General features: G+C 42.9%; 4 protein-coding genes across 4 annotated transcripts in view; all 4 read right to left on the bottom strand.

The window, feature by feature from the left end:
* Positions 1–11,065, bottom strand: part of pde4d (phosphodiesterase 4D, cAMP-specific) — a 98,847-nt gene extending 87,782 nt beyond the window's left edge. Inside the window, exon 1 of the mRNA XM_060054644.1 lies at positions 10,259–11,065. Coding sequence (XP_059910627.1) covers positions 10,259–10,554 — 296 coding nt within the window. The 5' untranslated portion in view covers positions 10,555–11,065. The remainder of the gene's footprint in view (positions 1–10,258) is intronic.
* A 9,769-nt stretch (positions 11,066–20,834) lies between these two features.
* Positions 20,835–48,505, bottom strand: LOC132459111 (cAMP-specific 3',5'-cyclic phosphodiesterase 4D). The gene is made up of 3 exons (XM_060053488.1): positions 48,333–48,505; positions 33,672–33,774; positions 20,835–21,074 (listed from the first exon to the last, which is right to left on the bottom strand). The coding sequence occupies exons 2-3, from the start codon at positions 33,714–33,716 to the stop codon at positions 20,835–20,837; spliced, it is 285 nt and encodes a 94-aa protein (XP_059909471.1). The 5' UTR covers positions 33,717–33,774; positions 48,333–48,505.
* A 9,573-nt stretch (positions 48,506–58,078) lies between these two features.
* On the bottom strand, positions 58,079–63,048 carry elovl7a (ELOVL fatty acid elongase 7a). The gene is made up of 8 exons (XM_060054639.1): positions 62,905–63,048; positions 61,871–61,960; positions 61,358–61,548; positions 60,421–60,495; positions 59,827–59,883; positions 59,639–59,744; positions 59,400–59,536; positions 58,079–59,316 (listed from the first exon to the last, which is right to left on the bottom strand). Exons 2-8 carry the CDS (start codon positions 61,932–61,934, stop codon positions 59,065–59,067), a joined length of 882 nt encoding a protein of 293 aa, XP_059910622.1. The 5' UTR covers positions 61,935–61,960; positions 62,905–63,048; the 3' UTR covers positions 58,079–59,064.
* The window catches only part of ercc8 (excision repair cross-complementation group 8), a 13,737-nt gene continuing 4,548 nt past the window's right edge, over positions 62,901–72,089 (bottom strand). Inside the window, exons 6-12 of the mRNA XM_060054633.1 lie at positions 71,374–71,442; positions 70,044–70,110; positions 68,888–68,991; positions 67,813–67,937; positions 66,885–67,082; positions 64,962–65,045; positions 62,901–64,462 (exon numbers count right to left, since the gene is read on the bottom strand). Coding sequence (XP_059910616.1) covers positions 64,397–64,462; positions 64,962–65,045; positions 66,885–67,082; positions 67,813–67,937; positions 68,888–68,991; positions 70,044–70,110; positions 71,374–71,442 — 713 coding nt within the window. The 3' untranslated portion in view covers positions 62,901–64,396. The remainder of the gene's footprint in view (positions 64,463–64,961; positions 65,046–66,884; positions 67,083–67,812; positions 67,938–68,887; positions 68,992–70,043; positions 70,111–71,373; positions 71,443–72,089) is intronic.

The following is a 72,089-nucleotide window of genomic DNA, read 5'->3' as shown; positions in this document are numbered from 1 at the left end:
TATCGTATCATTGCTATCTGACAGTTTATTGCATTGACTAATCTGAAAGGTGAATGAAAAATACAGAAATCCCTTAATATTCAACAGTTCTGGAGTAAACATTTTTAACAAGCTACCTCCACGTTCCAACCATATGTGGCCTGTCATTCACAGACTTGCAACAACATCGCTGCCCTTTTATTTCAATGGAACATTTCAATCGATGTTTCTTTCACACAAAAAAAAACATTTTCTAAGATCTTGCCAGCTTGACAGGAGGTCGTCAGGTGTTTTTTTTTTAATGGCGGGTGTTACCCTTTTATTTCAGCTGGGTTTTGCTGTCATGCCAAGAGTCTCTAGCTGTTTCTGCTCACAACAGGGATCCAATCAGAATCAAGGTGGAGAATCTCTGTGGTAAACGGAAGCAGCAGAGAATGACAAGAGGTCTCACAGTGCTGTCAGTGAAAATCAGTGTATCACTCCTGAGACACACTGATCAATAAATGTTGTCCCATGGCGCTTATTTATTTTTCATACATCGCCATCTACTTAGCCGTCCAAATAAATGAGGAGACATCTGTCATTACATTTCGAGAATATTGACAAATGTCCATTGAGTTATGGCTTCAAAGCTTGAAGAGCCACTCAACCCAAAACCAAACATGGTTTTAAACATGGTAATTTGTCTTATATGACCGGAAACATTGTAATCTATACCTTTTTGGTTTGTGTGGATGGTGAATCTCTGTCTGAGCAGTGATTTACTTAATGTCCGCGTCCGAGTGAGAGTTTGGCTTCCTGAATATCTATAGTATAATTCTACTGTGTGTAGCAGATTTTAGATGCTGCATTGCTTATTTTAACACTCATAACAATTACACAACAACGGTACTAACCATGTCGTAACCATGGGTATAACACACCGCCCTCTTTTAACTCTCTGCCCAATATTTTTCTTTTTTAAATCCATTAGTGCTTAAATTCAATCGGAATCAGTGCATGGGCTCACTGGCTATTGAAATGCAGATTTCCTCACCAGTTTCCACTAGCCAGTGAGGTTATTTATTAGTCAGTAGGCCTATTAATACTTTAGCTTATCTTCTATCCAAACTGAGGAATAATGTAATATGTGCAATAGTATGGAAAGATATCAGATTTCATATAAACTCAATCACATACATCTTTTATTTACAATAAAATCACAAAAGCGAAGCCCAGCCCAGCTTCCTTTATTTGGTAGCTTTTTATATATCTGTGTTGGTGATGTGTGTGTTTTTGGGTGTGTGTGTGTTTCAGCTGTGCTCTGTAGAGCTTAGCGTGCCCACCAGAGAACTCACTCAATGCACCAGAGAGTGAGGAAACACACGGATACAGAATAAAAGGCAGCGAATGGGTAGAGAGAGGTAATCTAAAAGTAAAGCCATCATCAATATCTGTCAGGCAAGTGACTGAAAGTAGGCCAAGGGTGGGAACTCCAGCACCAAAAGAGAAATACAGAAGCAATTATGAGCAGCTCAAAGATAAGTTTGACCAATACCGTTAGCAGCTGTGACTTCCTGCTTCACAAAAGTCTCTTTTTATGGAATGCAAGTCTACCAAGAGACGGTCCAATCTAAAACTATTATGGAAGGAGTCACGCATGTGGAACCGAATGAACCAAATCAATGATGAATTGAAGCTCATTTATCAAACCAATTCTTCCTTCCTTCACTTTAAATAAACCGGACAACCATTATATATTTAGGGGAGAGCAGAGCCTTCACTGCTCAGATGTGAGTGGATTGACTTCAGAGCTGTTGCTGTACCTGGCATCAGACCAGAGATCAAACAATGATTCAATACGATGGACCGGACAACAAGTCTCATCGCATGCTGAATCAGCAGAAGTACTGCTGGGAATTATTATCGTTCACATCGTATGTACCGTCTCCTGTATTATACAGGGACATCACAAACCAAAAAACCTGTCTCTTCTAACCAATAGGGGGATTCTGATGCATTCTGGGAGGCCTGCAGGGAGAACGCAGACAGATGCATCGCAATGTCCTTGGGAGGGGGGGGGTTTTGGGGATGGCGTGGTTCCGTGACCAGCCTTAGAGGAAATCAGCATTCAGGGACGCAGGTGGTTATTTTGAAGACAAATTTCGAAGGACATTACATGTGTTGCCATTCCTCTTTTCCATTTGTTGGATGAGTTGGACATGGGAAATACCCAGGCTATTTTATTGGTTCTAAGCAACAGAAACACAGGAAAAACTCCTGGGAAAGTTTGCGCGCCTGGATAGGAAAGTTTTTGAGTGCCTAGGGAAGTGTATGGGTAGCTGTGACGCACACTGCTTGCTCTTCTAGATGGGATCGCTGTTAACAAGTTTGTTGACACCTCATGTGACAGCTTATTTTGACAGTTCTGCCAGGCAAGACATTTGAGAGAATACATTGCAGAATGAATAGGTGTTCTGATATTTATCAAATTATTATTTAGCTCTTGGTGCTCTGACAACTCATCTTTCGAATGGTTAAATCTGAATATTAATTGATTTCCACATGCAAAACAATTAAGAATTCATTATAAAAACCATTACCGGTATGTTTCCTATGCAATATCAGCGTTTAATAGTGCTGGTTTGTACGAGCAAAGCATGAAAAGAGGATGGCACAAACCAAAGAAAATGTGTGAACGCTCATTTATGCTGTACACTTGGCTTGTTAACTGTTGGTGGGTCTGCTTGCAGTATAGGCTTCCTTGCACCATCTGCAGAAATTATTTTATTAGTATCGACTCTGTTGTTTGTCTAAAACTCAACCAAATTACCGAAACCTAGCGACAGTAATTGTGCGTCGACGCCAAGGGTGGGGGGCACTCATGGACCATTTGTGCCTTCCAACACTTGTCACGTAGAAGTATCTGTTTTGCGTCACAGAAGATGCACTGGATAGTCCAGAGACACAGAGAATACTGTGCCTTACAGCCTATCCGGGGCTGCGAAACAACCTGCAACCCCTCATTCTGCCTCGCTCTGCAAATGTGTGCTGGATTAATTAAATAATGTTGGGAAGGGATGTCAGAATCGACAGACATTGCAATTTACCCCAGCCTTTGCCCTCCTCTCCCGCTCACAGCTTTCTCCCCCTCTTGCTTGACTCGTCTCGGTGTCCGTATGGCATCCTCATGAGATCATCATCACTAATGTAGACAGAGCGCCCGCTAACGAACGTAGCCATGGCGACTATTTCTTAAATGAGCAAGGTGACCTTCTGGCAATGCGTTTAGAAAATGAGTGCAAAACAATAATGTACCTCACTTAATAGCGATGCCAAAATGAACGCTGTACAACTGAAATGTGGATTTATTTTTTTCACGATATTGGTTAAAACTTAATCAGAAACAACTGGAAAAAGAATTGCCAGACATAACACGTCATTGAAGTATTTAGTATTGGCCACATTAGATGCACGGATAATCACCATGTCTCGTGATATAACCCCATTGGAAGTGCCTACATCTAGAGGGATCTACTAATGGCCCTGAAATAGGAGCCATTGGGCCACGGGTCTCTCCCTTCTGTCCCAAAGGCCTGCCGACCAAATCAATCTCTTTTTAATGAGAAAATGGCTGCAGGCATTTATTGGACAATTAGATTTGACATGAAATCAACTCATAATGTATTTTCTAAACAGTATCGGCTGATGGGGAAGAAATAGGACAATATTTCCCAATTATCATCAGCCCCTTCTGTGTAAACAACAGAGCTTATAAGAAAAGATCCCTCACATCCAAGGTCTCTAACAATGTCGTGTGCAAGTGATGCACACAACAAGTTCAGCAGGGACGCTTTGACCATTCAACACAATCCTAAACAGGAAGGAACAGAAGAAGCGGAAAAATAGAACCTTCATGATGATAGCCATAGCTTATTTCACCAAGCATATCACTGACAGCATCCAAATAGACCCTTTTTTCTTTTGTTTCCTACAATGGCATTCTGACTCATTGCATTTCCCCCAAGTGAAAGCAGCAAATCAGGCAGATATTTCAGATAGACGGTGGAATGCATCTTGATGCATCTCCTCCTCGCTATAATTTAAACTTGTTTCTTCATAGGTCTTGGAATGCAGTGCACAATGCTTAAAGCATGCATTGTCTATAGACATGACAGCGCCTATATGTCGAAGGGTAACATCCATATTAGTCATTTGCATCCAGCAACAATGGCTGAGTTTGTATAACTGCAGAAAGGAAAACCCAAGAAAAAAAGCGTCAGTCTTGTTTCTTCGCCAATTGCATCATGAGTTAGCCTGACATCGCCAGACCAATTTGCAAATGCATATTTGTCTGGAACCTCTCAGTTCATTTTCGAATTACAAGGAACGGTATACATGGGCACAGACCAAAATGCCCAGAACCAATCAGAGCAACCAATAACGTGTGGCACATTAGCAGAAACCGTTGTGGATGTTTATGGAAATGCCATAATGGCGCTTCTCTGTAGAGTCATCGTATTAAACCGGCCCAATATTAGATAAATGATGTGATTGGCCCAACACCGAACAGGGCTCCTGGATACCTGTCTGAACGGGAGCTGGGCCAGATGCATATGGCAGTATGCAGCAAATAAAATATGAGTTTGCAGATTCGCCTTGTTCCCAGCCTATCATTAGGTATATTATTACAAATCAAGATTGTCACAAAGGATTGTCAAGAGAGAGAAGACATGTATATCCGTTGGAGAGAGATGGATAGAGGTCAGAGATTAACTCCACACAAGACAGACAAAAGTCAGACAGAGCAACACATATTCCAAGATAACACAAGACAATGATTCGGCCCGCTGATCCATCTAGCCTATATTCACCAACAGACGGTAGGAGCAGGAGGTGGATAGGCATTAGTGTTTCGTGAGGAGGAGAAAGAGGGGGAGGAGGAGGAGGAGGAGGAGGAGGAGGAGGAGGAGGAGGAGGAAGGGAAGCAGTGCTGGAGATGTGTGGCAGGTCTGAAGATGAGGGCTGACAAAGGAGCCACCAGAGACAAGTGGGCTAAAGGGGCTCATCACTCAGGGCCGAGGTTCTACGGGGCTGGAGGATGGGGGAATCAATAGATATGGACGGATCACTTGTGCCTGTGCAATCTATATGTGTGCGGTATGTGAATTGCGTGCGTGCATCAGCGTGTGCGTGTGTGTGAAAGACAAAGAGAAAGTGCGAAGGTGATGGAAAGGGATAGCACATTCAGCATTACGGCCACATGCACATGTCACAGCCGTTCACATCGCTGTGTGAAAGTGGAAGTGATCAAGAGGAGCAGTGGCGAAGACTATCCAAGAACAATTAATAGTGTGGGACGTTGAAGAAAAACAAGGACAAACGTTGAAGGAAAGCAGCTCAAAATAACTTTCAACCCCACCCTAACATATGTATATATAAATATCTATACACGAATAAACACGAATATATATACAGTATATAGCGTGGAGTATATCTATATTATAGACACAGATTGAGAGGAACCATTAACCCTCACAGTATATACTCTGGGGGGTCTCTCCCTGCTGTCAGCAGCTTGAGCTGTGGCTCATTAGAAGCTTCTCTGCTGCATCCTATTACCTGTGTATCACACAAGATATAAACCCTTTTGGGGGGGGGGGGGGGTTAGAGGAGCCTTCATGAGGCCATTCACATAAAACTGTAACACTTTATGAGGGTGCATTTAGAAGCCAGAGCTACTCATTAATTCACTGGCTCTCGTAGTTATTCTACAACCCTCTGCATGCGGGCAGGCAAGAGGACTTGGCAGTCAGTCCGTCAAATATTGCCTGTTCTTTAGAAGATGTCCGTCAGCCAGAGCGTAGCGATAGGTACGGTGGATGAAGGTAAAAGCCAATGTTGGCTAAGCCGCACCTGATGAGAAGAGTGGAGAAGACAGACTGGCCTGAAAATATCCCTTATTCAACGCAGTGCTGAGCTGTGGGGGTGACCTAGTTTCTGACTTGGATATCACCACCTTTTTACATACAGACATATTTCCTTGGAGAAAATTGCCATGCAATTGCTTCCAATGCTTTTTCTCCAAGGTTTGTTCAGCTGTCATGCTGTGCAGTGTTGTTCATGTATAAAACATCTATATTATAAATTGTGTTTAGCATTTATATTTCAAACATTGTGTCTGGCTTTGTCAATACACTGTAATATCTATCTTATCTTACCAAAAGTGGATCATTGCTAAGTGGATTATTCTAAGTCAGGGGTGCCCAACCAGTCGATCGCGGTCTACCAGTAGACCGCCGACAGATCCCAAGTCGACTGCGAGGGGTGAAGAAAAAAAAAAAAATAATAATAATAATATTTTTTATTTTTTAAGAAAATAAAATTTGCGCGGGACATATACGCGCGGTAGCGCATGCGCTGTCAACAGCAGTTGAAAGCCGTCAACAGTAGTTACGCACTCCTAAACGTTGGCATGGCTGAGGGGAAACGAGCTAAGACCTACCATTTTCACCCTGAGTGGGAGGAAGATCATTGATTATCGTTGAGAAGGTGCCGTGCGCAGACGGAATGAAACCCCCACTGAAGTCCGTAGGTTCACGATACAACAAAATAGGAATGGAATACTCAATCTATAGCCTAGTGAAGACATGCCTATGCTCGTCCCTTCACCAATATATGCTATGTATTTAGAGGATTCAAGTATTTTGCAGTTTTACTTCTTAATCCAAGAGTTAAATAGTGCAGAGAATGGCTGTCCATGGATGAGGGGGATTATGATAAGTGGGTGTGCTTTGAAGACATTAGTTTCCCTGTTCTAATAATTGAAACCGGCTATCACCCTTTTCATAGAAAGTTATAGTATCCAAAACGAAATTGTTGTGATACAACTGCACACCTTCAGGTTTAAAAAGCAACCTATATTCACATACCGCATTGCAAGTAAACATTGGTATAGTGCAGACCTCCATCGAGATGAATAATTAATACATATAACAGATTCCGAAAATGATAGGTCTACAATGGTAGTTTACCACTGTGGATGCAGTAAGAACACTGTTAAAAAACATAAATAGGCTGTTGCCTCCGCCTTGTTCTCCGACTTGTACAGTGTCCATGTCGACTATGTTGAACATACCCGAATGTGATTGGTTAAACTGATTTATAAATGGCGAGCAGTACAAAAAGGCAACAACCTTGGTGCGAATAAAATTGATGCCGTCTTTTCGCAAAATTAAAATCACGTTGTATGTGTGCAGTCCCATTCAACAATGATTTGTTCGCAACCAACAATTGCGTTCAATGTAAAAGACCTTCCAACACGAGTCGTGAGTCAGTGCTCTATATTACACAACGCGGCTTATTAAACGCGGTCGATAGGCGGCGGTAATGTAATATCCTTGTGCCTAATATTTAATGGCAAGAGAGAAATGTATATTCGTAGAATGCCCTCTAGTGTGCAGGACATTTAATAGTGGTATTGGCCATGCATAAGCCTGTGTATACAGATTTTATGCCACCAGGTGTGAATCTGATTAGCCATGAAAAGCTGCTTGTAAATCAGCCTCTTCTCGTGTTTTAGTGACATCACAAGTGGAAGTGTCCACCTAGATAATAATGAGCAACATTTGCTACAGTCCATTCGGTAGACTGATCTATCCAGCATTCATCTAGGGGGACACTACCACAAATTTTTCTACGGCTTGTAATGACTAATCACAAACTCACACCTGGTGGCATAATATCACCCCTTTATTAATACGCACATTTTGAGCATTAACAATTGTATTATAATTTGAATATTAAAAATAATTAGGAATAATATTCGAATGATTATAGACTTAGAAATTCATATTTATTTTAATGCAATAAATGCACTTTATTTAAGTCATCTTCTGCTTGTACTGCCAGAGTCGCTTGTCATGCCGGTCCTGTTTGCAGGCTGTACGGCTGTGGTTATATATAGAAACATAACCAATAGCCATACCCCACTCACCATCACCCATCGAATATAATGACATAGCAGTGGGTTGCACTTCATGATGGCTGGAAAGCTTTCTATGGGCTTACCCTCGCCAGCCACAGTGAGTAAATCCGGAAGGCTGGGATAGGGAAAATCAAGGAAGGTCACCCTAAACCGCATAAGGCGAGAAGGGAGGAAAGGAAAGAAAGATGTATGGAATGGGGGAAAGGGCCGCATTTCCAATCAGAGACATTCCAGCCACGGAGAGAATCCAGACGGAGAGGGGGAGATATCCTAATACAACATCCCCTAAACAAACGCATTCCTGGTCGCATCCATACGACAGAGAGAAGCTTGCAGGAGGGGAGGAATGGGAGAAATGCCATCTCATCTTTGCTTAAGGCCTCCGATTCTTGCCGAGGTCTCCCAGGGACCCGCCGGCAGGAACGGGCTCCGTTCGGGCTATGACACATTGAGATGATGTGTTTTACCTTGGGGCTGTTGGGCTATGTTCCGCATTGTCTAACGAAGCCAACACACTCACAAAAGAAGCTCTCTGAGATGAAGAGCATAAAACCCAGAAAACAAAAGCAAAAAGGAATGGCGGCCCCCCGACATCATACACAAGAGACACGAGCTGTTGTGAATGTTATTATACATTTATTGCCTGCACAAAAAGTATATTGTCCCCCTTTTTGTTTAGTGTAACCTCTAGGCCTTTCATAGAAGAACATGTGTAATGGGCATATACCTAAAATGCTAATGAATACACTGCAGTGTCCAAAAAGTAGGGTAGTCTACTGTGGTATTGGCTTTTGTAATTAGCACCAGTATCAGGTGGAACGTGATCCTCTTGACATTCATGAATAAACTGCCTTAGTGGCTTTGATCATCAATTGGACAGGTGCCTTTTAACTAGCCTCTGGAGAAAAGGTTGAATGTATAAACGGCTGTGAGGTACCGAAGTCAGTTAAAATTCTTAAGTGCCCCAAAAATGTCCTTTCACTAAATGTGTGCATTGAGAAATGGCAAAACAAAATCCAATCGCCTCTGTAATATGCATCCCACATTTTCAGAGCAAGAGATAGGATATGAGTGGGGATTGTGGGTCTTACCACCTTGTCAACTCTGGTGAGTCTCAGCTGGTCATCCTACCACAGTCGACCCAAAGAGTATGACTACTACACTCACTGCTGCTGAGCCTCTTAAACAGTGTGGACGTCAGGCCAATACTATTATTACGACTATGATAATGATATTACGAGTATTCTGTGGCATAGACAGGATGGTTGTCAGTTATCGAAGGATAACTTGGATCCTGAGATTTAAGTGGGGAAGTAGGAGTCCCAAGGAAAGGGGAACGAGCTTTCCATTACGGGTGCAACGTCTGTTTAACAGAGAGATGGCGGTGACCTACTCAGATGTCGTTTTGTTTTGCCCAATAGCGGGAGGCTATCAACAATTCCCATGTGTATGGGCGGTGTTGGATGTCTAACTATGACTGATTTAGGGCGTATGCTATCCATATGCAAGAAGACGGTTTCAAATGAGTGGCTACAAACGCTAATATTTGTCATTTGTTTTTTGGATCACCTACAATAAACCCTCTTTGCAGACTTTATGAAAAGTAACGACTGTTTATTCCCTTTGGATGATCGAAGTGGTCGTCATTCACTCGCAGACGTGAGAGTAAACATAAGTATCGTCACCTCTCATTAACACACAGCGTTTTAAACTGGACGTTATTGATATTTGGTTATTATATTATTAGAACTGTTACAATTTGAGTACTAAGCGGATCTCATTTAGACCTTCTCCACACCCCGTGACAAAGACAATACATCGGTTTCACAGAGTTCACCTGCCTTGTCTAATAGCCTACTATTGGGAAATATTAGAAAGCTCTTGGTTTTCTCAACGCCTCCCTTCATGTCAGTTCCTCGCTGAAGGACGAGCAAACCACTGTAATGTAATTTTAGTCACTTTAAATAAACCGTGCGTTCAACGATGCACTAAAGACATCATAAAAAAAGCATATAATTGGCTTTAAAAAAAAAAACTCTTTACTCCCGACTTCATACTGTCGCTGAATCAAACAAAGCCCCCATGCTCCAGCGTGACTTCCGAACGAATACAAGTAAAGTGACGTACGCTGAAATGAATCCCATAACGCCATAACCAAATCCGTTACGCGCTCTACAAAGTTCAACACTCAGTCTTTACTTGCTTTACTTTAATCCTTTGGTTCCTGCTTTCTGTCTGTCTCCTCCAAACACGCCCATCTTTAACGAGGAGAGAGGGGAAGATGGATAAAGACAAAAAAAAACATCTCATTACCGTCGAAGACCTTGAAACGACGACGGCCACGACATGCGAGATTTCTTCAAGCCGGGCCGGTGGCCCGTGTCCACCGCGTAAGTCCGGTCCATGTTGACTGAGCTGAGGTATTTCTCCGTATCTGAGAAGCCCCTTTGTCTCACGCGGTGCTTCTTTCGCACTACGAGCGCGTGGTGGAGAGGAGAGAGCGTCCCCTGGTTTTGCTGCCGCCACAAATGTTTGGGTGCTTTGGCACTTCCACCGCCGGCTCCGCCGCTGAGAGATGCTGTCGCTACTTTCCCGCAGGTGGAATCCATCCCCGGGAGCGGGTTTGTTTATAAATAGGGGGTAAGGATAAAAAAAATGTAACGTCCACCCGTGTCTATGGAGAATAGTCACTCAGTGCACAAGACGACCAAGTTCACTATTAAAAGTAGCGGTGGGCAACTAACTTAAAAAGTTGGTCCCGGAGTGGTTCACGTTCCATTCGGTTTGGAAACAAATTACATTCCATTAACGCAGAAACAGAAAAAATAAGTCCACGCATACTTTTAACTGAACTGCAAAACGAGATTGCAGGAACATTAAGCACAGTATTGCGTCGAAAAGGACCTGACTACAGATGATTTCCATATGCCCCTTCTCTCCGATTTCACGCCCATTTCAACAAGGTAATGTGGGGTTGCCGCAGTTCCACAGATGCCAGTTTATTCATCCACGGGACAGACCACAGAACGAGCGTCATAAACAACAATGTAGCCTAAACTTCTAAAGAGCGTATACACTAGAATTATTCTGACGCACGCTATGCGTAAATATCCATGGGTTTAGGGAGAAAGAAATCAGTTAATCCCGTCCTCCCTGCTTTCCAGTACCTCTGCAGGAGCCAGCAGGCAAGGAATATGGCAAACAGGATAATCCATAAACATGAGGAACCTACCTAAGCACCTCCTCTGAATGCCCAATGTGTAAAAAGGAGGTGTGGACGGACGAGGGCCAGGTTGCATACGATGGGAAGCAGTACTGTCCATATTACAGTGCCATACTATTTACCACATAAAGAAACGAACACATTTCAGAGTTTGGCTTCAGAAGGTTTTTTATCTGCGCTTTATATTGTATGTAGCTATGATGATCAAAAGTCAGCAGCAAAATATTGTATTTTTTATTAAGAGTGCATCATATGTATATTTTGATGGGTTCTACGTTATATCCTTTCCGGGTGCATTGTGGAAGGATTGTGAAATGTGTGGTGTTGTATGGGTGGACCAAACCTTGTAGGATAGTTGAAATATCCTGCCATACCTTATAATCCCATCAGTAAATATTGTTTCTGCTTCACCATGGAAGGTGTGTGTGTGTGTGTGTGTGTGTGTGTGTGTGTGTGTGTGTGTGTGTGTGTGTGTGTGTGTGTGTGTGTGTGTGTGTGTGTGTGTGTGTGTGTGTGTGTGTGTGTGTGTCTCTCTTTTTCCTCCGCCTTCCCTCACTTTCCTTCTAGTTCAAGCCCATTACGCTGCAACCTAACTAGATGGGGAATCCAATTTCTCCGACTTCAACAACAGGAATGCAATCTTTCCCTGGGAGAGGTAGGCTGCCTTGAAACAGAGATGGCAGCTAAGAACAATGGGGAAGGGGGGGGCAGCACCACTGAGCGATGTGGAACTGAAGACACACGCACACACAAACACAGAGCAGCCCAACCCTCCCCCTACCAAAGTTGCCAGTTTTCCACTGTCCTATATGGACCGTCCTTCAATTTGCCAGCTTCCCGCAACAACAATAATGAAGAGCTCTGTGTTAGCACGTCTCGTGTATTAGCTCTCACCGTAGACATTAGAGGATTTATGTGTTCAATTTTATCCTCTTAATAAACTTGCTCATGATGGTGTGGCAAAATCTGTGGAAGAGAAAAATAATAATAATTCAGATTATCCTGTGGCCATTTCTAAAACCACTTGAGGTTCGCAGTGTTTGTATTTTATGACAAAAAGGTTGCAGCCACAATCTTAACACAAACCATTAAATAAATATTAACCCTATCAAAAAAAACACATCAAATACCATTCGGATTATAAAAAAGAAAAAAGAAAAACACTTCCAGTGGAAGGTGTCCTGGAAGTCCAAATGTCCCCCTCACTCTAGCTCTAAGACGCCTGTTTCTGGAAATCTATCAAGTGGATTGTAACCATCGTTTAGATAGTATGCAGCATAAAAGTGCCAGGTGGCTGAGTTAAGTGCTGTACAGTATCTACCATGTGGCCGATGTAGAACAGTACACTGTAAACTATGTCTGCAGTCCATCCTTCTGTTGCTCATGTAACCGTCTAACATACCATACATTTGGCCTGTTTCATATTTTACCCAGCTTTGCCAAATCATCTTACCATTCCGTCTAGCTTCTACCTTTGACTGGCTGTTTATTGAACAGTAAAAACAAAAAGCCATTATTATATTTTACCAAGTGCTAAAAGGTATTGTGAATCCCAATTCCCCCTATTGGTTTAGATATTTTTGGTTCCTGATGGAGTGAGTCATAGCGCATCTTTCATAAATTATACCATTGTAATGAGGACGTTTCTAAATGTTTAAGCTTTTTAATAGTAGGTCAAATGTGAAGATTCATGTGATATAACCTTTTCCACTTATGGTGTAATATTATATATCTAGATAGATTCATAGTCATGTCACATTTAGTTTTTGAGTTCATCGTCTGATGCAGATATAGTTTCTATCTAACGAATATTATCTTTTGAAAAACGCCAAAAGCAAGTTACTATGTGTGCTGGAAATATGCTGGGCGCTGACGACACTATACAATTTCATATACTGTAAAGGTCACATGAAGATGGTTCAGGTTTTCCCACTCTTATTGTTCCACAACACCAGATTCTATTAATTTTCTTTTGCCTTGAATTATAGATGAATGCTTGAAGCCGAGGGAAGATGAATGGCCATTGTTAGCGTAGCCCCCCAGCCCTCATTTTCTTTCGCTGATGTATATTTTGACTATGAAATTACACATTTTGTTGGCTCATATGAGATGTGCAAAAAATTTCTTTGTAATGGAACTGCTGAGGATCAAGCACACTCACACACAAAAACAACTAAACTACACACACACACAGGTCTCAACCAGGGGCGGACTGGGGGAAAAAAGTGGCCCGGGAGTTTCTGTCAGACCGGCCCACTCAATACACGGCGCGCGGCCCACTAAGTACACGCCGCGTTGCCCACTCAATGGATCGCGCGTATCGAACAGTCAGTGGCCTTCTGGGAAAAATACCCATACACTTAATATTATTTTGGATGATTACAAAGAAATTACATCATATATGTATGTTTGTTTTTTAATAACATTTGGATCCACCAATTTGCCTGGATGGACACATGGAATAAAATGATTATTGGCTATTGTAACACTCCAAGGTAGGTATAGTTTGCTAGATGAATATGCTTAACTCTTGGCTAGTATCAGATGGTTATACAAGTATAACTACAAAGCCTTAAGGAATGAATGTCAGCAGAGAAAGACCACACAATAAAGAAACTGGAATCAGAGGGTAGAATTAGCATGAACAATATATTAGAAATGAACAGAACAGAACATACGATGGGGTGTGAACATCAGTGGTATCAGTAGTGTTGCATGCTGGGTGTGTGATTGTTTGTGTGTGTAGGGGTGCTGAAGGTGCATAACAAAACAGTAAGTTACATAACGACGTTCCCGAAATTCAGCCGTGGTGCAGAGTTACAGCCACTCCGAGCCAGTCGCACATTGAGCTTCCCCCAAATGCGCTGTTTTGGTGTCTGTAGCTATAATGCAAATGAGGAGGAGCGAGGCGAGTCAAGGAGGAGGGTGGGGGTGTGGCCCTGAGCAGCTTGCAGCCACGGTACCATTCGCTCTGTTTACAGTGGATGTATCGCAATGGCGAGGCGCACACAGCCTTTAGCCGTGTTCTGTAAATATTCTAGAACACACGGGAGTCCTGGAGCTCTATATCAAAATATTATCATATAGCCTACATAGATATCTATATCATATAATATTATAACGGCCAAAAGATGTGTGAGCCGATATTATGAATCTCAAACGACCGCGTTGGGTTCTCCGACGTTCCTGGTTCTTCAACGTCCTCATCAATGTGAAGTAGACTGAACCACGACAAGGAGGAGAAAGGGATCGTTGCCGGGCAGCGCTTAGGCACCTCTGCCTCCGGCGGTGGTCCCTCAGCGGGTCTCAAACTGGAGACATTCGCCGCTAACAATCCCTTTCTCCTCATGGGTTGAGCGCATGCGTAGAACTGGGTGCCGCGTTGTGTGTATGTATGCAAATCCAAATTCTCTACCTCAATCCGCACAGCTGAGAACACTTCGGCTGTGTAAGAACCAATTTAGAGGTGTTTATTAATAAGGTGGAGATCTTTTCTTACTTTGGACTTCCGAAGTCTGTAAAACACATATTAGAAGACACTTAAAATTTTTTGGAAAAATAGTCACCATGAGTGTGAAGACCGATTGCGAGTAGCAGTATAAAAGTCAGTCAGTGCGATTATATAGGTATAGCTTTCTCTGAGAAAATTACGCTTGTGCCGCTGTGTTAACCATTGTAGGGCTGATGCGATGATGGGCGTGGGCCGGTACATAATAGTATCGGGGATGTCCCCGGTATTCCCGATGGCCAGTCCGCCCCTGGTCTCAACACACTATTTTATTTGACCTCCAGAATTCCTCTAATCCATACAAAAGCTTTTTTTTTCCCAAAAATGATATTTGGGCTGAATTATCAATCTAAAAAGGTATATTTTTGCATGTTGTTATATATCAAACAGAAATAAAACCAACGCAAAAACCCAATGAATCTGAATTTTATCTTGTATGCCGTAAATAATGGAGGCAAGCGACATAGATATGAGACACATCATGGATATTAGGCTTTTTCCTAAAACAGATTACATTTATAATAGCTTTATTCACATATTCAACAAAATGCTTTGCCCACAGCATTGTGCTGATATATCGAGGAGTTAAAAGTAAATAGTATTGTAATCAAGACACTTCGTACACACCAGCTTGTCCCACAGATTTTCCTGCACACAGTACGAATGACAGGATCCATATCATGATCATTATTAGATCGACAGTGAGTACCTGCATTGCAGCGTCAAGAACAAATCCAAAAATACACACAGATGTTCCCATGCTTGCACGATACACCTGTACTCAGAGCAGTGCCCAGTTTAAATTATAACACCTTTTGTTTCCAACATGCTGAAAGAAAGCTGCTCTGTGGAAAATCAGTATTAATAAATGCATGTGTGATGACGCCCCTTTGACTCAGATTCCCCGTTACTATCATCATCCTGGATGTAGGATGACATGATTCACTCACTTTATTTTTTCTAGTTTAGCTCCAATTGTAGCATGTTGCCAGATAGGAGCTGCTATGACGTTTGTATTAATGAGATGGGCATCTGTGTGCCCCGCTCTACATTGTTTATTCAGAGACTGAGACGCTGCGCGGGCCCTTGATGGCTGGCATGAAGCCGGATCTTAAAGAGTTTGGGATTGCACAGTGAAATGCGAGGCAAGGAGCAGCATGGTTTTGTGGTGGATGAGGACAGTTAAGTCCCACTCAAACAGGGTTGGAGCAAACAGAGAGACTTTCTGCCTTTTTATTAAACGTCTATAATCTACTGTAATCTAACCCCACCATGTTATGATCTAGGTGGGTCCCTCTTTCAGAAGCTTCCTTTCATTAAAACAGCTAGCAATTTCATATACAATACTTCTCCCTCATTTTTGTCTTCTTGGAATACTAGTTTTGGGATAATAGGACCATCGAGCCACATCTCTTTTGCACTGGGCTAACCCTACCGGTTAGGAAATGCATGGATCCTTTGTCTTGTGTAGTACAATTTTGTTATTTTGAGTTCTAAATATATAATTATCTGTAATTATTTTGCCACATGGTACAAATCAATGAGCCTGCCCTGTATATATTGTTTGGTTTGTCTTTTGCCAAACTGCTCAGTTTGAATTAAAGGTGTAGTGTGTAGAATTTGGCATCTACCAGAACTGGCTTGGCGGAAATTGCGTGTTTTAATAAGTGTATATTCCCATGAAAAAATAAACCACGTTTCTGTTACCTTAGAATGAGACCTTTACATCTACATTGGGAGCGGAGCGGGTCCTTTTCCATTGTGGCTGAAATGTTGCACCACCGGGTTTCTACAGTAGCACAGAACGGACAAAGCTCGAGAGAGAGAGAGAGAGAGAGAGAGAACCTGGTTTGATTTCAAATTTAAAAAGTTGCGTAAAGCACTATAATGAACAATGTTGTGTATGAAATGGGCCATACAATGGCGTTAAAATAAGTCTGTCTGAAGAAGCGTGATACCCTCTCTCTGACCCAGACATCAAAACAACCCACTGGCCAGATGGAGCTCCACACATGCCATTGCGTGTCCGAGAAGTTTAACCCTCGGAGTCTGAGACATAAATAAGACCGCTTGTCAGATGGAGCTCTACACTTCCTCACACAACATGACGTAATACTGTAAGGGTCAATGCCCCTTTTATAATAGTGCTGTACAACCCCAATTCCAATGAAGTTGGGACGTTGTGTAAAACGTAAATAAAAACAGAATACAATGATTTGGAAAATCCTTTTCAACCAATTGAATACACTAAAAAGACGATATTTAATGTTCAAAATTATTGACTTCATTGTTTTTTCTGCAAATATTCATTCAGTTGGAATTTGATGCCTGCAACACGTTCCAAAAAAGCTGGGACAGGGGCATGTTTACCACTGTGTTACATCACCTTTCCTTTTAACAACACTAAAGAGGCGTTTATGAAATCCCTAAATTCCTTACTATGCAGGTTGCGAAACGTTGTTCTTAAACTGTTGGGCTATTTGCTCACACAGTTGTTCACAATGTGGTGAACCTCGCCCCATCGTTGCTTGTGAATGACTGAGCCTTTCGGGGATGCTTCTTTAATACCCAATCATGACACTGTCCTGTTTCCAATTAACATGTTCACCTGTGGAATGTTCCAAACAGGTGTTTTTTGAGAGTTCCTCCACTTTCCCAGTCTTTTGTTGCCCCTGTCCCAGTTTTTTTGGAACACGGGCATCAATTAAAAATGAGTAAATATACAAAAAGTTTATCAGTTTGAAAATTAAATATCTTGCCTGTGACGTGTATTCAATTGAATATAGATTGAAAAAGATTAGCAAATCATTGTACTCTGTTTTTGTTTACGTTTTACAATACTTGCAAACTTCATTACAATTGGGGCTGTATTATTTGTTACGTGTGCTTGTGTTTAGCTATAGTGTTTCATCACAAAAAACATTAGAAGTAGCCTACCTGGTGCCGTACAAAAGAAAGTCCAGTACAGGCCACCGTAGTCATTGGAAAAGGAGGGGGGAGGGGAGGGGGATTCGGTTGATTGCAATCTGCAACCTCACGACTTTGTGCTACTCAAAATTACACATGGTTGCTTTAGGCAAAACTTGTATACTGGCATCGGCATTTCCATATCTCCAGTATAGAGCACTGAATCATGCATTTCTCAAATCCCCCTAGCAGTAAAATCTGAATAGCATAATAATTGCAGCCTCTTTTTTATTGTACATTTTTTGGTGTAAATCGCCGACCTATAGGCTACCTTATGAGTTAGTGACATGAAATAGAATAGAATCACTTATCTCTCCTGTGATGGGCCATCTGTAGCTGCCAGCAAGATGTGGAGCAGGCAAAGCCCACCAAATACCCAAGATAATATGTTCTAAACATGGGTCAGAATATTCGTTTTTCACAAGCCATAACTTTGTTTGCCTGGTAACGCCTGAGGGTTTGACTTATACCTGGAACAATAGAGTACTAAAGTGAAAATGTCACGTTTTCCTGGCAAACTGATTTTCAGTTCAAAACAACAAAACGAGAGATGGCGTTTTCCATTGCTGCCATGTGTTGTTTCTTTCAAAATTAAAATATAAGTATTAAAAGGAAATGTTCGACGACGTTACATTCGTTTTTTTTTTTAGATGAAGACAATCTATTCTCAATATTACTTACATCAATTGGTAAAGTAAACTCGCAAATCAATTTGCAAAAAGGATTTGCATAGGATTTCCCCTTGTTAATTTGGTAGAACTGAAAATCGGTTGCTATGGAAACGTGACGTCACACTTTAGTACTCATTATAGTATCATTACCTTCCCGTAACGTTCTTATGCAACGGAAACGTTGTTCACTCCTCCAGTAAATAGGACGGACCTTTGCGACTTGGCAATGGGAGGCATTCAGGTCCGCTCATCTATGAGCCAGAGAGCTAACGTTATGCATTGTACATATTTATAATTCGAAATTCGACCCAGCCTTTATACAACAGGTACTCTAGGGTCTATACAGCATAACTGCGTTGTCTGATTACAGTTTAATTAATTTTTCACAATTTACCAGCTCTTTTTTGAAGACCGAATCACATTCGTTTCAATGGGATTCGCGACGGTCTATACTTTCAACATAAAGTAAACATATTTATAATTTGACAGTTTAATGCTTTTTTCACAACAGCCAATTTGACTGGAAATACTTAGGTAATTGATCAATGGCTGCCTTTGTGAATGTCGGCACACATCGAATAATCGATTATTTGTTCATACTACCCACTGATTGTTCGACCATGAAAAATTTGAGTTATTCACATCCCTAAACATATCACATTTTGGTGTGCAGTCCAACACGTCAAATTGCAGCTCCAGGTACACTCCAGGTACTCCTGCTGGTTTCCCAGGATTTCAATCTCAGGCCTGATGGAAGCACTTTCTTTTCCTCATGCAGGTGTTCAAGGGATTGGCACTGCGGGGCACTGCGGTTGCAGTGCCCTGTGCTGTCCCACACTCTATTGTAGGGAGATATGTTCCTAGCAACATTCGTTGTTTGGGATCTCCCAACCCGTGACTTACGATCAGATAATCACTGTTTCTGTCTCCAGCTTAAGTTGCCTACATGTGCTGTACAGCTGAATGTCAGCAGATGCTCAATATAGCCAGGAATAAAACACTTGCACCCCCTGACTACTGAGAACTGGCCAGATAAACCCCGGCTCTCAGGCTTCTGGAAACACTGTTTCAGATGTTGACCAATGGGGATATTTAATCATTTGTTTAAGGTTTATGGTATGTGTAAAAAGGCATTGTTTTAATTTTTATTTTTATTTTAAGTGTCACATCTTGCCACGCTCCTGTATTTCTAGCCTGAGATGGTACCCTGTTGAGTTAATTGTTTTCACCTGTCCCTCATTACCTCTTTCCTCCTAGTGTATTAAGTCAGTTTGTTTCCCTTCTTCTATGTGCCAGTTCATCATTGATCCTCTGTGTCAAACGTTCCAGCATTCCTACAAGCTATATTTCCTTTTGCCTTCTCCCTGCTAGATTTGTTGTGCCCGATCATCGAAATGATAACCTGTGTACCAACCCTTGTTCTAACAGTAAGGACAACTATTGTTATCCAGACTCTTTGCTTCTGAATCTTGCTTTTGAGTCAGACACCTGGGTGCACCAGCATTATAGTTTGAGTTACAGATTAATATATGTCTTTGTGAATCATGCTCTTTTTTTGTATCCAATGACTCAGCGGTAACGTACCCTAAAGACTTTAACAACAATGGACCAAAATGACAAATGTACTGTATACAGAACACCATTTTAAATCTTTCAGATGGATTTATGGCCCATCATCTTCCAGTTCTAACCTATTCTTTTGACACTGTTTTACCCAGTACTCTGTCTGTGTCAACGACACCGAAAGGAAGGGGCAATCAAAAGGGAATAAAAGATACTGCACTTATCTCAACCCTCAAAACAGAGTCTGTGCCTTGACAGCTACAAGTAATTTGGCCTGTCACTGCAAATAGTGGCAGAACACAGCACTATTGATCAACCGGGCTACACTCTAGTCCATCAAGCCGGTTAAAACACACAGCTCCCCTCACACACACACACACACACTATGTGAGGTTGAGGATTTAAAGTATATTTCAATGGCACGATAGTTGCTGCATTTTAGTTTGACGGATTGTTTTTTACTAGCTTTGAGGTGTTGTTTATTTGTTACGTGCCTGATGCACAAGGAGCGTAAGAAGTCGCTCTGCGTCTGTCCTCTATGCTCTGTGTGTAAGAGGTGTGCTCAGGCAGCTCCTACACACACCAAAGATGAAGATAACCTGTGACTCAAGGCAAATAGGGTTTCAAATGTTTTTTTTTCCTGGCGACTGCATCCAGCCAAAACGTTTACAAATCTTATAGCTTTGATATCGGAAATTGGCTTTTCCAATTCCAATATCTGAATATTCTAAAAAACTAATATTGAAATGCTCTTTGAAAGGGATACCTGCAATATTATGCTATTCAATTATAAAAAATCCAGTGTCATAAAGTTGCCTTAAATGACAATAATGTTATTTATCCAGATTATCTCTGGGATAATATATCTTCTTACAAAAGTAACCATGACAGACCTAAGCACAGATGAATTACACACTCACACGCAAAGACACGCATCAGACACGCACAGATCCCTCCCTACCTTTCAGCGTCGGCAGCGGTGATGGCGATGAGTGGCGGGGTGCGTAGCGGCAGGGTGGTGGGCCGCGGGGGCTTGGGGAGGGCCGTGTCCGCCTCCGGCCTGTGGGCGTAGTAGTACTGCTCGGCCTGTCTGAAGGCCAGGGGGGGGAGCTGCAGGGTCCTGCAGGACAGCCTCCGCACCAGGAGGGGCTCCATGCACAGGAAGGGCTCCGGCTCGGGAGAATCTGGGGAGTCATCCTGGAGGAGGAGGGGGAGGGGGAGGAGGAGAGAGGAGAGGAGAGGGGAGAGGAGGGGAGAGGAGGGAAGAGAGGAGAGGAGGGAAGAAAGGAGTGTAGAGGAGGGAAGAAAGGGGAGAGGAGAGGAGGGAAGAGGAGAGGAGAGAAGAGGAGAGGAGGGAAGAGAGGAGAGGAGGGAAGAAAGGAGTGTAGAGGAGGGAAGAAAGGGGAGAGGAGAGGAGGGAAGAGGAGAGGAGAGAAGAGGAGAGGAGGGAAGAGAGGAGAGGAGGGGAGAAAGGAGTGTAGAGGAGGGAAGAAAGGGGAGAGGGGAGAGGAGAGGATGGAAGAGGAGAGGAGGGAAGAGAGGAGAGGAGGGAAGAAAGGAGAGAAGAGGAGAGGAGGGAAGAGAAGAGAGGAGGGGAGAGGAGAGGAGGGAAGAGAGGAGAGGAGGGGAGAGGAGGGAAGAAAGGAGAGGAGGGAAGAAAGGGGAGGAGAGGAGGGAAGAAAGGGGAGGAGAGGAGGGAAGAGGGGAGAGGAGGGAAGAGGAGAGGAGGGAAGAGAGGAGAGGAGGGAGGAAAGGAGAGGAGGGAGGAGGAGGTGGAGGAAGAGGATTGGAGGGGAGGGGGGGAGGAGAGAGAGGAGGAGTGGGTGAGTGGGGGCAAGAACAGGAGAGGAGAGAAGGGGGGAGTTGGATGGAGAAGAGGAGGAGGGAGGGAAGAGGAGAGGAGGGAGTAGAGGAGTCGAGGGGGGAGAGGAGTGGATGGACAGGGCAGGAGAGAGAGCGTAGAGGAGACAGATAGGAGAGGAAAGGGGAGGACAGGAGAGGATGGTTGGAGGAGGGTAGAGGAGGAAAGGAGTGGAGAGGACAGGGGAAGGAGAAGAGGGAGAGGAGGAAAAGAGAGAGGTCAGGGGAGGGAGAGGGAAGGAGAGGAGATTGGACAGGAGAAGGATGAGAAAGGAGAGGACAGAAGGAGACAAGATAAGAGAATAAGTATGAGAGTGAGAAGCGATTGGAAAGGGCAAGTTATCGCAACAAAGGAGTCAGGAGAGGAAGCCAGGCACATCAGAAAAGAGAGAAAGGGTAGCGCACCGACAAGTGTCAGAAAGCAAAGGTGAAAGTAAAAAAGTGAAGGATTTATGTTTGACAGGGCTTTACAATCTTATGAGGAAAATACAGTGTCTGTAGTATAGTAGAATTCAAACAGAATATTGAATATGAACAGGTCATTTTCAAGTATCCGTTACACCATTTTCCCTTAAATGGTGTACGCATGGTGAACAAGGCAGACAATAACATCTTTAAATAATAGGAGATACATTAAAGTAGACATCTTGGATATGAATGTAAAGCAAGGTGACGGTCATTGCCGGAAGGCTGGGTCCAGCAAGGTAAATGCTGTATTAAATCATTGTGATACAAGGAAACACTATTTACTAGAGGTATGAGTCAGACCGTAAAGGAGACCACCACATGTCAACACCGAACCTCTCGGCGACAAAAAAAAAAGAAAGAAAAGATAAGATGAATTTGTCCTCGGGACCGAGATGTCACGTGGGATAAAGGATGAACATCGTTCACTGTTGAGGATGATATCGGCTGAGGAATGGGGAAGATAAAAGACCCACGCATGCGGGTCGAAAAGGGAAAGAATTTTGGGGAGAGAGATAATAGTGGTGCCCAACCCCACTATGAAAGCAGAGGAAACGGCGCACCTTGGGTTAGAAAGTAATAATAAGAAAGGGAGAGGGGCGAATGGGGACCTCATTCCCCACAGCCATATGTTGCTCTGAAGGTGGACCGGCATTCCGCGAGACCAATGTTGGGCTATCAGTTATCCGCTTGGACGGCAGTGAAGAGGAAGCCTTTACATGATAAGACACCATACATCGGTTCACGCACCCAATTGCGTTCTAACGGCACACGGCGCATTGAGTGAGCGACTCCACTCACTAAACCTGCGTAATTTTCTTTTCAAATAACCCCAAATAATCTTGCAGCTCCCTCCTTTATCGAACACTTCTGGAAGTACCTTCGACCTGGGATACGGATGAATACACAAACATACTCCCAAAGTGGGGTGCTGAGAAAGCGTGATTAATGAAGGCTCATTATTAATCTTCTACCTTACCGTGAGGAGATTTCGCATTTGTTCCACATGGTTATTCCATTTCCCCCCTCATAAATAGGGATTAACCGTCAAAACCTGCACTGCATCATTTTAAAAGTTATAGGCCTGTATTATGGCACGTTAGGTTGGGTACAGCTTTACCCCCACCAACTCAACCTGTAGTGTGAGACATTCAATGGTGCAGATAGACTTGCATTAAACTCAACTGTGTACAACAGCAAGAGCTAAGGTTGATGCGCTAATCTACTTCCGAACAACGGAAGGCCAAGATTTTTTGTGTGGAGTTTTTATAATGTATGCGTCTCATCTGGCTAAAGTGTTCAGGCGAGGATTTGGGCCTGGGGCACTCTGGTGGTTAAAAATAACAAATTCCGCAACAGTCTAAAACACATGAATTAGGTCGGCAGCTAGTGCTAGTGCGCGGCTAGCAATGTCCACCGGCGTTCTGCTGCCAGAGGCTCGCCAAACTTTAATGCTGGGGGGGGGGGGGGGGGGGGTTTCTGAAGCGCGATATTTGATTGACAGCCCTCCTCACATTCCATTCTGAATTGTACAGTAAATGGCTGAAACGATAGTTACTTATTGTAACTCTAGATTCTATGAGTATAGGTGCAGCATTTTAAGGCTTGGGTTATCCCTAGGCGTGAGCCGTAGCACTGAAAGATTTGTAATCCCCGACACCAACAGCGTGGGCCTCAATTACGTCCGCGTGCGGCGTGCCTCAATGACGTCTGCATTTCGCAGATATAGTCGAGCGCCGGCGGACGTTCTGCTCCCAGTAAACAGCTTTTCTTCAGCTATTTAAAGGACAATGAGGCCGACACTTAAAAGGCTGCGCCTATACTCATAGAATCTGGAGTTACAATACGTAACTATCGTTTCAGCCATTTACAGTACAATTCAGAATTGAATGAGAGGAGGGCTAAGGAGGGCTGTCAATCAAATATCGCGCTTCAGAAACGGCCAATCATAGGAAAGCCCGCCCTGCCTTGGTATGAGAGTGGCGAAGTCACGCCCTTTCCGGTAGGGCTCATGGGACCTATGAGATCGAAAAATATGAATGGGTGTCAATGGAGAGAAAATAATTTATTCTGGTCCCGGTCTTTATATGCCCTGGATTACACATATGTTGTTTGTGGATTTAAAGGATAATTTTTCATGCAAAGAGTTCGACCGTTTATTGTGCAATTGTTCAGATAAAGGCTGTAGAGAAAACACAACGAGAAAGACTACACGGCTCGTATGTGACGTCACGCTCCCTGCGACTGGCGTGGAGAAGACCGACAATCTTCCCATCGGCATAACTGAAACTCTGCACGTGCCCCGACTTATAATGGTTTTCACCTCTTTCGATGCTTTTATCCTCCCCTTGGAAAAAGCGGTGAAGTGGGGCAGAGAGATCGCCATCTCTGTGCCGAGTTCCAAGGGCGGGTGTGGTGACGTATATCATATGCGTCTAGAGCAGCGAAGAGCTGTAGTTCACAAAGCGGCCTCACATAAAACCTAAAATTATCAAACTTCTTCACGAACTTCTTTAGTTTTCTTTGCATGAAAAATTATCATTTAAATCCACAAACAACATATGTGTAATCCAGGGCATATAAAGACTGGGACCAGAAAATAATTATTTTCTCTCCATTGACACCCATTCATATTTTTCGATCTCATAGGTCCCATGAGCCCTACCGGAAGGGGCGTGACTTCGCCACTCTATAGTGCCAAAACTAAATTCGCGCGCGACAGCAGAACATCATTCGCGAGAGGCTGTTACGCGCGAGAGGCTGTTTTGCACGCGCAGAGGTAATTTGCGCGCGCAAGAGGCTGTTTTGCGCTCGCAGTTATTATCTACGAGTGTGGAATAATATAATACGCCCGAATAAATCTTTTATCACATTAGTGAATTATGGCACTAATGTGTCGCCATAGGCAGAGGTTGTCCACTGGAGACGTGTCCGTTCCTCTGACCCGCCGCTGCCACCAACAGGGGGCAGTGTGGGCGGCAGTAGTTCCGGAGGTAGAGCGTGTTGGTTGGTAACCGCAAGTTTGCTAGTTCGATCCCAGGCTTCTCCTAACCGGGGAGTGTCGAGGTGTCCCTGGGCAAGGCACCTAGCCCTAACTGCTCCCGACGAGCTGGCTGTCGCCTTGCATGGTTGACTCCGCCGTCGGTGTGTGAATTTGTGCATGAATGGGTGAATGTCAGGCAATATTGTAAAGCGCTGTGGATAAAAACGCAATATGAATGCAATCCATTTGCCATTTACCAGTAGGAGCCGACCCAGTAATACCCAGAGCGCCCACAAATATATTCCCGCCGCGGATCTCGTCGGTACCGTTTTCCTTTTGGATGCCGTTTCTCGACCGCCCCGCTACACCTCTGCATATCAAAATGCCAATCATCAATCAACCAGTCACTCGCCAGTGATTCCTGCATAATTATGTATATTGTATATTGGATTGCATTGTTGTTAGCAATTGCCGTCCAAGGAACCGAAACAGAGGTAAACACTCACACACACACACACACACACACACACACACACACACACACACACACACACACACACACACACACACACACACACACACACACACACACACACACACACACACACACACACACACACACACACACACACACACACACAGGCCTATATTAGAATACCTCACAAAGTCTTATTTTCTCAGTCAATTGTTGCGGTTTACTTTCAAACAATTTTTTATTTTCATAAGGATGAAGTAGTTTCCTTAAATGTTAAAAAATATTAATTAATTAATGTAGCTTTCTTTTAATTTTTTACTTTTTGTTATTCTGAGTTATTGTATTTTTTAACCATCAAATATATGGTTCAGAGAAAGTCTTTGGGCAGATAAAAGTGAATTCAAGAAGTAAGATGATAGGCAGAGTGTAGAGATTTGACGGCGATCATTTGCATTTTATACATTGAAATCAATGTTATATGCAAAAAGTGCATTTGAGTGCAAACGCATAAGGATTAAGTTTCATCTACAGGCATGCTTTATTAATAAATGTTTATGGCATTGGGGTTGTTTTACTCCAGTTCTACTTCTAACCTTTAGATGTTGGCTCACTCAAATGAAAAAAGACTAGCTTATACGTAGCCTACCTTAATGGCTCTAGAATTTGGTGCCTTTGATAGTAACTAAGGACATACAGTATGCTGTGGCAGAAAGTAAATTGGATTGGAATGACTACAAACTACAAATAGGAAAGACATTTTAGTACTAAAGAAGAGGAAAACATTCACCATATGTTTTTTTTCCTTTTCAGAATTATTATCTGTTTGCACTGTGTATGTAATGTACAATTCTTCTTCCCAGAACGCTTTAATTACACATGTGACTAACTACAAATACGTATGCAATGCTTAAACTATGAGTATAATTAGAGGTTTCTTACACATGATGAATCTTACCCTGACAATCTCAACTGTGGCCCCTTAACCATGGCTTCTGGGAACTCGGCTCATCACTAGCGGTAGTGTTAGATAATCAAATTAGACGGTTGGAAACCAAAGTGGCCGCAGTCAGTGTGGTATCTGGTAGCCTACGTGACCAGCATCTAGACCTTCATAGTTTGAATTCCTGTTCAACGCCAAGGCTGTCTGTCGTATGTAGTGCTCTGTTGTTTAAGGATCCTTGCCCTTTGTTTAGTTTGTGGTCCCCCACATTGAACTCATCACTCAATTCTTGTGATGTATTGTGTACACATGGATGCAAGTATTGATTTTAGGTTTGATTTTTAATTTGTACCCAATGATTGCTTTAGACTTGTTACTTTACACGTATGACTTGCGAAAGAAAAAGGGCTTAAAATGCAATGTTTAAACCCACATATATATATTTGTTTTTTCATATTACTATGTCGCTTTTGTTTCAATCAGGAATCTGAAAGCCCCCATCTTGGAGCCGTGTGTGTGTCACATTTACTGCGTGAAATTACTGCGTGCACCACCACATGAGCTGTGCCAGGAAGGGAGAAATCCACCTGGAATCTGACTAGGGTTAGAGAGAGAGAGGGTATTTTCCAGTGCTGTTTGGATGAGTGAGCACACTAAATCTTATTCTATGATTTTGGGTTTGTTTTCTTAAAACATATGGTTGAGCGAGAACAATATACTACAATATTGTCTTTGTATTCATTCAAAAGTTGAATGATACTCTATAATACTTTAGAGCGCAATAAAATGGGACACATTATTTGTTATTACTTTATCCAGGAAACGATCAGCGGAAACGGGCTCTGGTGTCGGTGTGGAGGAGATAACTGTGGTTTACTAAGTGAGGGATTAGGAGAAGAACTAATGTACTTTGTGTATTTTAAGAGCCCCACAAACCACCATCCCACAACCGCCCATCCCTTCTTCGCCTCCTCCTTCCCTCCCATCCCTCCCCTCCTACCTAAGGGGTAGAAAGATGAAATCCAACAGGAAATAGACCTTGACATGTTTAGGCGCCTAAGGCCCGATAAAGTCCACAGTGCACCGATCCATGCATAATTGACCCAGAATATGATTGTAAGTCAATTAAAATATGCATGCTGCAGTCAATACTATGTGCATTCTATCTAGTTTACGCCACACACACACACAAGATACAACAGCGTAAACATCGATGTGAGGCTACAGACCAACAGGGCCAGTGCTTCTCTATAATTGTGAGGTGATAAAAGCACATCTTGGTATAATTGGACCAAATTAGAAGCCGCCGAGTCCATTTAATGTCAGGTTAAACAGTGGCACGGAGTCAGAGGCCTCTGTCTGAGTTAATGGCATTTTCAATAAGATATGACACAGAAATATCACACCGAGAATCCATGTGTGCCACGTAGCTGGAAGGATCTCACCCCCAGTGACATGCCATGCTCCTTATAATCATGGGCAGCTACAAACACCTGATGCAAGACTAATCACACCGCTTAATCACACTCACTAGGCGGTGAAATTGAATTGCTGAACAGGAGATAATGATTATTTACACTGGGTTTAGAAGAAGAAATATATATCCTGCCTCTCCCTCTGCACCTGGTGTGTGTGTGTGTGTGTGTGTGTGTGTGTGTGTGTGTGTGTGTGTGTGTGTGTGTGTGTGTGTGTGTGTGTGTGTGTGTGTGTGTGTAATACTGGGTTCTGAAATTAATGAGACAGACAGTTGTGATATTGCGAGCCTGAAAGGAATATAATTATTACTGATATAAGTTATAATATTGTTGCTGCAGTTAAACACCCCCATTTTGTTTCTTCCTCACATCCAATAATCAAAAGCACCCTTGCTAATCCAATAATATGCTACGCAAAGCAGTAGATTGCTGTCCTTTGATTACACATACTAAACAAATCGACAAACACAGACTCAAACCGTTGCATTTTGAATGTGAGCAGAGTAGAGTGCATACTTCAATGTGTATGCCATGTTTGCAGTTACCTCCACCAACAGGTTGGCAGATGAATTGGAAGGATGGGAGGAGATGTCAGTATAGTGGCGTAGATACCCAATGGGAATCAAACCCCCAACCCTGGCCATGTTAATGGCGCACTCTATCTGTCCTATCTCCATCCATCACTGGAAGTCACTTTGGATAAAAGCGTCTGCTATGACTGCATGAAGACCTCTGCCGTGATAGTAAATAATAAGCCAGATATAATACCTTTTATCAGATATAAAGGTAATGGTTAATATTGGTATTGCCCTGAACAGCGCATAATGAAGTAGTCTGTATAAATGGTTATTAGAGGCTGTGTGAGGGGTGATTGTCCCTCAATAAGTCAAGATATTGAAGTCCTCAAAAGAAAGACATCTGTAATGGAAGTGAGCCAAGGCACAGTATTCATTCTGCCATCTATCTATTGTGCCTTATCACTGCGACCCAGAATAATGTCTGTTCCGCTTATCTTCCAGCCCTCCCCTCCTATCCTCTCCTTCACACTTCATTAAGCTTTTACACACGCCATCCTTCTATCTGTATTTATTCCTACGTCTATTTAACCTCACACCTCCACCCCTTACTACTCTCTAATTATTCTGTCGCAGACTTTATCTTATTGGTTACCTACACAGAATGCAGCAAAGCAATTACTTAGAAACAGGGAGTTAAATTGCAGCACCTTACTGCCTTTAGGCGTCCTGTAACGAGATTTTTTTAAAGTTCAACAAACAAGTAAAACATCCCGATCACCAGGGGGAACCCCTTTTCCTGTTCTTTCTTAACAGAAAGACCTGTCTCTGGTTGTCCTCCTGCTCTTTCTCTCCTTCCTCCTTAGCACGACGCTGGTCTACCAGCCTGTTTGGCCGGTGGCGTCTCTCCGTAGGGGGTCCAAATTGCTGATCAAGATGTGTTCTCGGAAGGAGACGAGGCGGGCATCTAGCCATGCTTCAATCTCTCCCTCATCACATTTGCTTGGCCACAGTCACATCCGCGTCGCCATGGCGACGCTCATGGCGATGCTCATAAGGTGACTCATGACTATTCATCAGCGCTGCGGGCTGATTGGGCAAGCCTGCAAGGGCGGCACATTACATATTCATCAAGGTGACTTGCGTCCCCTCGCTCTACCTCTATAAGACCCCCTCAGGATAATTAAGGAGTTCTTCGGCTCCTGTATTCCCCCCCCCCCCCCCCCCCCCTCGCAGTTCACTTTGTTTTAACCTTGTCCCGTCTATTTCCCCCTCTTCTCTTCTCTCTAATTACTGGTGACCCTTGATACCTCACCTGCCCCCCTCATCATGGGCAACCTGCCCTTCATCGCCCCCTTCCTTCTATCCTCTGCTCACCCTCCCTTGAGGGTGGCTTTGCTCTCCAACTGTCGTATCCACTCAAGACCAGTGGCTGCATTTGATTATTTATAAATGTGGACATTCGAAGTGAGTACTCGCTTTCTTTCGTTCTGTCTCACATCTGTCCACGTGGCATCCTTCTGGAAAACCTATGAATAATATACAGAGGCCTTACATATAACAGCATACTATGAATCAGTTTGTAAACAAAAGACAGATGGATCTTTGAGGACACGGGTGAATTCTACAGAGGGATTACCTCTCTGTCCTTCATTTTGACAGATACACATACATTTGAATTGGGGTTCAAGGTCAGCAGTTACCATGGTAATCCATGACATCTATGCACAGGATGCCAACGGCTCTATGTGGCAGTATCTCTAATGTAATATCAGTGGTGCTATTATAGAAGTGACCTCTACACACGATTATACAATAGGAGAGACACACCATGCCCAGGATATGACAGGCTTATCCCCCACACCAGAGCCAGGGTGAACCCCCTCCCTTCAGCCCTATGGTGGCTCCAGTCCATGCCTGGGTCAAGCCTGTCATCAACATCATCATTCCTCTTCATCCCCTATGGGACATAAGGCTTCAATGAGCACTCTCCATTGCATTCGGTCCCCGGCTTTGGGTCAAGCCTGTGAGGACCCTTTACTCAAAGCATCAGAGAAGCTAGAGATATAAAATGAAATCATGTACTGTTGTTGTATGTACATATTTATTTGATCTTACATAACTGTCATTCAATTAGGATAAGGAACTGATGTCTGGGAAGGCGAAGTGTTGTTTACTGCTGGTAAGGTGTTTATTGCACTGACAGCAACAGCGAAGGAAGGTTGTGCGCCAGATCATTTTTTAACTAGTTTGCCGCCACAGCCACCCACACTAACTTCCGACGATACTAAACGTGTCGGAGCGCAGATAAGCCCGCCACACATAGGGTTTTTGTAAAATATTAACGCCCAAAAGAACCATCGTCCTTGTTATGCAAAGCTATTCAAGGTGATTGGTTTTAGTCCTTAGGGCGGGCAGATACAACTAATTCTAGCCCTGTATAAGATGCACAAAATAAAATGTATGAATAAGTCAACAGATTTTTTTTAATACTTTTTGCAAGCCCCAAAATCATCTTGGTACATAATTGTTATTTTTCATGAAAAAATATTTAGTACCGCCTTTCTTTGACGTAAATCAGCACCGTTATTTATATCCAAGTGACACATGCAATACATTTGACATGCAATCACACTGAGGCATTCAAATGAGGTTCACCATATGATTGGGCTGTGATTAACTAACCAGGTGGGCTGTGAGAAGATATAGCCTACATAATCACTGTGCTGAAGATTTGGGCAGTAATCAAAAGTATTACTTCTTTTTTTTCCTTCCCAACATTATTCATCAGGATAAGAAATCCAACACGGAATCAATAAGCAGGGTGAGATAATCAACCAATTAATTAAATAAAATTAATTGATTTATGGTTTAGATTGAGCATATAAATAAATTGATTCGCCGCATCTGTGTATTCTGTGCTTTACTTTGATGACTCACACACACAAACAAGACTAATTTGTTGCGTTCTTTTTTCCTCTTTATTCTCACAGCACCTGAGTGATGTGTGATTTGTGATGTGTGCGGTGTGACATCATCGATGCACTACCTCCCTTGGATTAAGGGTTTCTTTGGGGGTTTCTAGCCAATTAAATCTCTTGCTGCTTGGGTGTGTGTGTTCTGTTGGTTTGGTTCCAACAATCTTTTCTTCTTGCGAAAAATAATAGATGTCTGAGAACCATTCCCTATGATTGTAGACACTCTTACTACGTGTTACCTTACAACAGTGGAGGCTGGACATGGTACATGTATAGAATACACATTGGGGATTCTATACATGTATGACTTTAAGTGCTGCAAGTTTCCAAGTTTCATACTTCCACTGTATATGAATGCATTAAGGCCGTAGGAATTGAGTGGGTTCCATTTTGTTTTTGTTTATTTTTTGTTTCTAGCTTAAAGGGGTAGTTCGGAATTTTGGACATAGGGCCTGATTCTCAAGTGAGCATTGGTATTCTATATCACTGGAGACAGTTTTCAACACATTTCATTCAGTCCTTCTAGTTGCAGAGTTCGCTCGTGCTAGGCTAGCGCAAGTCAACGGGCAATGCTAGCCTGCTATTAAAAACAGTCTTACCCACTCCACAGTACACCCGAGGTAAATCAATTATAACAACAGACTATAAATCTAAATGTCTGTTTATAGAATAATGTTAGAAATAAAACCAACCTTGCATTGCATTGCATTTTGAGGGAATTGCGGGGTCTCAGCAGCAGTGTTTATATTCCTGTACGTAGGCTACGGCAGCGGCGGACTGATACCTATACCTGCCGCTGTCATTGCTACAAACGCAGAGTACAGTGAACGAAGGAATTCTATAAGCGTATTCAATTAACAAGATATGCCCACGTTTGGAGGAGTTAGCGATGCATCTGCTTTTGAAGACGATTATGAGGAATTTGTTGTATCCAACGAACCGTACATGTACGAGCCGGTGTTTTGATGTCCAAGCCAGCAGCAACAAGCCACAGTTGAGTCCTTTCTGGATCTCGCACTGGAAATTGGTGGAAACTTTGTGGTGCCCATCTGTACCGTTTTTTTCTACAATTTCAAAAAGCACACTGAACCATCATGTTGCCTAGTCGTTCAATTGCGCTTCTGTCCCTCGCTTCTCTGTTTACGTTATTCTGTCGTGATTCGGTTACAAACCTAACCAGCGCATAGTAAAATTCCGCTTCTGCTGAGAGAGTAGTCCCTCAATGATTCATGCGATGCAAGGTTAGTTTTATTTCTAACATTATTCTATCAACACAGACATTTAAATCTATAGTCTGGCGTTATAATTGATTTACCTCGGGTGTACTGTGGAGTGGGTAAGACTGTTTTTAATAGCAGGCTAGCATTGCCCGTTGACTTGCGCTAGCCTAGCACGAGCGAACTCTGCAATTAGAAGGACTGTATGAAATGTGTTGAAAACTGTCTCCAGTGATATAGAATACCAATGCTCACTTGGGAATCAGGCCCTATGTCTAAAATTCCGAACTACCCCTTTAAGGGGGCCAAAAGAAAACTCGGTCATTTGTAGTTTAGCAACCCATGTATCAACAATATATCGGATCACATTTGAGCCTACCAGCCAGTATGGTATAAAGTCAATAGACAGAACACCCCATACCAAGGATGTTCACAGCCTACAGATAGACACGAGACTTATAACCAACTGAAATTAATATTCATTAGCAAGCTAGTACCTTTGCCATTTCAAAATCTATTCATACATTCATAAATAAAATGCTATTACAAGAGCAGGACACTTCCGGGGACATCTCCAGCTGGGGACATGCATACCCTTAGCATTGTGTTAACAGAACAGTGCCACAACACAACAAGTGAATAGAAACGTGGCTTTGTGCTAACAGGATAGCGCTACAGCATAACAAGAGAGTAGAAATTTAACGTAATGCTAACAGAACAGAGCTACAGGACAAACAGTGCATGCAAACGTATCATCATCCCAGCAGAACAGAGCTTCAGGACAACAAGTGCAGAGAAACTTAGCGTCATGCTAACAGAACAGAGCAAAGGAACAACATGACACATACATGGTGTTCTGGGCTAGCTGACACAGGCATCTACTTACACTGTCCCTTTGGCTGTCGTCCACAGACCGCTCATTATTTTGCATGGTCCACTTCGTTTTGCAGACCGGCGGCCTTCAGACTCAGTGTAAACCAAAACCAGGGCTATAGAAACAATAAGACAAGACACACATTAGGGCTGTCAGTTCTAGACTCAGACGAAGTGCTAAAAATGTGTTCAAATGGTATCTGTGGTTAATAGACGACACTGATCGGTATAGGTGATGTAATCTGATAAATTTAGTAATCAGAAAAAACATAAGTTTACTGAAAGAACTAAAACCTTTGACTACACTGTGTGTGTGTGTGTGTGTGTGTGTGTGTGTGTGTGTGTGTGTGTGTGTGTGTGTGTGTGTGTGTGTGTGTGTGTGTGTGTGTGTGTGTGTGTGTGTGTGTGTGTGTGTGTGTGTGTGCGTGTGGGTGTGTGTGTGGGTGTCAGAGGGAGTGTGTGTGTGTGTGTGTACGCGTGTGTTTCTCTGTTTGTGTGCTATTAGAATGCATTAGAGGAGGAGGTAAAGGTCAGTGAATCATCAACCAGAGTTATAAAGCCCTGCTGCGTTTATCTGGCCTAATAATTACCTCTAGTGTCCACCTGTTGCACACACACAGTCCGCCCATCTTCTTTCTCCCTCTCTCCATCTCTACACCCCCCTCTCTTCCTCAACCCCTGTCCTGTCTTTTTTCCGCTCTCGACAACTTCATCCACACACACACACATTTTTGTCACAGATGTCACACAGTGCGGAGCCCATTTCTGTTATACATTAGAGAGCCTGGTCATTTTGTTCCGGACATGCTTTTACCTTTATCCACCATGCACCCTGAAAGTAAGCAGATGGCTCGGATTAATCCTCTCCACCCGGTTCCCATCTGTCCCTCAACACTTCTCTCCTGTTCCCCCCTGATCTAGGTAGAGACGGACACAGAGATGTGTGGCTGGAAGCTGGCCAGCCACAATCTGGGCCGGTAGTAATGCTTTAGGACTCTGTACTTTCGCTGTACCCCCTGGCTAGCCAACCACTTTATCAGCCCCTTGTAAAATAACCCGAATGTCCAGCTGCCATCAAGCTATGTAAATCTGCCCCTTTAATGCATTACAAACATGCGTAGTACCTCCCATTCTCTCTCTCTGTCTCTTCAAACAGTCTGCAGATGGTGGATGGTGGAATGAGAAAGCGTGCACCCAAGCTGCACATAAGAGAGGAGAAGAGGAGAAGATGAAAGGAAAGGAGAGGAGGTGAAAGGGTGAGAGGAGTGAAGAGATGTGAGGAAAGGAAAAGAGAGAAGGGGATGTGAGGAGAGGGGAGGGGAGGAGATAAGAGAAGAAAGGAAAGGAGAAGGGAGGAGAGGAAGGGAGAGGTTTGGAGACTAGAGAAGAGATGAGGAGGAGTGGCGAAAAGAGGGGAAAGCAGTGAGAGAGGAGGGGAGAAGAGAGGAAAGGAAAGCAGAGAAGGTGAGAGCAGAGGTGGAGAGGAGGGGAGAGAACAGAGAAAGGCGAGGAAGGGAGAGGAGAGAGCAGAGGGCGGGACAAGGGAGGAATGGACAGCGGAGGAGAAAAGAACAGGACCAAGCAGAGGAGAAGAGAGGGGAGGGTAGAGGAGGAGAGGGGGAAGGATGAAACAAGAGAGGAGATGAGGGGAAGAGAGATAGGGGGAGAGAAGAGAGAAAGGGAGAGAAAAGGAGAGGTGAAGTGAGGAGTGGACAGGACTTCAGGAGAGGGGAAACGAGATGGGAGAGAAAGAACGTTCATGATGGGCCTTGGCCTGGTTCTATTACTGTGAGCTAGATAAACAGCCCCTCTGATGAGCCCTCTCGGAAGCCAGGGGAACTTTGAATGGGGGAATACACCGCATATACTTTAAATACACAACCACTCGGTCTGAAAACACCACCACCTCTTACCCTCCTTGAAAAAACAAACAAGGCTCAGTCTATTTGTTTTTCTAACCCAACAGTATCAAGAGCTATGAGAAACTGAAAAGTATAAAAACAAGTGGGCAAGTCTGTTGACGCCAAATTACCTATATTCTGTTGGAATAAGCAACATCTATAGATATTATCTTTAAATTCTCGGAAATTGTCGGTACAATGTATGTGTATGGGGCAGTACCAGGGATCCAATGGCATCAGTTTCTCCAATACATCCATCAACCACCAACAACTCAGTTCATACAATACCCTCGGAGCTATAGTACTTTGTGTTATCCAAAAATAGACTACCATTCTTGATAACATTGAGATACAATGAACCCAAATGCATGGCACTGTTATACATTGCAAAACTTGCAGAAGGTCTCATATCTGTTGCAAATAATGAAAGGCCGTCTGGTATCTGATGCTAAAAAGTCACTCGACCATGCATTCACGTTGCATGTGCAATACAGTACAGGGTTTTCCCATTGTACAACGTTAACAGGAGCACTAGAGTAGGCATCAGTTGAGGTCGTTTTAACAAACAGAGCAGGGATTAGATGGTGTGTGAGTAGAGCTTTTCTGGTGTTAGAGAGTATTCAGCACAGTGGGACTACACTGATTACTTATTGACTGCACTTTGCCACTGAGTGGCGTCTGGAGGGAGCTGTTGTACCTCACCTCGCTTCACAAGGTCGTTAAGTGACCTTTCCTGGACTGATGGTTCTGTTAGAGCCTGAAGGCCCCATGTGTTACCAAAACAATCTCTCTGAGCTCCTAGCGTGTTGATAGATGAATAACTAAATCCAAGCAGAATGTAAGGATTCATTCTTATGGTTAGTTTGAAATCTCCTATGGAGAACAATCCAAATGACATTTCTACGGCACATATCCCCACAGGCAGATATTCATTTAAATTCATTGATTCAGTAAGGAAGGAACATGGCTGAAAGCAAAATGTGGTAGGAGGGGAAAAGGAAAGAAATTGGGATGTCACTATTTACTTTAAATTGGTATTGAGGATTTTGTTCTGAAATGCAAATACTGCAGCTAGTAACCGAGCATGCTGTTTGTTACAGATTTGAGTCCACAACAAAAAAATTACTTTATGTCAGCAATGTTTTTGTTTGCTGGTGACTCACAGAGCTTTCATTTTTTTTGTGCAAGATCATATCAGTATTACATTGGGAGAAAAAACTAGTGAGCTCCCACATACACACACACAGCATGACCAGCCACACACACACACACACACACACACACACACACACACACACACACACACACACACACACACACACACACACACACACACACACACACACACACACACACACACACACACACAACCCGAATACAAACAAACACACATCATTTCAAATGTAAGCATATCTGACATTTGTTATTCAAAGTACTATTTACTTATTATATTGAATCAGGCTGCTATGGTGTGGTGAAGGGGAGATTATTTTTTTTTGTGTGTGTGTGTGTGGAGGTGAGCTCCCAGCTCAGCACCAGGGGGCTGATTTGTCAGACCTAGGCTCTGGCATAAATACAGCTGAACATGAAGCAAGAAAAGAGAGACCTGCAGACTCTAGCCCCTTTCATTTTTATTCCTGCCTCTGTCCTGTTTGTTAGGTTAAACTTTCATCATCTTTTTTTCAATCAACTCCCTGCTAGGGATAACCATGACATTTCATCACATTAGCCAAGTGGGCAAGAAGGAGGCGAGATATGGCTCCATCTCAGACTTGAAGCAGTAGGTCATGGCAGCATAATGCGCTTTACATCTCCCTGGTATAACTCCTTTCTGCTCCTGTTGTCTGTCTCTCACGCTGCCGCCTTATTGAATAATGGCTGAAAGCATCTGGGCCCCTTTATTATAACCGTCCAATCAGCCGAGAGGAGCATGGTCACCTCGTTAGAGTGCTCATCTTCTTTTGATTTGTTTTGTTTGTCTTTGTTTGTCTTTGTTTGTCCAGGTAGTGTGGTGAATCAAGCCAATCAAGGCAATTTTGAGTCTAGAGGAGTTTACATGTCCATCGAGAGAGAGAAGCTGGAGAGATGGGATTAACATAGCCTTGATGAGAAGCACAGAAATAACAAATGCGGCAAAATGAATTACAATCGCCAAATATACAATCCCCAAGACTGAAGGCAGATCCAATTATCCATTTTAAGATTCAAATTATAATCAAGAAACTCTATAATCTACCTTTTTTTTCCCGCTAACCCTACTTGCTTAGACAGCAATGAGGTGGTAATTCCTTCGTGAATGACTCCAATAACCTCTAAAATAAATGTGTCCTCATCAATTCGTTTTCATTTCCCCATGGCCCTTCCCACACACAGAATCTCCCAACTCATGGGATTCCTTTACTTTAGTGGCACAAAGGAAATTATCATTCTATTGACTCCACAATAATTCTCCATTGATTGAGGTCATGTGATAACTGCCACAGCCGTTGTGGGTTAGATAACGTGTACGCATGAATACACAGACGCAGCCAGCCGTCCCCCGACCCGCTGGCCTGGTGTGAAGCAAGGACCTCTGACATACAGTACAGTGGTAGCACCTCCAAGTGGCGTTTTAGCGCCAGTATAACAACACAAAGCAGGACGGTTTGGAGGCTAAAATTTGGACCTGGACACCTACAACCAGGTTGACTATATTTATCCAGCCATGATTTGGGATGGATATGTGGTTTGACGGCAGATGATGATATCTTGTTTGAAATGGTTGAGGCCTTTGTTTCCGATGTGACGTCATCAAAGCAGACTTGTTTTTGTTTGGATTGCATGATGTTTGGCTGACCATGCGCCGTCCTTCACACCCCCTGGCTGCCAAAACAATCTTCCTCTCCATGCATCACATAAATCTAACCACAGCGGGGGTGTCAGCCGCTGCAATGGCATCAAACATGTGTACACACACACACACACACACACACACACACACACACACACACACACACACACACACACACACACACACACACACACACACACACACACACACACACACACACACACACACACACACAGCACAATCCACACCACGCCCAAATTCAACTAGCTTCAAAGAAATGCTCGCTATACCAGCAACCCAGGCACATACATGTTGCACACACACACACACACACACACACACACACACACACACACACACACACACACACACACACACACACTCGCTATACCAGCTACCTAGTAGGCACATACATGTTGCACACACAGAAACAAACACAGAATAACTCACTGTGTATGTGTCGAATAAATGATAGATGCAACCGTCATGTCTTCATATTTCCCAGCTTCTACGTCTCTAGCTTTGTTCTGTACTCAGTGCCAAGCACGTTATAATACAACCTTAAGACGGAATCACAAGTCCAAACTCATGTCAGGGTGAATAGAGCCGTGAGTCACTGTTATTAAGCCCTTTAATAACATTCCCTATTTCCTCTCTCCTCTTATGCTGCTATTTTGTCCGTGATGAGGTTAACTGTTTAAAGACTTTGTTTACAAATGCATTTGAGAACTAAAAATACCTTGACTTTGACTTAATATGAAGGGCCTTTAGCTGAACTATGCAACTGCATAGGTAAGTCCCCTGAGGGATCTCCTTGCTCACTGACGTGGAGCATTTTATGTCCAACATATATTTTCCCTGGGGCCCGAAGTGTTTCAATTGTATTTTAATTAAAACAAAATATGAAAGGGAATAAACAGCATGGAAGTGGAAAATAAATAAGGTCCTTAAGATTAGAAACAGTTGCATGCACTCAACATTCTCCTTAAGGATAAGCTATTTTTTGTAACCAAGTCTTTATCTTATGTACCTAAATGGGGCGGAACATGGAGAAAAACACTCAAAAGGCTTAATTTAAAATGTGATTCTAATAAGCTAGGACTATATAATCTAATAATCAATTTATAAATCACAATCATTATGCCATGGTTTTCCTGCCCCACATACATATGTTCCTTGTAGGCTTGTTTAGAATGAACAGACTATATCTCTTCATTTGTATTATATGTAAGATATTGTTTATATATGTTGTGATTTTGCTTAAAACAATGTAACAAAATAGGTGGCATTCAATGTGGTAAATTATACAATATCATGCAACTCTTTGTATAACCAAAAGATGTCGCCAAATAGTAGTTCTGATCTGGGTTTCTCTGTCATGGTTCCAATTAAACTAGCACTATTACATACAAATATCTCCACACTACCCCTCGGTAGGACTTACTCAACCATTCAACATACTGCGTCAAGCTGTTCTTTATGCACACATATACTTAGTTACTAGGTCGTACAGAAGGCTACCTTTTTCCTATTTTCTTGTTGTTTGTCTAATCTGTCCTTATCTGTGTGTGAACACAGTGCCTCTTCTCCCTTCCCCATGTGTCTCACGTCCCACTGGATGCATTATGCCATCTCTGACCTGAGGCAGTTGCAATCCCCATAGAGCCAGAGTGAGTCACCGTCACATACAAGCCAGCAGACGCATCACACACGCGGCTGCAGCTCTCACATGCTGCATCTCGTCCTCCATATACATCTAATACAGAGTCCGAATTACTGAATAAACGCACTGACGTAACGTTAAATGTCATGGTCCTGAACCCAGCGCTATTGAATTCATACAACACTGCTAATAGTGAAGCTAGTTAGAGGTTGATTGACAGTTTCATTAATAACGGGCCATCGCGCTGCTCCTATTCTATAGGTCAACACAGATCTGGGAAATACAGTTAGCAGTAAAGCAGATAAAACAGATGCCTTAAAGTCTGCTCCACTTCATTACTCTGTTAGATGTAATGCCGCCAACATTAGGAAATGTATGATAAATGTCTTGCAGGGATGCCCTAAAGATCAAAAGGAGGTCAACGTTATAATATACAAGACATTTGAGATTGTATACATTCCATATGTGCATTTTTTTTTTTTCACATTCATTATGTTAATTATGTCTTGGAACACGAAATACATGGACAAGCAGTAAGCACCCACACATACAAGCGGACAAGCACACACACACACGCACACACACGTGCACATGTTCACACGCGTGCGCAGCATCGATATAGAGATCTGTGGAAAAAACCCAGCCTCACACACATACTCCATCACTCCAAATCCTCACACATTGTCCTATCAAAATAGATTACTTCCCATTAGATTATGAAATACAATACACTGTACATATATCTATATAGAATCTGTGATCGTCATCACCATCAACATCGTCACATTAAAAATAAAGATTGTGGGCTTTCAGAGGCTTTCAGAATCCCCAATTTTTTGATTGAAAGAGCTCCCTTCCCCTGAGTGAAGCTATACCTGCTTCAGAAGGTCAACCGACAATCCAAGAACAAAAAAAAAAAAACATCCCATAGCATATGGAATAACCATGTTATTCTTATATCAACAGAACTAAGGGTGTATGGCCGCATAGATTTAAAAAATGTCCCTGCATTAAAGTTGATACAAACATTGTTACAGTTAAGTATGGTATTTAAAGTACAGCCAGACCAAATACATCCCCTTCTGCCCTGCAATACACAAGGAATTAGGGTCGTAGGTCGCTCGGTGTCCTAACAAAATAGTATGCACCCACCAATCTACCCAGAGAGCATGAACATAAATACTGCACTATGTTATGAGTACAACTAAATACAATTATGTCCAACTTTTGTCAACATCCAAATTCCTTTACTATAAGTCAACAATTTGGTAAAATTAGAGCCAGGCAACGTCAATGTTCTTGTGGCATTGATGAGCACATATATGTTTAAATGATCCTCACTTGGGACATTCACAGCCTGAACAGTATTGAGACCATTTAATTGCATATGTACCCAATAAATATTTATACTTAAATGAACAGTATTATCGATATGGGCTTTCAGTAATTTTCTTTGGCAACGACTATAAAATAACAAATCATTCCATGTTAAGAAAGATTAAACCCAAACCGTGTCGGTACATAGTAGTGCAATATGGGAGATTCAGTCTGTAACCAGACTCACTGCAGAACCTTCAACAGAGGATACAGTTCTCCTGTGCTTTCATGGGGTTAGCGTATAGATATCACAATATTAGACACTTTGAAAGGCCTCATAACACCAAGATCATCAAATCTGTGGTTCTGCCAAAAGATCAACACCAACCGGGATTAAAAAGTATGATTGGCTTACGTTAAACGTATTGCTAAGAAGGGTAATCGAGAACGTTTATTTGTGTGTGAATTAACTATGTTTGGAGGTGACCCTTGAACCATGAATAACCTACCATAGAAAGCATTTAATATGCAGTACACAGAGGGGAATATGGAAATAACATATGCAAATGAACTCCTACATATGTAGGATCTACATCTGATAAAATGGCAAAGCCATTAATCAAAATAGTCAAATTTCTCCCGGAAGTTCAGGCAAAATATATTTGTGGCCGGACCATAGGACTTTGTTAGAATCATTAACATTTGTTGTTTATTCAATGCTCTGTCTTTCAAACCAGTGTCTTAAAGCTTCAGACACCCAAACCGAAGATAAGCAAGTGTATTTCTAATCTCACACTTACTTTTATGTGACTTTCATTCACTTGTAGGCCTATAGCACGATTCACATTTCACACATTAAGCTAAGTGCACTGTGTTTCATGTGTTTATTAAAAATACACCATTTTAAGTGCAACAATAAGGCTTCATGCATGTTACTCTGTCAGGGCTTGAAGGAGACAGATGCTTTTTTCAATGACAAGCGGGCACACCATCACTCAGAGAGAGGGGTATCCAGGCTTCATCTCAACGTAGGCTTCACCACATTACGCTGCCTTAGCCCTGATGCTGCAAGGGATGCAAGTTCAGTCAACCTTTCTCAAAAGAAAACGCTAGCAGTCCAAACGCATTAGCACAGATTGTTCCTCAGCATCAGGGTTGTTTATGCGAAGAGAATTTAGAGAGAGATGTCGTGTTGGGCTATATGAGGGGGGAAACAAATATTATTTGGTTTGCTTGTTTTTGTTTGAGCTATCAGGTTATTATGAGACATTATGTTTGCGAGTGATCACTGAGGAGATAGCATTTGGAATCAACAACTGTTTCTGGTTTTGTGTGTGTGTGTGTGTGTGTGTGTGTGTGTGTGTGTGTGTGTGTGTGTGTGTGTGTGTGTGTGTGTGTGTGTGTGTGTGTGTGTGTGTGTGTGTGTGTGTGTGTGTGTGTGTGTGTGTGTGTATCTTATGTCCATGAAGTGAGACATGGTATGACCTGGTCTAAACATAGTAAGTGTAAACAACTGTTAATGGAAAGTTTAAACTGAGCACAGGAAAACAAAGCATGGGGTTTTGGTTTTATCCAATGCTTTGGTTGCACAGGGTGAGGCTGTGATAACCGAAAAAAGATCAGTGCATACCATCTCTCCCATGAGACGGGGAGAAGGAGAGAAGTCCCCTCTCTCCCTGACCCTCCTCTCCCATTTCCCCTAGCCACCCATCACCGCCAGCCTTCCATCTTCTCCACCTCCTCCACAGCCCCCAGTGCCTCCATCCTCCCATGTCCCTCACCCTTTCATCTCCCCAACCCTCCCATCTCCACCCACCACCTCAACCCCCACCTCCCCCTATCCCCTTCAATGTCCAATCCAGGGAATCCCCACTTTTACACAGTTTCTCCTCCTCCATGGTAGGAGAACATGGCCGTGAGAGGTTCTCACAGAGTCCTCACATGTAACCCATGATGTCAAGTCAACTCTTATCTCACTTCCAGGAAGCAAATGAGTGTCTCAGAAACTTAACTTTTATTTATGAATCTATTTTTAGTTGAAAATCTAATTTGAAGGACTTTTCGAAAGGCCTCCCTATTTGGGATGGCACATTAGTTTATTGGGTTACATACCACCCTCTCTGTCAGCTGTAACACTTGGTTTACACAGCTTAGGAAGGAAACACTGCTGGTGTTGAGGGGAGGCCTTTCTAAAAGTCCTCTCGTTCTCATTTTCGCTTACTCTCTTTCTCTTTTACTTATGCTCTCTCTCTCTCGCTCTCTCTCTTGCCTTATCTTCTCCCCTCGATCTTTCCCCTCTTTTTACTTAAAATCTCCTCCTACACACTCTATCACACTGTTCTCTCTCACAGCTCTCTCTCTCTCTCTCTCTCTCACAGCTCTCTCTCACAGCTCTCTCTCTCTCTCTCTCTCTCTCTCTCTCTCTCTCTCTCTCTCTCTCTCTCTCTCTCTCTCTCTCTCTCTCTCTCTCTCTCTCTCTCTCTCGCTCTCTCGCTCTCTCCCCCTCTCTCGCTCTCTCCCCCTCTCTCTCTCTCTCCCCCCCTCTCCCCCTCTCTCTCTCTCTCCCTCCCTCTCCCCCTCTCTCCCTCAATTCGGCCGGAAGTCATTACTCAGTCGTGGAGACAGAGCAGTGAATACACTGATATGTCATCACTGCTTAGTCTGGTACAATGCAGTTAGACAAGGTGTCTGTATTGTAACCACTTTTCGAATTTTTTAAGTAAGGTGCACCTCGATAACACACAAAAACAGTTGTTTCCTGATACTATCCAGCTGTTCTGAAGGTCTGTGCTTTCTTATGGTTGTATACTATCAGTGTTTTCCCTAAATGCATGGATTGTCCGCGCCACTGCAAAAAAAAAGAGCAAAGAAATTGCAAATCATATTTGGAAGCTCAATCTGTAAATGTTTCCCCAAAAATCTCACCAGAAGTGAGGCATGCCCCCGGATCCCCCTAGCGTTGCTAGGTTACCAACTCACAGCACTACTGCTACAAAAGAATCTAGGGGAAACACTAATACCATACTGCAGGGAGAGAGAGAAGGGGGGTGGGGGGGTGGGGGGGTCAGGGGGGAGGAGAGTGAAACAGAGAGGAAGAGGGGGAGAGAGAGGGAGAGAGAAAGAGAAAGAGAAAGAGAGAGAGAGAGAGAGAGAGAGAGAGAGTGTCCCATTGCATTTGTGTCGTTACCCTGTGCTGTTTAGCTCATGATGTGTCATGGGAGGTCTCAGCTCATTACAGAACCTTCTAAGGATGTGCAACAGAAAGACAAAACATATTCTCCAAAGTAACGGTTGTTCTGAGCAGTTGTTAAAGTCAGACTGCACATTCTTCAACAGATTTGACCTGTTATTTTTGCCAAACATCTGGTGAGTGAGGAACTCTTCTACCTTAGGAACAAATAGTCCCTCATGCCAAAGACACATTCATGTCACGTTAGTTTAAGTCATCTATATAAAAGCAAAAAATTATTATGCTGGCCGTTTGTATGCATGTGTGTGTGTGTGTGTGTGTGTGTGTGTGTGTGTGTGTGGGTGTGTGTGTGTGTGTGTATTGACATTGTTTGTGGCATGAGCGACTGGGTAATACAACTAAAGTTAAAGCTTGAAAGATCATCATCAACATTTAAGACTGAATCATTCTCCTCAGAGTCTCCACAGACAGGAAGTGCCTTGACTACATGGACGTTTTATTCTTGTTTCATGAGAACGGGTACTGCAGAAAAAAGTGCAAAGACAATAACTACATAGCATAACTATGTTTGTTTTTGTGTGTGTGTGTGTGCGCGTGCGTGCGTGTGTGTGTGTGTGTGTGTGTGTGATGCCTTACGTGCAATAGGCTTTGACTGTCTTAGTATATCTGGCCAGAAAAACCCAGAGAAAACAAACAACTCCTTTATTACAGTAATGAATATGCTTTGAGAAGCAAGTTCCATGTCTTTTTTTTCCAATAACCTAGTTGTCATGAAATGGCAAGAATGGCTCAGGGAAATCTTTGACATTAGATATTGTTGGCTACAGAGGATGTAGCATTGGACCTGTGTCTAACCTCTGGCCAAATCCCAGAGCTCCATATAAACCTCGACAGCTCTCCTTCTCAAAACTGTGCCTCATTGTAACCTTTTTGTTGTTGTTTGTCTAAGCCTCATAGTTTTGGCCTGATGGGAAATATACAACCAGCCAGACACACACAAACACACGCACAAGCACATGCACACGCACATTCACATTCACACTCACGCATACACAGACAAAACCATAGCAATAGAAACCATAGCCGAGAAAAAACTCTTGATTCAGTAATCTCTAAAAATGAAGTAATGGTGCGGAGGTGATAAATACATTAGTATTAAGCGTCTGGTTGTTGCATGCAGGTTCATAAAAAGGTCACAGGGGAGTAGTTATGAAATACAGGGAGAGCTTAGTTCATCACGCATGCACACACATTCACAATAACACACACACACACACGCGCACACACAAAAGGCCCCAGCAGGGATTTTTCTGGAAGACAAATGCTGATGCTACACACGAGGAGCAGTGCAGGTGGTTGTTAGAGAGAGAGAGAGAGAGAGAGAGAGAGACAAAGACAGACAGAGAGAGACAGACAGAGAAAGAGGGAGACAAAGACAGACAGAGACTGAGAGACCGATAGAGAGAGAGAGAGAGAGAGAGAGAGAGAGAGAGAGAGAGAGAGAGAGAGAGAGAGAGAGAGCGCAGAGTAAGACTAACTCTGCTGGGTTTTCATTCACACACACCGGCAACCATTCACAAAACATACTTGAACTCCTTCCATCAGCATTAAAAAACCAAAACTCATCGCTCTAGTCCAACACAACACCCCAGGTGATCAACACGAGCATTACGTTGACCTTCTCATACCACTGCATTAATGGTAGCGTGTCGGTGCTGACTGGTCGGCGCTGGTGGCAGCCGACATACTGCCAGGCTGCACTGCCAGGCCGCCCAGCTGACGCACAGCCAGGCCCAGGTAATGCACAGGTGGAACAATGAAACAAGTGTCTCCATCTTTTTCCTCTCTGGGCCCGGTTGGCCAACCGCCCAGCAGCGGGACATTCGCATGGGAGAGGTCAGGTATGGAGAGAACAATGCTGTGTCTGTAGTACTGCTCATGTTGCAGTCGGAACCAGACACAAAGATTGTGGAGCTGAGAGATTGTTTTGTTGATGTTACTGTTGTTAAGGTTGTGGTTAATAATGTTTTGAATGAGTGAATTGGGTAGCCATCACCAATGCTGCGTTGTTTTTGTGTTGTTGTTTAATCCTTCTATAGGGCATGTAAAGTTGATGTCCCACCGTGTTTTAATGCAATGGTGCATGCTCATGTTATGGGATAGGTGCCTTTGTTTGTCAATAGTTTGTTCCTGCATTAGGGGAGGCATTGGTCCCAGGACTTCAGTCCTAGGATCACATTTCTAGGACCCTAGTTTTTTTTATATATATATTGAAATACTAATTTCAACTTTCCCCATTATTGGTTTTCAAAATAATAAAAGCTACTTTTATCATTCAAACATGTTACGTTTTCTACAATGGAAAATAATGCCGTGTCTCTTTCAAAGCCTTGGCATGCATATTCAATTCACTGTGTGCCATGTCCTGCGTTTGGTGACTTTGGAAATGAGGAGAGAATTTCCTTAACTAACTGATGGCAAACAGCATTATCCTCATAAAGGGAACAAGGGCAAAGCCCTGTGCTCTGCTGTTATGCATATGGTTTAGTTTAACAAGGGAAACTCTGACACATACACCCCCCCCCCCCCCCCCACACACACACACACACACACACACTGCCTCACATAAACACATAGGTTCCAGCGCACTGTTTCTGTTTGTCTCTTCTTCAGCATATACACAGAATGGCGGTGTGTGAGATCATCAGCTCTTAATCCCCATTGAGAGCTCAGCTCCAAAGGGCCAAGCTAGCTCTAAGTGATGATTAAGAACTAGTTTCGCCAGGGGCAAGTCAAAGAGAGAGACACAGGATGGTAGTTTAGCCACTCATCAATAGCCGATGCTGTGGCACGTTATTTAGTACTGGTTATTCCATGGACTTCAGTCATTATGAAGACGATACAATCAATTATTATACAATTATTCAATTAATCCTCATATTGGTCACAATGACAATATTTGTTAAAAAACGTCCTCACTCTATCTTGCATCTCAATCATTGTTTCATGATCTCTGTGATATGTTAGGGGTAAAAAGGCAAGGAATCACACACAAACCCGCACACACATCCGCAGACACACACACACACACACATGATATGACAGGATGTGCTGAGTAACTAGTGAACAGATCATTGTTGGAACCAGAGGCATCACATGCTCTATCAACTTATTTTGTCAAATGTGTTGTGTCTCTTTTCCTCCAAAAGTGTGTGTGTGTGTGTGTTTGGCAGCAGCACAACTTAGAGCAGTCCTATTTATAGCGAGCTGCCAACGCCAACACCACCACAACCACCAGCGGCAATGCACCCTGGACCCTGCACCCTGCAGCCTGAAAGTCACACCCGGAGATTTCGGGAGGGAGTCCTTGAGCGACTCTGTCAACATGAGGCATTGCAGTGACAAGTTTGCTGATGAGGTTGGTCACTGTGAAGTCGCAGTGCACCGCTCGCTGCTACAGCTCCTGCCTGCATCCACTGCCTGTGCGTGGGTCCTCTCCTCGCCACACTTAGACATGCATCTACACGTCCTCGAAACCCTGAATTCAAGTGTGTGCATGTGTGTGTGTGTGTGTTTGCATGTGCACGTGTGGGCACACACAGAGCCAAACGCAGATGTATGGACAAACTTGAGGCATTAGTTGTAGTGGTCAAGGTTCCTCCCAGCCGCCGACTGCGTCTCTGTGATGGCTTGTCAGCATCAACAGTTGCTGTACTCCTTGCCGAACACCTTATCCAACAAAAGTGAAGGGGAACAGAGAAGAATTAACTTACCTTATTGCTATGAAGAGAGACCCAGATGGGGCTAAAAGTCCCGGGTGCTGGCTGTTATTTTCCTCCTAGTAGTCCTCCTTAAGACTCTCAGCGAGTAAAACCAAAACAAACTGTGCAAGTTGTAGCCAGAGTGTTTCCCGTACAGAGCAAATCCCACTCTAGGGCTCGCAGAGGCTCTCTGGAACGAGGATGGGACTCACTGCTCACAAACCCTGACAGCCAATCGTCGCACAAAGGCTGCTCCTTCTCCACTAATCAGAAGCCGCTCACGCTCAATCCCACTCCTCCCCTTCCCCCCTCCTCCCACTAAAAGTTCCCATGGTTGTAGCCCCAGCCGGAGGAGGAGAGAGGAGCAGAGGAGGAAGAGGAGAAGAGAAGATTAAAGGAAGAAGAGGGCAGAGGACAGAAGGGCAGAGTAGAGAGAAAAGGGGAAGAGAAGAGGCGAGGAGGGGAGAGGAGCGGAGCAGAGAGAGGAGAAGAGGTGAGGAGAGGAAAGGGGCAGAGAGTAGTTTGAGAAGAGAAGTACAAGAGTGGAAATAGCTATTGTTTACAATGTAAGGATTGTATGCACCACCTATGGAAATCCCTAAAGAGAAGCACTACGATGAGAACATTGTGCACAAATGGAAGCTGCTCAGCCAGACAACAAATATAGTACCTCTTTATGACACACTTTAATTAAATGTATTTAAATAGTGTGCCTACGAGTAGCTTCTGAATACTAACGTCCTTTGGGACGGGGATCATATTACAGACATCCCATTGCACAGTAAAACAAGCAATATCCTGCTCAATGTCTTGTTTTAACGCTTCGGTCATTTGTTTGTGTATGCCCTTGCAGAAAATCCCAGACAAAAAGTCTGTCACCTCGAGCTGTGTCTATCATAATATAACCCAGCCTATTGAGCAATACACCTGAGGAATACAATAAACCACAATTATTTGCCCTCCAATCATGTAACCAACAACAACAAACAATGCAGGCATTGGCAGATGACAAACAATGGACACCGATCCATAACATGAAAAAAGCACGCTTGACTACACAATAAGTCAGTGCATGACAAGTAGATCAATTTGTTCTGTGTCTATGACTATGACTACGGCGCTGTAGTGGTCACTATAGTGACCGTAATGACACATCATGTAATGTAATGTACGAATGTAAGCGGAGAACAACGGACACAAAATGCATTGTGTTGCACTGGCATTGAGCTGAACGTGTCAAATGAGGAACTCTCGACTGAAACCCAACATTATGGACTTTGGTGTGAAGGTCATAGCGATGGATCACAGTGAAATCAGGATGCTTTTGTAAAGACAATTTATATGGCAAAAGTGAGTCATAAAGAAATGAGTTTACGTTCTGGTGCAGCTTATGCAGCCGGGGTGCCTACCTGCCATCCCTTCTTGCCATGTCTGGAGTTTGTTACCCTTGTGGGTGGCTTCCATCCAGAGAAATAATGAGACTTGGTCTGACTATTTATAACACCAACTCGAATGACAACGTGCATGTCCTAAAAAATCATGACCGCTCTCTGGCAATGTTCACATTAAAGTATTAATAGTAGCTGCTGATATTGCTGATGGGAGAATGAAGCAAGCTCATAACTTTTGTAAAATGTCTGTGCAAATTTTATGGAAGCTTCTCATCACTCCAATATACTTGAAAAAAAAAATTGAAATATTTGTCCCATTCTATCCTATCCTATGTCTTATTGCTCTGAAGGGATGAGACCCTGTTCTGAATAAAAGCACGCCTCTTTCAAACACTGCCCCAGGAAGATGGGTAGTGGCAGCAGCCGTTGTGTTTCTCCCAGTGGATTAATAGTGTGGGTCTTTGGATGTGACGGCCCCTGCTTGTCCGTTCCACAAATGTACATCAAATCACATGTGACAGAGTGAAGTGACCTTAAAAAGAAAAAAACACAAGGCCTTGTATTATTTACATAACACCTCTATGTGTTTTTTCTATATGGTGTGTGTGTTATTGTTTAAAGAGCAGCGAGCGTTGCTAACCATGCTGAAGCTTACACGGTCAGTGGGACCAACGGCCAGAGGACACTGAGTGCACAGCCTCAGATGAAGGATTTAGATCACACATCACAACATAATAGTGTCGGATAAGGAAGAAGGAAGAAGGAAGGAAGACGATCAGTGAGAGACACACAAGGTGGCGCAGGAAAAAGAAGGCATACAGAGATGTTGCCAGGCTCGCAGAGTGCTACTGTACTGTACATCAACCCCAAGGCTTGTCGAAACTCACAGGAGTGGAAGAAGATGTTAATGTAAATGCTATGCTAAAGTAAGTGTGTGTGTGTGTGTGTGTGTGTGTGTGTGTCATATACTAATCCAATCCCAACGCCGTGGAAATAATTTTCTGTTTCCTAGCCGCAAAACCTCGCAAAAACTCAAGAGTTCAGAATGACAATGTTTCTGTGTGTGAGGTTGAGGGACCATCTGAAGCTGCTTGTAAAATAGCAATTCTGCGCTGTCCAGAATGGCTATTTTACAGGACACTTGTCGGTGGTTGTCAGAGCCTTCCACGCGGGAACTAGCTGCCATGTCTACTTAGGATCTAAGTAGACATGGCAGCTTGTTCCCTCGTGGAAGGTGCTGGCAGCCAGACACTCGAGTCTCGAGTGAGACCTTTTTCCCATTTGTTTAAGAAAAATAATAGAGTACGCAAGGGATCCATGCTACAAGGTTTAAATATATGACATAACGCATTTGGCCAGGGACTGGTTCCTGGACCCAGGGAGGAACATGTATTTGTTTTATGCGGTGTCGCTGTGAGTGGGAATTAGAATAGACTGAGAAAGGAGGGGAGCCAGAGCAGCCATAGCAACGGGAGGCTATATTAGGTCAAACATAATGCATGATGGAAATCATACGAGAGTACGTTTCAACAATTGAACAAACCCACGTACACACACACAAAAGTATGCATTATAAAGTCACAGCAAATACATTGTCATTAATACAGTACACAAGGTCCTGTCTAAAATTATTACTATCTTTAAACTCTGCAATTAAACACCTATATCACATATCTAAATGTAAGTGGATCAAAGTAGATCAAAGCACACACTAAAAAAGGCCGAGACAAGTCGATGCATCTCACTTGCTTTGCAATGAACTTTCATTACCCGGATTTCTCCTCCAAGGTGCACTTTAAACTCAGACAGAAGCTCTCACCCTGTCAAGTGTTTATCGTTTTCGTCCAGCCGACAGGAGTCGAGGAACGATGGTCTCAAGACTCAAGTCACGCAGCGACTTAATGAGTGACAGATAAATGACCCCCCTGACGAGTGTAGGAAAGTACGACTCCATCAGCCTACCAATGACCACTGTGGTGGCGGCCTCAAAGGGCTGGCAGCATCGTGCACTTCAACCGCCAAATTACAGTCTCTACCAGGGTGTAATTACCTTCTAGCACTATCCATCTGTACCCCCCCCCCCCCCCAGATGAGATGGGAACCCCTCCTGAGCCACCACTTCTTTCTATAGCTCCTTCCTAGCTCTTCGTCTGTGATGTTCTTGTTCCCATCTCTTCTTCTGTGAGGTTCTTTTGTTTCTAGCTCTTCTCCACTAATGTTTCTGTTCCCATTTTTCCTCTTCGGTGATGTTTTGTTCATAGCTTTTCTTTTCCTAGTGTTTCTATTCTATTCTTGTCATGTTTCTGTTCCTAGCACTTCTTTGATGTTTTGGTTCCTTTCTTCAGGTCTCGTTTTCTTCTACTAAATAGTAGACATACAAATCATGACTAAAGAAAACTAAGTATTGAAACAATGGACCATTATTGGGGGGAGACCTTGTCTACTGACTGGGTTGACTCTGGAAATATTAGTTTGGGCTGCTTCCTGGAATTATCTGACCATTTATTTTTTGTTTTAATATTACTTATGTATCCTGGTTGAAATTAAAAGGCAAACAGATAACATATTTTTTATCTGCACCATATGAAGTCAGATCTATCAGAAATGATTCAGGCATTAAGCATTTTTGACGTGCTGTTTATATGCGTAGCATATACAATTGTGGTTTAAAATATCAGACTGCTTCACTACTGGGAAATCATACTTTGACTCCAATCAGGCACAACGGAAATAAATAAAGTTGGAGCAAATGTTTATTTTAACAAATGACTGAATACGATGTTCTGGACTTTAGAGATATTGCCTAAAATCATTGTGACCCAGCATACTACTCATTTTGGAAATGGTTAAAGGGCAGAGGGCACTTCGACATCATGTTGGATTATTGTTTCATCATTAGTTTGCCACACTCGATATGAGAGTAATTAACTAATGCTAACTTACTAATGGATTAGTACTCTTAAAACTCTTACAACTCTTGCTAAGGACTTGATGTAAGGTTGTTTGAAACAATCCCTGATTTCACAAATGGTTTTGTGACCTTTGTATTCCTACTCTCACTTCAAGTTGTTCAGTTTCAAGTGCTCTTACCTTTCGCAGGTGCGGGCGAGAGATAAATCGCACGCACATTTGACTCCCATGACACCTACCGGGCTCCGTATTTTGGTGTACTACAAAGAGTAGGCTACGCAAGTCAGAAGGCCTTAAAGGGGGCGATGTGCAGCTTCTTCGACTTTTCCCTTTGCTTTATATGATGTACGTACATGTTTCTCGTCTGCTAAGCTAGACAAATCTAAAGTCCGAGCCAGGGGGAGTATTCACCCCAACTGTGAAATCCCCTCAACCCCTCGTCAGACTGTGCAATTAGAGGTGCTGAAGTTCATACTATTGCTCTGGTTAGAGAGGATGAAGCTCCTTAGTTACAAATATTAAAAAAAAAAAATTGCAGGAATCCATGTAACTCTTCCTAGTAGTAGTAAAAGCACGATATGGGATCTTTAAATTACTTCCAATCAACAGGTCAGTGTGCTCCACTGTTTAGGTTCCATAGTGAAATATAATGTACTATGCCAACTGTGGGACCCTACAGGCTTCATCTACAACTGGACTTAATCTCAAAAGGTATAGTTTGAGGAAGGGAGGAATCATTCGTTTAAACTATGGATACATATTTTTACATGCATTTAACCTATAATTAGCCTTCCGTGGAAAAACAAGTAAAGATGCTCGTTTCAAAAGCAAGCAAAAGCTAAAAACATTTACCTTCAACCTAAGGCCAGTGACAAACCTTGCAACACCATCCACATTTTGGCCAACTGGTAACACATGGTAGCATTTTCAAAATACGTATGTTTATATATATGCAATTTCAAAGTACTTTCCATATAATCTCACCGTTTATCGCCGGTCTGTAATCTTGAAGACTGCCGCCCTGGAAAACCTTTGAATCATGGCAGGGGAGAAGGCAACTTCAGTAAACTCCCTGGACGTTCTGGCACAAAATGCAATTCAGATTCGCTTTCGTAAAGAACAAGCTGAAATGCATTACTCTCTGAATTCTTTTATTTTTTAGCAGCACTTGCTCCCGGTGCATCGTTGAGGCACGAGTTGGGCAAGCCCAATAACACTGAAATCCTGCAAAATAATAAACCGTGTACTGGTTGGTTTCCACTGCCCGGAGGTTGAAGCCAATTTTGTGTGCAAATCAAATGTGACGGCCGTCACCTCCATCCAACTACAGGAGTATTTTTTGTAGCAGATATGTTTAACTGTCGTTTCCAAACAATTGCAACACAACAGGTTACCATACACCTGGACTCAGATCGTAACACTCGTTACAACAATGCAAACCATACAGCTACATAGTGTGCTTCTTACCGTACGTCCACACCAGGAGCGACCAAAGCGTCGCTCACAAAGTTTCGCTGCGAATATTTCTGTTCGCTTTGGTCGCTCAAGTCGCTCATGACGTACAATTCAATTATGCAGACGCATTTAAAGGAGCCATCTGCTTTTAGTGCAGACAGCCATATCAAAGAGTTAACTCCCATACACTTTGGCCATATTGCCGAGACGGTTTTGCTTGTTGGATAAAGTGCTTCGACAACAGTGATTCCCCCCAATATAAAAAAACTCCTAAAATGTAGGCTGATTACAACCGAGAACAAAAAACCTAGTAAAAATAGTTAAAATATGTTTCACTGATCTCCATCTGCACTCATTCGTCGCACTCAAAACAAATACATTGGCGCACATGGCTAATTTGCATACGTGCAGACTGGTTGGCTCCGCAAAGCAAATAATGGAACATATCTATCTCTCTATCAACGCGTGTCTATTTTTTATGTGATGCATTGTGTGTATGTCCAGTCAGACTTGTTCTGTGTGGTCTTGTAGGCTACTGTCCTGTGTGGGCCGAACCACCTAAATGGATTCCCGACGATTTGTGTCGTTTGGTAGGCCTATTAATAGAGACTTGACTCGGCTATCTATCTAGACTATTTAATTAAGAATTATTCACCTCAGGCTCCGTGAATAGTGGGGAATAGAGGGATAAAAGACAAGAGATATATTGTCATTTATCCCTCGTCTTGTCGATTAGTTTGTTTATGTGACGATTTCAAAACCTTTTTGGGTTTTGTTTAAAGCATGCTACAATGATTCCCGCTTAAATACGAACGTTCTAGATGTATAAATACTCCCGCTTATCATCACTTGGTATCCAAACCACTATGGCGTTTCGATCTCTGAACAGAAAAAGGGTTGGGTCGTACAACACCGGGTGCCCAGTTACAGCCGCGATTAATACTTCAGCCGACATTTTGTTCAGTGAGTGAATAAAGGTAGGTAGGAACCAAAGTGCCTGCCGGTGTTCCCCATGGACATAATAAAGGAGTTCCCTGGGATCCACGCAAGCGAAGAGCGTCTACATTCCGATTGGCTGTCAGTGTTTGGCCGTTGAAGCGCGTCATAGTAATTTGCATAAAGTTAAAACGTTTTCAACTTTTTTTTGACGCTCTGGTCGCTCAACTTTGGCCGCTGGTAGCGTTGGTCGCTTTGGTCGCTTTGGTCGCTCTTGCCCATAGAAAGTGAATGACTTCCGGCGATTTGGTCGCTCAATTCGCTTCTGGTGTGGACGTACAGTTACTGTACGTCCACACCAGGAGCGACCAAAGCCGCTGCGAATTTTCGCTGCGAATTTTTCTGTTCGCTTTGGTCGCTCAAGTCGCTCATGAGTCATGACGTACAATTCAATTATGCAGACGCATTTAAAGGAGCCGTATGCGTTTAGTAGGCCCTACAGACAGCCATATCAAATATTGAACTCTCCCATACACCTTGGCCATATTGCCGAGACGGTTTTGCTTGTTCGATAAAGTGCTTCGACAACAAGTAGGACAGTGATTCCCCCCAATACAAAAAAAATCCTAAAATGTAGGCTAATTACAACCGAGAACAAAAAACCCTGCGTGCTGTAGTAGTTAAAATATGTTTCACTGATCTGGATCTGCAAATCATGATCTGCACTCATTCGTCGCATTCAAAACAAATAGACATTCGCGCACATGGCGAATTTGCATACGCGCACAGGACTGGTTGGCTCCGCAAGGCAAATAATGGAACATATCGATCTATCTAGGCTTTTCTGTCTATCTATCTATCAACGCGTGTCTAGTTTTAATGTGATGTATTGTGTGTATGTCCAGTCAGACTTGTTCTGTGTGGTCTTGTAGGCTACTGTCCTGTGTGGGCCGAACCACCTAAATGGATTCCAGACGATTTGTGTCGTTTGGTATTAATAAAGACTTGACTAGGCTTTCTATCTATCTAGACTAGATATATCCCTTGTCATTTATCCCTCGTCTTGTCGATTAGTTTGTTTATGTGACGATTTCAAAAACTTTTTTGGTTTTGTTTAAAGCATGCTACACGCGATTGGTTGGTTAGATTGGTGGCATGGAGAGCAAATTAAAATGATTCCCGCTTAAATACGAACGTTCTAGATGTAGCCTATAAATACTCCCGCTTATCATCACTTGATATCCAAACCACTACGGCGTTTCGATCTCTGAACTGAAAAGGGGTGGGTTCGTACAACACCGGGTGCCCAGTTACAGCCGCGATTAATACTTCAGCCGACATTTTGTTCAGTGAGTGAATAAAGGTAGGTAGGAACCAAAGTGCCTGCCGATGTTCCCTGGGATCCACGCAAGCGAAGAGCGTCTACATTCCGATTGGCTGTCAGTGTTTGGCCGCTGAAGCGAATAATAGTCATTTGCATAAAGTTAAAAAGTTTTCAACTTCTTTTTGACGCTCTGGTCGCTCAACTTTGGCCGCTGGTAGCGTTGGTCGCTTTGGTCGCTTTGGTCGCTCTTGCCCATAGAAAGTGAATGACTTCCGGCGATTTGGTCGCTCAATTCGCTTCTGGTGTGGACGGACAGTTAGGGTGGCGCACGAGTGGCGAAGTCACGCCTCTTCCGGTAGGGCTCATGGGACCTATGAGATCGAAAAATATGAATGGGTGTCAATGGAGAGAAAATAATTATTTTCTGGTCCCGGTCTTTATATGCCCTGGATTACACATATGTTGTTTGTGGATTTAAAAGATAATTTTTCATGCAAAGAGTTCGACCGTTTATTGTGCAATTGTTCAGATAAAGGCTGTAGAGAAAACACAACGAGAAAGACTACACGGCTCGTATGTGACGTCACGCTCCCTGCGACTGGCGTGGAGAAGACAATCTTCCCATCGGCATAACTGAAACTCTGCACGTGCCCCGATTTATAATGGTTTTCACCTCTTTCGATGCTTTTATCCTCCCCTTGGAAAAAGCGGTGAAGTGGGGCAGAGAGATCGCCATCTCTGTGCCGAGTTCCAAGGGCGGGTGTGGTGACGTATATCATATGCGTCTAGAGCAGCAAAGAGCTGTAGTTCACAAAGCGGCCTCACATAAAACCTAAAATTATCAAACTTCTTCACGAACATTTTTAGTTTTCTTTGCATGAAAAATTATCATTTAAATCCACAAACATATGTGTAATCCAGGGCATATAAAGACTGGGACCAGAAAATAATTATTTTCTCTCCATTGACACCCATTCATATTTTTCGATCTCATAGGTCCCATGAGCCCTACCGGAAGGGGCGTGACTTCGCCACTCTTGTTGTACAATTAATGCACAACCGATCATTTGCAATGTTTGTAATTTTTAATGAACGTATTTAATTGTATTTTATATGATATACTTATGTGTTCAAAGCACTGGTAGATTGTAGGCATATAATGAATGAATCAGATCAGTTAAATAATATATCCAAATAAATACACGTTTATCATCTCTTTCTTTGTCTTTTCCCCCCTGCATAATAGTAATCAACCGTACTGTAAATGTGATGCATGAATTAAGTTCTCAGACAATTTCACTTAGTTTTATAAAAATTGAATGGATTTTCCTTTTAATAAAGACAATTCGATCAACCACAACAAAGCTTTTGTGACTTCCCCAAAGAGGCTCCATGCGAAGGAGACATGACCGCATTCATAACAGACAAAAGTCAAATAAATATCGATCAGCTTGATTGCTGCCATGTTTTATTCATAAGCGCACATGTGTTTACAAGCGGACACGCAGTATTAAAAAGCGGAAGCGGAAGCGCTTCCACACTACCAAGTCGTTCCCAAAGTCCGACGTTACAAACGCTAGGAAGCACTCGATCTAGCACTCTAGTCTCATCTCCATAGGACGCGACTAGCAAGGACGCGTCCTAGCAAGGCTGCAGCCTTCACTTTGGGAAACAGCCCGTGTGCTGACTAAACAGGAACACTAGACTTCAAAGTCCAAATAAAAAAACACCACAAGGCTATCTCAAAGTATAAAGACAATTTAATATTTATATAAATACACAAAACTATACATTACGTTTTTCATGTTGCATTCATGTCGCATCTTCTTTTTAGAGGGACAGTCATAACATAACCTCTGGCGTGAAGGAGGGCTCAAAAAGAACAGAATATATTTAAACAAAATGCAGTGGTGAGGCAAACAATACAAACAAAAGCATAGCCAGGACCACAGCTCAACACTAAGTGGTTTAAGGCCCAATCCCATTTCTACCCCTTATTTTGAAGGGGGAAGGGGTAAGAGACAAGGTACCTAGCGGCCAAAAGTATCGTCACAGAATGAGCAGGGTGGTAGTGCTCAGCACGCTTTCATTAATTACAGGATAAAAATCGTTTAAAAAAAGAAAATCGATTCAATGTCATTGCCAGGGTCGGTTCCCCTCCCCCGCCATCATAGTTGCCAGACATATTTTAACAATGAAATTTTTTTCGGATAAATAACATAACCCATACAGAAAATACATAGTAAAAAAGAGTTTGTAATCAGCTTGGGCTTGAATTCTTGGCTACACGGTAAAATAAGGCAGAAACCAACACCAACTGTTAGCTTCCTCCTGTTGCATGGAACACTCATAAATTAATCTTTCAAATTCATTCATTCATGTCCCAAAGTTCATATGGAGAATGAGTCTATGCCTAGGCAAGGAGTATCAACACCAGTGACGGAAACATTATGAAAAGGTGCTTTTGTTAAGGGTAGAGTCAGTGAACAAAGCATTACAATTGTGAAAAGTGGAAATGCATAGATAGCCCACTATTCTTAAAACTCTCATGCAGATATTCTTCTTTAACTACATTAGGGAACCAAATTTAAAATAGAGCCGTCATGACCGATTGCATAAAATAAAAATATATAAAGACACAATGTGAATGTCTTTGATTGGGTTACAGCACCTCACAGTGGTCTACTGATGCAAGTGTGGGGGGGGGGGGTGGGGGGATTTTCCGACATCACTCTTCCTTCTCGTTGTGATTGGCGTTGCCGTTCATGACGCCGTTGGAGTGGTGAGCCCAGGTCTGGTTCTGCATGGACTTGGGGAGCCTCTTGCCCTTGGTGTAGGCATGGTACCAGAAGTTCAGGAACAGCAGCAGGAAGATGAGTCCGTAGAGGCCAATGATGTAGATGAAGACCGGAAACTGGTAGGGGCAGTCCTCCAGAAAGAAATACTGCCAGATGTGTGTGGTCACCATCACAAACTGTATCTGAAGAGAGGAGAGGGGGGAGACATGAGCACGTCACTTCTCAACAAAGACCCCTCACAGACAGCTGAACCACCATAGCCTACCAGCTGGATGGACGTCAGGTACTTCTTCCACCACAGGTACTTCTGGAAGCTAGGGCCCAAGGCGGTCAGGCCGTAGTAAGTGTACATGACGACGTGCACTATGCTGTTGAGCAGCGCGTGGAACGTTCCCAGACCACCTATGGGACACAAGTTAAAAGGGGGTCAAAGAACGGCCATTTTTAATGGTACTCAATTTGGAAAAAGGCTGAAGAAAAATGTTATGGTGTCAAGATTTGTACCTCCAGCAAAGCGCACGCCAAACCACCACGTGAAGGGCATGATTGAGTGGTGGTAGACGTGGAGGAAGGTGACCTGGCTGTTCCTCTTCCTCAGCACGAAAAAGACCTAATAAAGGATAAAAACATTTGTGAGTTTTGTGGTCAAGTGAGAGCGCAATTACCATTCAATATTTGAACCGTCTGCTTACTGTGTCCAACATCTCTATGAACTTTGAGAAATAGTAGAGCCAGCACGTTGCCACCATCTAGAGGAGACGGGTGGTAAAGACAATTTTAGACCACAAATGTCATGCAGGTAGATCAGCCTTTGGAGCATAAAGGGGTGATATTATGCAACCAGGGGTGAGTATGCTTGGCAATTACAAGCCGTTTGAAAATCTGCCCTTCCCTGTGCCTTGGTGAAATCATATGTTGGAGTATCCGCCTAGATGTATGCTGGATAGATCAGTCTACCGGCCTACACTGGCCGCGTTTACATCGACACTTCTCATCCGATTCGTTTTCGAATTTGAATTGATCTATTTTCATCATGCAATCCAAATGTAGGGTATAAATGGTATTTACAAAAAAAAAAAAAAGTAAGGGTACGTTCATATGTCTCTCACGCAAAACCGTTAGGTTGGTCTGGACTGGCTACTGTGGACAGTAGTAAATGTTGCTTATCTATCCATACATCTAGCTGAAGACTCCCACTTGTGATGTCACTTAGGCATAATGGGCAACACACCTGGTGGCATAATATCAGCCCTCTAAAGATTTTGTAGTAGAACAGCAATTCTTACCCTTTTACCCGTGGGCGAGTAGTCCACCAAGTCACAGCGAAATGTGTAGCCTGTTCCCCAGCCAGCCATCCAAAACTGAAAGACAAAAAAAAAAAATCCTCTAGGCAAAACCATCCAAAATGTTTACACTGCTTTTTTTTTTTTTTTGCTTTTTTTATTTTAACTTGAAGCCCCCCTTTCAGCAAATCAAACTCCCAGATTTAGGTCCGACAGTCATAAAAGTAGTTGACGGTAGGATGGCCAAACTTGCCAGTCAGGTTTATGCTCAGGGAAAGAAAGCAGGAAAGAATGCAGCCGAACAAGTATCTCTGACTCAAGACTCCACAATGTCAATACTGAAGCTTTTAACTATTAAAAGGCTGAATCAGATAGAAACTCATCTTTTCGAAAAACAAAAACTCAGCATTAACTTAAATTTGTAAAAAGAGAAGCTTCCGTCCCCACTGGCCTACATGCCAATCAAAGTGCTGTGGAGAAGGAACAATGGTCCTGGCATGATGCCATCACCATGCTTTGTCCCGCAGTTTCGGAAATTAGAAGCCATAATAAATTGAGATCCTGAACTGATGGTGGCAATTGCAGGGCAATAGGACACCGTCTTGCGCAACCGCATTTCACAAGGCTGATGTATGTAGGAGGTATGATGACTATGAAGTTCACCTTAACCAAATAAAAACGTGTCTTGACACTGATCAGAAGGAAATATGAAAACTGTTATTAAGCAGTTTGGAATGACCACACCCTTATCACAATGTTTGCATTTCACCAAGCAGTTACGGCTGAAATTTGCATCAATTGTGCTGTGAGGGCATTTCAACTGAGCCCATTTGGTCACATATTTAACCTTGTTCAGGCTCAGGGGAAAATGACAATTGTATCTAGTTCAGCAGCTGTGCCATGCCTCCCAACTTTCCATCAAAACCAAGTGAGGCCTTACCTCATAGCACATGTATAGCGAGAGGGCGACCACTCCAAAGTTGTAAACTATGAGAACCCCTTTGAGGTCGAAGGCCTTCCGGTTCGCCATTAGCCGCGGACCCCACGAGGTGACGAAGAAGATGTATGCAGCGATGATGATGGTTTGCGGGAGAGGAGAAGACATAAGCAACCAGTTGCCTGTACGTGGGTCTGTAACCGAAGAATGGCAAGTTAACGGAAATATATCTAAATAGATTTTCCCGTAGGAAATATTTTATCTTTTTTATTTATTGATTTATATATTTATATATTAACACACAATAGAAACATTCTCAAGTAGTCAACCAAAACAGAGCCTCTTTGAAACACACGTGTGTAATTGAGTTGTATTGCATACTTTTAATCAACTTACAAATGGGGATGGCTGTGTTTTGTCAGCTGAAGGTCATTTAATGTCATGCTATAAACGGCTTAAAATCAATAACCTGCAGAACTACACAACAAATGCAGAAGACCATCTGCATCCACCCACCTGCATTTTGGATAAACCGGTCATACAGAAGAGCCATGGATGATTTTACATTTACAAACTCCATCTCGAGACTCGAACCAAGTAGGCTATCTGCAAAACAAAGAGTTTACAGTCAGAATCATTCACTTTAACGAGAAAATGGAAATATTCATTTTAATATTTTGGGATCTATGAAAACAAGTTGGTAGTGTCGAGGTCCACAATCAAAACATTATATTTCATAATATGCACCTGGTCGATCTCATTAGAATTAGGGAAATTGTTAAGTTCAACATGAGTCGATTTCATAGTTTGTATTGGCAAATCATTTCCTCATCGAACCAAGTCAACCAACATCAACATAACTTTAAACCAAAAAAAAAAAATCAAAATAAACTGCAAGCATTCCACGAGAGATCTGAATGCAGATCTGTCTGAGCATTGCGTGTGTCACGCAGAAGCGATGAGCTCTCGTCTGGTTTAGGAGCACATCACTCATCAACTCGGCAGGTAGCCTTTACTTTAGAATAGATTATGAACATTTACATCCAAGGGGATTGGCCACGTCCGTATAACGTTAAGTGAACCGTTTATTTTCAACAATCAGGAAACCGGACACACTGGGCTCTATGAAAGTTTTCCCCAGGGTGTGTACCTCTGTCGCAACGGCCACTCTAGAGAAAGGCGGCCAGGGTTTGGCACGCTACGTCACTGCATTTATTGAACGTAGTCATTCACTCGACTTAAAGGAAGTAGCCTGAAGTGTTGAAGGCACACCCATGAGCAAGCCTCCGAAGCATGGCAGGTTCAAGGAATACAGATAAGCAGCTGGCTACAACGGTGCTTATAGAAACTTTCCAGAGAGCCGGAGGGGGGCTATAATATAACCGTGCAACCGCGCGTAAAGTTTGTGTTCACACAAAAGTAAAATCCACTTGGGCAATTAAAAAGTTATCCTAGAGGCGGACAACCCAATAAGGGGCTCCTGGGGAAACTTATCAGTAAGTCGATAGTTTCTCAAAAAGACATTTCTAAACTGAATATAAAATACTTACACAACTTGAATGACGCGTGCGGTCGACGCAGATATTTATATTCCCAAGAATGCGTTTTTTTTTTTGTTTCTTTAATCAAACCTACCGTTACAACGACAACGGTAGGACCAGGGACACAGGTGTGTCAACATCGAGTAGCCTAATCATCAGCATCGTTCTCTCTCCCTTCTTATAGGGTGGATCAAATGGGCGGCGCTCTCGTATTAATGAATGAGGCCGTACCTTTGTCGTCAGCCAATGGTGACGGATCGTATCACATTACAAGCTGTGTTTTGATCGAGTAACAGGTAGGCAGGCCTATTTTATGGTGGATGTATAGTTTGTTTATTGATCGTTTTTAGTTTTATTTGTTTGGTGTTGAATGTGGCATGGATATTATTTTTTTTAATACTTTATTTCTGTAAATTACATTTTGAATGGACATATAATAGTCTAACCCAAATCTATTCGCTTTACTGTATTGTAAAATAGGCATGGTGCAGGTAAATATATATTGCGAGATCATGAAATTGAAAAATTTAATTTAATATCGCACCTGTTGTTTAGGCAGACCAATCAGGGTAAAAGGCCTAATCCAGTGCTAATAATTCAGTATAATAAAATGAATCGTTACCATAGTATGCTATAAATAATAATATTAGAATATGGTACCAAATACATTTTGTTAAGATTACGTAGACGTTTGTGTTTGTTCAGGCAGGCAGGGTGTGCAAGGTAGTTTCAGTATCAAACCTTCTGGCTGGTTTTAACCAGGGGATCACAAGGAATATTTTAAACATTAAAAAAAAATGCAATTGGGGCCTTAAACGACAAGAGGCAGTGCAGATTGTACAGATGTTGGGGTGTTACTCCCATGCAAGGCTCCCTCAACAGATTATTCAATTGCTTTTCAACTTCCACACCTGCATTCAAAGACATTCATATGACCTGCACTCCTTGTGAGCAGAATCGTAACAGAGTTCCAAAGAAGTTATGTGCATACACAAAAAAAAGAAATCTATTTGGTAAAAACATTTTATAGAAAAAAAAAAGAAATCACCCAAAATTATGAATCCCACATACATTAATTATTTGAGCGAAGGAGCACATAACAACGTAACAGAAGAGGCAAAGAAAGGATAAATATAATATGCACTCCTTAGTGGAGGGAAGTATCACATAAGCCATTGCTACCTGCATAGCAAATGGGCCACTCTGGAAGCTATGCAGGGCTGGTCCTAGTCCATCCTTGGATGGGAGGCCGGTTGGTGCTGGTGGAGGTGGACAGAAGCGAGTGCTCATCCCTCTTATGTCACATCCCCAATGCCCCAGGACAGAGAGGAGCACTCTGTCCCGTCAATTATTATTATGACATCAATATCACAAAAGTAGAAATCCGGCATTGTCAATTCTTCTTTATTTTCCCGTCCTATGCGTAGTTTTCAATGGGGGCCCCGTCCCCCAGAACAGCAGGCCCTCGAGCACTTAGTCCTCTGTGTCCGCCCTGTGCGTCTCAGTCTTCCTCACTGCTCCAGGCATCTTCAAAGGCAGGGTTCACCGCAACAGGCCCAACGCCCTCCTGCAACACACGGGAGACAAAGGGCTCACTAGCCTTCGACCTTTGACCTTCACCACCCTAAGTCGCACAAACTCCCAAAGCTGGAAACGCTGAACTCAATTCAGTGAATAGGAAGTCATGGATCACAGTCACTATCAGTTGCTGTCATCTCAGTGCTATCATTGGAATTCGGCCCGAGTCGACGTGTTTATGTTTTTTTTTCCCGCAAACTTGTGACAAAAAGGTGAACCTCACGCATGAGTTTTCACTACAGAAATAACGCTACAAATCAGTTCGTGATACAAGTCAGATATTGATTTATACACAATACAAATCTCCACAATAAAGAGGAATAAGGTCATTAACTTGCCCCCGCCATAAACCACCACCACTAGAGCTGTTGAATGCAACATATGCTCGGGATTCCATGTATGCATTCTCTACCCCCCCCCCCCCCCCCAGCCAGTGGAGCAGGGTGGGGTTTCGAAACAAGAGGGAGCTGTCGAAGAGGAGGGCGTACCTCTCTTTCCTCCTCCACATCTGGGGCCCTGAGGGCGGGGATCCAGGCCAGGACGTTACAGTCTTTACCTCCCGTGTAGAGCTCCTGTGACAACACGACACAGAGGGGTGTAGAATACATGCATTGTGCTGTTAGTGTTGCATCACAAGCCAGGGGACACCGGTTGCCCGGCAGTCTGTTGCGGGCCAACAAGCAGGGGAGAGGGAGGGAGAGGGGGGGGGGGGGGGGGGGGGGGAGAGAGAGAAAGATCTCAGCCTGGAGGAACCTGTTGGAAAACGACATCATCATTGTCCTTTGTATGAGTGTGTGTCTAAAGTCTTTGTAGATGTTGTTTAACTATTTCTGGTTTCTTATTGCAGATACACTGATGTTTGAATCATAATTAATACCTTGTTTCCCATATTGAGGATTTATCATAGATACAATCCTTGTTTCCTCTGCTGATCATAAATAGTATCCATGCTTCCTTTTCTCAGTTAGATCTGACCTATCATTCTGGTTCAAATCGAAGGTTAAAGCGTAAAGCAAAAACCTGCTGTTAAAGACTTTAAGTGTTTCGTCGCTTTGCTACTCGCCGAACATTGTCTTTTTTCAGACGTAAATCAGCCATGATTTTTGTTCTACTTACCCACTCTCGCAATTTAAGCAGTTCTGTGTGAACACAGAACTGAAACTTGCAGATTTGTTTGTTTGTGGGCCCTATTGGAGCAACCTAGCCAGGGCAATTCATATGCGCTTACTTGGGTAAGCGCATATGAAAACAACGATACAGCTATGGGAGTTGCTAAACATTGGTTTGGAATATAATGGATGTCAATGGCTAGTCAATGTGCCCGAATTCTAAGTGAGTGTACAACACAATAGGGGCTGAGTTCAAAGAAAAACCTGGCAGAACAACATGTGGACATGTTCAACAATTAAACTGGGGTCTAAGCAAACCTAACCTGCAGGGAAGGTAGATTAAGATTAAGTTTAGCTGTATTATAAAGTGGACTTGTGCTTCCGTGTTCCACGGAAGCACATCATACCCAGCACTCCTTAAAGTCTGTCAATAATATTATTTTAACGTGAAGGAAATCAGTTGAGGACTGGCGGATGCTTCATTCAGGATAATAAGGAACTGTGGACTTCTAAATTCCGAATCCGATAAATACGCAATATATCATGTCAATGTGTTTCCATCTATGAAAAACATTGTTTTGTAAATGTGTTTCTATTTATAAAAGGCATTATTATAGGAAATCGATACCACCTTATAATCCATTAATAACTACAAGAGCAGGGTGTAAACAAATCATCTCTGCATGCCTGTTGGGACAAACTTGTCTGACTGGAGTGAAGGGAGGAAGGAGGGGGATAGGAGACGACGATTGGGTGGGGGTGACGAACGGGTGGTTGACATGTTGCGTCACAGAAATGACAGACAGAACACCTAAAACAACAAGAAGAAAAGCACGCGGGCCAGAAGGTGGAAGCCATACGAAGGGAGAAAGAGAGAAACAACACATGATAGTGCTGAACGATTTGAGGAAATATTCGAATTGCGATTATTTCGACCAACGTTGCGATTGCGATTTAGTATGCGATTTTTCTTGGTAAAGTTCCTTCTGTTCTGTATTTTTCACTAAACAAGCAATAAATCATTCTATAGTATGACCAACACAACATTGGAAACAGTCAACACATAAAGTGCTCTTTCCTTTTGGCCTATGTGTTGGTATGAATTGATGCATGAATTGACATTATTAAATCTTTATTTAACTATTGAATCCTAAAAGAAAAATAAATACAAATCTTACTGATCTCCAGCAGGCTACTGTAACAATCGCAGCCTTTGCGATTTGTAAGTCGTATTACATAGCGGTGTCGGTTTGAATCGGATCAATGGTTCAGCCCTAACGGGTGGGGCGGGGTGCTGCCGACCTGGTAGGCTGGGTGGAAGTCACAGCAGTCCACGTTGTTGTAGTGGCCTCTCAGCGTGGCCACCAGCTCCCCGCTGTGCAGGCCGTACACGGCTACCGAGCTGCCGCACGGGACGAACACGCAGTCCAGGCTGCAGCCGGTCGACACCGTGAACTTTAACCCCTTGCGGCTCTCGTTGCTCACCTTCCCATAATTCACCTGGTGACACACACACACACACACAACAGAGGCGGAAAAGAATGTTGCTAGGGGAAAACTGATGAGTCGGACCGGCCTTATCCGGTATACAGTTCATGTATATTCAAATGAGGAGGAATATTGGAAAGTGGTGTACATTTTGTCATATTTTGTTTTGGAATCATAATGACATGGAACAAAGTGAATAGGCACACCATGATGGAAATTAATCACACTATGAATCAATGTTGGTGAGTCAAAGTAGAGAGGGAGTGGTGAACCACCTTATATTTCAAGTGCAAACATGGGAAGCTAAGGAGAGAAGTGCATAAGTCACCTGTTGTATTAAGGAAAACGATTCTATTAGGAATGTTCCATTATTGTTTCCATGGCTTTGAGAGGCATTTGTTTGTATCTGCATTGAGTGAATAATAAATAATGAATGAATGAATGAAAAAAGTATGACTTATGTTACGGCCAACAGTCACGGTGAACACTTAGTTACATTTACATTTAGGGCATTTAGCACCTTTATTAAGTACATTTGTCTGAAGAAAGGAAATGAGTAGGACATTGAATAAAAAGCTCTGAACTTGATGATCGTGATTGTCAAGAAATAAGGGTAGAACCTTGATATCAAACACCAAGCGAGCTGCAATCTGCCCTTTAACTCTAATTTAGGGGCTAGGCATCATGCTCAAACACATTGCTGTTTGAACCGACAACCCTTTTGCCCCCACACAAAACTTACCAACGTGTTCTCTCCGTTGCTACTGTTCCACAGGCGCATGCGGTCATCCGTTCCCATGGTGATGAGATAGAGCCCATCCCCGCTGAAGCACAAGCCATTCACTCTGCCATTATGCGCTGTGTTGACTGGTAGGAGGAAAAGGGAAATCACCGGGGACAGGTGGAACATGAATGGAATCCCTGATGGTGGGACAGCTATAGCTGGGTAGTGACTGCCGTGCAATGTTTTTCCCAAGAGCATATGTATATGTAAAGACATTTAAATGAAAACATCTTTGATATAGATAGATATGAAGGTGATATAGATATTATAGATATATAAATATAGATCTCCAAGATCTCACTCTCAGTGTGAGACATCTTGCATTTTATGAAGGGCGACTCTTAGGTCACACATCACAATCCTCCAACTGTTCAGTGTAACTTAAGATATCTAACACATAGATAAGCTATCATTCACTGGTTTAGCTCTGAGCTAAGTTTTTCTACTCCTTAGTTCAATAAACATGTTCTGAATGCTCAACCTTTCCTCCAGAGCTTTACACCTCAGAGTACAAAAGATTGTGTTTGCATTAAATCACCCAATCTAACCTGTCACACGTGAAGATATCCAGTATCAAGTAAACCGAGACTCTTATCCAAGACCATTAGGCTACTGAACTCTAGTAAGGCTCACATCAATAGGCTTGAGTCCCTCTGTGTCTATTGCACTGCATTAAAACCCAAAACCCAAATAAGGTGTATGAGACGGAGAGGGCTAGGAGAAAGGGAGGGAGAGAGAAATTGGGGACAGACGGAGACAGAGAGACAGATAGCCGGAAAGTGGAGAGAGGAAAGCAGAGTGAGACAGACAGCGAGAGGGAGAGACCGATAGCCGGAAATTGGGAGAGAGGCAGGCCGAGTGAGACAGACAGTGAAAGGGAGAGACATAGCCGGAAAGTGGAGAGATGAAGGCAGAGTGAGACAGCCAGAGAAAAAGAGACAGATAGCCGGATAGTTAGAGACGGGCAGGCCGAGTGAGACAGACAGAGGGACAGAGCTCGATTGCCCAAAACAACAAAGTGAGGGACCAGTACCTGCCTCGGCGGCAGCTTTCGACTTGTCTCCGTTGTGTTGGTCCAGGGTAAACAGACTCCCGGAGGCCCGTCGTACATCCCATATTCTCACCGTGCTATCTGCACTGAGAGGTTGTGCATGGGGAGAGTTCATGGGATGGAGTAAAGGGTGAAACGATGATTAGCATTGTATATATATTCTTCGAGTCCTTCAATCACAATCATATCAAGAAAAAAACATTTACCATATGGGCTTGAAAACAACAATAGAAAATAATCTCCCGTAGCGACAATCTTCCCCCGGAAGTTATTTTCTTACAGCATAGCGTTATTAATTTATACGCAGATATGACACATCCCATTACTATCATAATCTTCCCAAAAGCCTAACTTTACTCATTAACTTTGAATATATGCTCATTGATTAACATCCAACCATTTTAAACCAAGCGATGAACCATGGCAGCGAGGAGTTAAACTTCGCTATGGATAGCGATCACAAATGTTTGTTTTAGAAGCGGGTCACGGCTGGTCCTTCAAAAACGTCTCTCTACCAGAACATCACAAGATACTCTTAAAGGAGACATATTATACCACCAGCTGTGAGTGTGATTAGTCGTTATAAGCCATTTTGAAAATCTGCCTCTTCTGACATCACAAGTTGGAATGTCCACCTAGATGTATGCTGGATAGATCAGTCTACCAGCCTACCCAATGGACTGTAGCAAACGTTGCTCATCTATCCGTCATAGATCTAGGTGGACACACCCACTTGTGCTGTCAGAAGAGGCAGATTTTCAAAACGACTTGTAATGGCTAGTGAGACTCACACCTGGTGGTATAATATGTCACCTTTAATGAGACATTTCATTATTTGTTATTTAATCACTTATGGTCCTGAGAGACGCTAGTAGCAAGTCCCACTGGTTTAATTAGGGTTTCTGAGGCGTTGTGAGAACCAGTGGGTTCACCACCGTGTCAACGTATCCGACTCCCATCTGGTCATTTCCAGCGAGGCCGGCACATACAAGTGCTGAGAAATAATAACAACAACAACAACAACTGCAGAGCAGTAGTTAACTCCCACCATTGGAACAAACTACCCCTTTGACAAAGGGCCGTGTATTTTTACGATCAACAACATTTCAACACTTCTAGTTATTCTCTGTGTGTTTACCTGGCGGAGGCCAGTATGTGCTCGTTCCTGGGCGACCATCGCACAGACAGGATCTCGGCCCGGTGACCTGTAAGCAGAGGAGGGTGGCCCACATGCTGAACACGTGCTGCATGCCCTCAGGAGAAACAAAGGGAGACGAAGCCGTCCCAGCCCTGCCCCAAACCCTCGGGGCTGCTTACCCTCCCGTGCTAGATAAATACGCAGGAGATTAAAAAAAAAGACCCGGGATGAAATGCCCTTGAAGGGGTGTAACCACGGAAGCGACGGCGGAGTCTGAGGTGCGCGGAACCGCCATCCAAACCCAGCCTCCCCAGATAGAAGTGCTTCTCTTAAAGCGAAGGAGATCAGTCATAAGAGAGCACCAATGGGAAATATGACATAATTATCTTATATTTTATACATACTTTAATATATTGTATGGCCAATCATATATTAAGTAGGCCTATAACATAATTTAACCATACAAATAATAATAATATTTTCCATATAATTATAATAGGCCGATCAGTGTTGACTTGTTCCCAAACAAATGTTTTATATATATATATTCATATTTGTTTTTTTTCATTCTCTCATATAATAGCGCAGGACATTTTGTGTGTCCCCGTCTCTCAATGAGCAATTGAGATTAAGAAGATTAAAAAGGGGGAATATTGTACGTCGAGTTGAATTCATGTGTTTTATGTCTGTTTGAAACAAGCCAAATATATTTAATGTCTCTGAAATTAATTAATAAAATTGTACGATACGCCATAAAACAAAAAAAAATACAATAAGTGTGTGTCTGGTTGGTTCGGATAAATGCCACCATATGAAAATAGTTGAATTCCCAAATTGCTTCATTTATTATTTAAGGTTAATGTCATTGTTGGCATTATTATTATATCCTACCTTGCCTCCTATGTAATAATTGAGGCCTTTCCTTGTGTAACGAAGAACAGTACAGTACCCTCTACTAAACATGGTATGCCGAAGAGAAAACATCAGATGACTTAAAGTTCTGATCGTAAGCGGCCTACGTGACAGGATAAATACATAGACAAATCTTCCAAGTACAAGACGCAGCCTGAGATTGAACTAATGTCTGTCAGTCGAATGCCTAAGTTAGCCCTTCATTTTATATAAACATACAAAAATAAGCAAGCAATCTAGGAAATGTTTCAGCAAACCAATTGCAAGTATAAGAAGATTAATAAAAAGATTAAAGCTGCTTGAGCCGCAAAAAGGTATTCACACCACGCAGCGCCAACCCTGTTGTGTGTGCACAATCGACGCACTGGTGTCTGTCTGTCTGTCTGTCTGTCTGTCTGTCTGTGATGTAACAACTCACCCTGTAGCACATGAATGCGGGAGCCTGACTTGAGGTCACACAACTGAAGTTTAGGGTTCTTGGTGCCAACTGTGAACAAAACATAACAGCAAAAGCAGAAGAAGGTAAACCGGGGGTCACTAGAACAAATTCCTGCTTCAGATGCTTGTTTGTCAAAACACATGATGCATCGCAAATTAAGTTAAAGTACATAAAATCTGAATTGCAAACATGGAAAATCACTAAAATCTTTTAGTGATGGGTCGATGTAGGGGGTTGAGACAGGGTAGCAAAATAGATAACATCGGAAACACAGACAAAAGCAGGGGCCAAACATGGCAAATATGAAAGCAAAGGAAGCCACTGAAATATATTCTGACATTTGCATTGTGTAACGTTGAATGCATTCTGGTATTCGGAGTGGATGTGTTTTTGAGGAAATGATCACACATTAACACGTACATGGCATGGGCGCTCCCACCGAGAGGAAAAACTGGACTCCCTGGTTTTCATAGACGAGGTGATACTATAAACTCATGCACATCGATGAGCTCACACACCCGGCATTCACAAGTGGGCGGAGAAAGACCGCGGCGGACATATTAAACACGGGCAACAAAGGATGGGAATACTGATGGGGAGGTTATCTGAATCCCAAATCAGGCCAGGAAGGAAAATCCTCAGGGGTAATGTTTGGGAAGACTACCAAGGCAAGGCAAGGAGTGGTGTAACCTGTT

The sequence above is a fragment of the Gadus macrocephalus genome, chromosome 6, assembly GCF_031168955.1.
Source record: "Gadus macrocephalus chromosome 6, ASM3116895v1".
Lineage (NCBI taxonomy): Eukaryota > Metazoa > Chordata > Actinopteri > Gadiformes > Gadidae > Gadus > Gadus macrocephalus.
This window is presented reverse-complemented; position numbering and strand designations above follow the sequence as displayed.

Coding starts and splice junctions, on each gene's coding strand:
- LOC132459111 (XM_060053488.1), bottom strand. CDS start 33,716: ATGCAAAATAATGAGCGGTCTGTGGACGACAGCCAAAGGGACAGT. Junction 21,075..33,671: donor ACGACAGCCAAAGGGACAGT/GTAAGTAGATGC, acceptor CTCCTCCTCCAG/GATGACTCCCCAGATTCTCC.
- elovl7a (XM_060054639.1), bottom strand. CDS start 61,934: ATGGAGTTTGTAAATGTAAAATCATCCATGGCTCTTCTGTATGACCGG. Junction 59,745..59,826: donor TCATAGAGATGTTGGACACA/GTAAGCAGACGG, acceptor ATCCTTTATTAG/GTCTTTTTCGTGCTGAGGAA. Junction 59,537..59,638: donor TGGCGTGCGCTTTGCTGGAG/GTACAAATCTTG, acceptor TGTGTCCCATAG/GTGGTCTGGGAACGTTCCAC.